At 32.6% G+C, this 72,089-nt stretch overlaps 1 protein-coding gene across 1 annotated transcript; it reads right to left on the bottom strand.

Moving 5' to 3' along the window:
• Window positions 1-27,078: 27,078 nt before the first annotated feature.
• Window positions 27,079-52,255, bottom strand: LOC134727168 (neuropeptide SIFamide receptor-like). The gene is made up of 3 exons (XM_063591549.1): window positions 51,645-52,255; window positions 29,471-29,570; window positions 27,079-28,608 (listed from the first exon to the last, which is right to left on the bottom strand). Exons 1-3 carry the CDS (start codon window positions 52,018-52,020, stop codon window positions 27,861-27,863), a joined length of 1,224 nt encoding a protein of 407 aa, XP_063447619.1. The 5' UTR covers window positions 52,021-52,255; the 3' UTR covers window positions 27,079-27,860.
• Window positions 52,256-72,089: the final 19,834 nt, after the last annotated feature.

The raw sequence follows: 72,089 nt of genomic DNA, 5'->3' as shown, positions 1-72,089 counted from the left end.
GATCGGTCTTGCAACTTAGGACTTAGTCCTTTCTTTCTAATTTTGACATTGAGCCAAACTGGGTGCCCACCGTGTATTTATTTTTAAAGATGTGAAGATCATATTGCGTTTTCTACCTCGTGCTAGCTACAGCCATTTTGTCTCTACCCTTTTGGTGAATCTTCCAAAGGCTTTGCTGTACTCTGTCTACGTAACCATGAGGCTCAACTCGTTCTGCTTCATCCGGTGATGAACCGTATAATAAGTCAATCGGGAGCTGCGCCTCTCGTTCATGCATCATTAGATTTGGAGTATGTTTAGTACTTTCATGGACAGAGGTTCTATAGGCTAACATAGTCATGGGTGAACATTCATACCAGTCTTTTTTATCTCGGGAGATAAAAGAGGGATGAAAGATACCAAAGAGACAGTCAAACTCATAAATCTAAAACAACCTGACAACGCCAAGGCTAAAAATTAAAAAGACAAACAGAAAAACAATAGTACACATGACACAACATAGAAAACTAAAGTATAAACAACACGAACCCCACCAAAAACTAGGGGTGATGTCAGGTGCTCCGGAAGGGTAAGCAGATCCTGCTCTACATGTGGCACCCGTCGTGTTGCTTATGTGATTACAAATCCGGATAATAGTCTAATTCGGTAGGTCACATTCATGAAAGGGAAGGGGATTGTAGTTACAACGTACGATAACTTTGGACAACATATCTTCGAAACTCCTATTGAACCTCTCTACCAGACCTCCACCTTTAGGATGGAAACTGGTGGTGCAAATTTTGTCTATTTTAAAGATCTTACACATTCTTTGAAATAACTCAGATTCAAATTGTCTGCCCTGGTCAGTATGTATCTGTTTAGGAAGCCCATATCTACTAATAAAACTTTCTATAAGCAAACTGCAAACAGTTTCTGCTCCTATATTTGGCATGGGGTAACTCTCGGCCCACCTCGTGAAATAATCAGTAACTACCATCATGTACTTATTCCTGCGCCATGTCAAAGGGAAAGGGCCCATAATGTCAATCGCTACCTATCTAAGGGCGCCTTAACTAGGTACTGCTTCATTCCCGCTTTTGCTTTACGACAGGGTCACTTTCTCCTTTGACAAACCGAACATGTTTCACACTACCTAGTTACATCCTGCTTAAAATTTGGCCGGAAAACTTCGATCTAATTCTAGCCAAAGTGCAGGTTATTCCTAAATGACCAGAACAGGAGTCGTTATGTAACATTGTCAAAATTTCCGGTTTTAGATTTTGAGGAAGTACTAATGTCAGTTTCATGCTTTTATAAGTTTCAATAAATTTATAATAAAGCATTTTATTTTTCAAAACCAGCCACCACTGCCGAGTTGACGCACCTTTCTCTTATTTAAAGTTAAAATTTATTAATAAACTTTATTCTCAAAACTTAGAATCTTTGGAAAACAAGAACGCTAGTAAAATTCTGCCTCCGTTTAAAACTAGAAACTGGAACAATTATATATGAACTGCATAAATAGTTATATTGCATATATAATGCAATATACAGGAACTTAAACTGCTGCTTTAGAAAAACTACCTTGAAAGTTGTGAGACAAGTTTATTTTACTGCTATCCGGAACTACGTACAAGCTGAAACTGACGTAAAATACTATCAATCCAAATATGGGTGAAATTAATGACCTAATAAGGAAACTTCCTTATAAGGTTCATATCTTTGCACTTAACATCTTAGAAACACGACGTCATACCAGCCATATTACTGTGAAAAGGTGCGCAACGTCGTTGCAAAAATAGTTTGTAAGAAGATATTACAATAATCAGAATAAAACTCTATTCTACATATTTCTTACATAAAATACTCTAACATTTATCTTGAAATTTATATTGAATACATACAAAAATATAATTACAACATGGTCAAGACAGCCTACAAATTATACAATTGCTCAGTATTTTCACTATATTTATTACAATACGTGACTTCCGGTTAAAGCCAAAGTAAAAGTAACGTACATTCTATTTCAAGCTATCGGTCATAAAACCATGCTTTCTGTTATTTAGGAACTTACAATATAATTTTTTTTTATACAATACATAATGTAATTATGACATAAAATACACACACTCCTTGCTATATATAATAATACTAAGTACAGATCAGTACAGTCGTGGTAGAGACATAGACAAACAATGTCAACCATATTAAATTAAAACATGTAATCTCCATAATTGATAAAGTTTTCACAAGGTTTGGTAAACAAGACTTCACAAACAAGTGAACAATATTAATAAAAATTTACGCACAACTGTTTTCTACAATCGTCACAAAATATATATATATGTCGTGTACAAGTTGCGATTTTGTACAGGTTATAACATGTACAAAAATATTGTACATGTTATAACTTGTATGATGCAAAAATACAAGTTATAACATGTACAAAAGTACCCCATACATGTTATAACCTGTACAAAATATTGCTTAAAAATGGTTTTAACTTGTACAAATTTAAAATCAATCTTAAAGAAGTAAAATATACATTTAAATTCACCAATGCATAAAAAACAACAATGAATAGGCCAGAACGTGTCTTTTTCTGTAAAGGACAATGATCACAAAGTTTCAGAAAAGTATGTTTCATGAATAATGTTGGCAAAATGTGTTTTCATGTAATTGTATGTTTTGTGCAGTACATCATGGTTTAAATAAGTGTGAAACTATTAACTAAAAGCTTGACATGCATTCCTCAAATGACAATTACACTAGATACCAGTTTCTAAATTCTTCCAAAAAATTTAAGAATGATTCTTAATAATTTTGGGAATACTCCTCCCGCTCGTGTTTATAGCATGCAAAGACTAAAACAATGTCGTGTATGCGTACTCTGTAAAAGCAAGAGAGAGTTGAAATAGTTTTCATTGGACCACGCTTCATTATCAATATCTTTGGATCTACTCTTCAACATTTTTGGCCTTCAGCATGACTTATGTAAATTTATAACTCACTTTTTGTTTATAAACTATAAGATCATTGCATCATTGCATGATGTTTTAAATATATATCCTCTACTTTGAAAGCATTTATTTGTAGCCTTTGGATGTTGTCTGCTCCATTGGCGGATTGTTGTCGTCAGACACGTACCCGATTTCAATTCTCAATTTTATTTGTAGAAACATCTATTCTGGGTATCCTCTTATGTCTTTTAGTGTCAACTAGAATGAAAGTATTTTACTATTGCCTTCAAAGTGGACACTCACAATTATAATTCATCAAATAAAGATATGTCCATAGATAGTCATAAGAGTATCATATGACATGTCCAAAGATATATATCTTAGAACAGGTCTTAGGAATGCTTTGTAATACCGACCCCTGGACATTAACTGTATCAAAAAAGGACAATACGCACTGACATGAAGGAATAATAAAAAAGTTATGAAAATGTCATTGAGGTCAATATCATCTGTTGCGATAATTGAAACATATCCTTAATTTTCGATTTTGTACAAGTTAAAACCATTTTTATGCAATATTTTGTACAGGTTATAACATGTATGAGGTACTTTTGTACATGTTATAACTTGTATTTTTGCATCATTCAAGTTATAACATGTACAATATTTTTGTACATGTTATAACCTGTACAAAATCGCAACTTGTACACGACATATATATAGATTCTTACATTGATACCGGTGGATTATCGGATTTATCCAATCGAGATAGTTAAATTATCAATTTTAAAGTCCAAGCCGCGAGATTGGATAAATCCTATAATTCACCGGTAACTATGTGAGAATCTGTTTCTCTAATGATTAAAAAGACATTTTCTTTTTTTGTTAACCGCAAATCCCCTTCGAGTGCCTTTCACGTTGCACGAAATTGTCAATTTCATTAACACCTGTTATCATATTTTGATTCATCCAATTAGCTTAAAAGGTAATGACCCTTAAAATCATCCAATGATCTTTTGAGATCACCAGCAACCACATGTTGATTAAATTTTTTATACAATGGGATCGGAAAGTTATAAATTTCCATAGAATTAGAGAAATATATATATATATATATATATATATATATATGGGCCAGCTGAAGGGCGCCTCCGGATGCGGGAATTGCATGCTGCATTGAAGACCTATTGGTGACCTTCTGCTGTTGTCTGTTATATAGTCGGGTTGTTGTCTCTTTGACACATTTCCCATTTCCATTCTCAATTTTATATTTAAGATTAATAGCATCGAGATCGGTTTAGATAAAGAGTGCTGCTTCAAAGAAAAACCTCGGATTTTACCGTTTATAAATCATTTGCACAATGGGAATGTTTTGTTATACATTCACGTTTCTACATTTTCTAGAGGTATAGGGGGAGGGTTGAGATCTCATAAACATGTTTAAACCAGCCGCATTTTTGCGCCTGTCCCAAATCAGGAGCCCCTGGCCTTTGTTAGTCTTGTATTATTTTTAATTTTAATTTCTTGTGTACAATTTGGAGTTTAGTATTGCATTCATTATCACTGAACTAGTATATATATTTGTTTTGGGGCCAGTTAAAGGGCGCCTCCGGGTGCTGAAATTTCTCGCTGCGTTGAACCTTCTGCTGTTGTCTGTTCTATAGTCGGGTTGTTGTCTCCTTGATACATTCCCCATTTCCATCCCAACTTTATACCTGCGAGATATTTTGTTTCTAACGTTGTCATTCTGTTTATCCTTGCTGGTACAAAGGAGTCAATCGTAACGCCAACGTCTAAACTGAAATATGCTTGTATTTTGCTTCACTCTATAGAAGTCAGTCGAGAACCAGCTCAGGCAATGTACTGTTTGTACAATTCTACGGAGAGGTGATTATACACATACATTTAAAAAGTAAGAAAATTTATCAACAAGAATTGGTTCTTAACATTTTTTCACTAATACAAACGTTGTTCCATTTTCGAAGATAGTATCGTGCAAATTCTTAACAACGTACAATGTCAGTTACACATTATCGTCATGTTACGGTTTAGAACAACATTACCTTCAAAGAATCAACATTAATAAATAAGATTGAAAATAAGCAGACACTGCATTTTTGCCTGGAATTTAATTTGACAAGTCCTTTCAATTTTTTTAAAAACTTAGTTCGTCTTGTTTTGTATTGATAAGAATATTACTCTACAAACGCCGAAAAACGACAACTAATGTAAAATCCTACAAGGTCATGGCATGGAACTACACAATTAATTGTCACCTTTCAATCCCTAAAAGAAAAGCAAAAAGCGCAAGTCAAGAAAATGAAGTCGATCGTACGCTATAGCATTAATTTTATAATGGCGTAACGAACTAATAACATGCAACATTGATAATTATCCTTTTCAAGTTGACATTAAAATAATACATTCGGGGTTGTTTAAGTGCTTGAAGGAGGGAAAAGATCAGACGAACATTTTTATTGATTAAGTAGCAACTTATGTTTTGTTAATATCAAACAACTGTCCTTGAAGGCGATCATGTCCGAAATGTTAACAAAAATCCAGAATCATTCGATAAATCTAAAAATAGAAAGTCTATATAAACTATCAAGCATAAGACTTTTTTAACATGAACAGCGAATGGAAATCAAATGTTAGATGCATTTTCCAGATTGATGCAAGGTTAACCCGTTTTACAACTAGCAAAACCTCCTACTGTATGACATGTTATGCCATACATACTTAAGACCTTTACAACACAACTAATTAAGAAAAAAAACCAAATGTACCACATGTGATTGTTATACACAAACCAATCTATCAACTACGCATAAAAAGTAGCATCCATGCAGGTCTATAACTATCTACTATATAAATAGTTAACACCGCCGTCGGAATGTTATTCCTATGTCTCGCAGTGTCGCAGGCGAGATATAAAAATTTATAATTGTATACTCCAATACAAGTAACTGTTCAATGACTCCAAGACTTATCACACTAATGATCTCAAATTTCTTTTACCTGTGTCGACACCTTTTATGAGAATATATTGATCAATTTCTGATAATAATAACACGTCTGCTCCAATTCACAACAAGAACGAAACAACACAATAGCAAGGTTGACTATCTTGCATTATTTGTGGAGTAGACACTGAAAATGTATCTAATAGATTGTGGTATTTTCCGTTGATTTTTTTTAGATTTCCGATACTAAAATGACCGCTGTATAACTAGAAATGAGGCGAAACGCTGTATCCATGGAATCTTTATATCTACATTAATAGGACCCAAATAAAGGCAACAGTAGTATACCGCTGTTCGAAATTCATAAATTTATAGAGAAAAAAATAAATCCGAGCTACAAACCAAAACCGAGTGAAACGCATCAAATACAAGAGAACCACGACACAATAGAAACACACAGAAAAACGGACTATAATATAACAATGGTCATTTCCCTAACTTGGTACAGGGTATTTTAAGACAAAAATGGTGGGTTGAACCTGGTTTTGTGGCAAGCCAAACCGCCTAAAAGTTTGGATTGATTTTTGATAGAACTTCACCAAATAAACCTGGAAGTAAAACTAAAATTATTTATCTTATTTGACCATCTTGTTGTCAAAAGTGTCGGAAGGAACACATGCTGAAATCAAAAAGAAAAGTCGGTCAGGAGAGGTAGTTGGTTCAAACAGGATTGTCGAACCTTATTTAAAAATTCTACCTCTAAAGTCACAATTAGAAACACCACTATATTGATTACTTATTCCACAGTGTACACTTATCATTTGTAGCTATTGAAGTAAAGTAAATTAATACAGGAATATTAAAATTGTGAAACATTACTCTACCAAAGTCAAGGAGTCAACAAAAGTATGTGAAACAGTATTTGATTAAAACACAATGTTATTCAAATAAGTGTGTGATATAAACACAATGGTGTAGACTTACTTGTGTGATTCAAAAACATTTTTTTACATCTAAGTTTCCTTCTTTTTATTTTAAGTTCTAGTAAGACGTGCATATCTTTTACATATTTAGTACGCTTGTTTACCGTTACGTTGACAATAAAATTCAAAGACTTGACAACCAACATTATCAGTATTACGTCAGCTTTAGAGAAATTATACCTTGTTAGATTGGACGTTAATTAATAACAGGATAGAAACGAACAAACATTGCATGTTTGCTAGGAATTAAATTAAAAAAGTCCTATCAGATTTGTTTCAAATAGTCTTTTTGACCAGTTCATTATTAACAAGAAAATAACTACGAACGACAGATGACAATACAACGTTGAAATGCTACTAAGTTATGGAACTATATAATTGATTGTCACATGTAATCCTTTCAAGAAAACGTAAAAACGCGAGACAAGAAGATTAAGTATGCAGAACGCGATAGCAATAATTTTATAATGATCTAACGATAGAGTAACATGCAACAATAATAATCATCTTTTTCCAAATGACTTTCAAGTACATTTAGGTTTAAAAAGTGCGTGGATACGGAAAAAGCTAGAACGAAAATGGCATATTCATAAAAAAACCAGTTACATAGATATAAAAAAAAAACACATATCCCATATCCCAACAAAACTTTAAGGTGCATTTTTTACAACTAGATATAAGACGATGTTGTATGAGAACTAATGATACAACTCTTCATTCAAGTAACAATTTGTAGAAAGTTAATCATTGTAGGTCAAGGTACGGCCGTCTTTATAGAGCATTAACTTTATTATTAAAATCAATATCAACGATAGTATTATTATCATTTGTCTTTGAAGTTTTCTATCCAAATAGTTAAAAGTCCGTATTTGCAGTAAATTCCACTAAATAGAAAAACCTTTTTCTATAATACTTTTCATTCAAATATCTACATACACATGTCTGTCTGTATGTAATTGACAACATATTTTTTGAATTTGGTGGAAGACTTTTTTCAACGAATTGTCTGCATTCCTATAGAACAAACTGTGCCTCTCATTGTCATTGCTTCTTTTTATACGATTTGGAGTTCATGCAGGCACTTGTTAAAAACAAAAAGACCAAATAGCCGAATAATTTAATTTCACTTTAAGGTATGTTTGATGTTATTTCCATTTTCCATTCTGATTGGGTTTCATTAATATATCCTCCAGAACTAGAAATTACAGAAACAATAGACATGGGGTTCATTTAAGTACCTGAATCTATCACAAACATGACGGTTTTAATTTTGAAATATTCAGTTTCCCAACCTTGGTAGCAACAACAACTTCAACTGAATATGGGATATACATTTCAAACCTCAGTCGGTATTCAAGAGATAATAGCTGCTAATCTTTCGTTTTTAGCTCACCTGGCCTGAAGGGCCAAGTGAGCTTTTCTCATCACTTGTCGTTCGTCGTCGTGGTAAATATGGTAAATATCCATGATGGCCGCCAGCGGTTGACTTAGTTAAACATATGATCTTATGGGAAATGCATACAAATGACTTTTTTTTTAGAGAACGAGTGCATGAAATGAAACCAGACATGGCATGAATGTTTCTTTTGGGATGTTGACCATATGTTGTTACTTTGTAGCCGATCCATCATCCAAGATAGCCGGCGTCGGGGGACTTTGTTTAACATAGGACCCTCTGGGAAATGCATACAAAAAGTAAAATCACAAAAATACTGAACTTAGAGGAAAATCCATAATCACATGGCAAAATCAAATAACAAAACTCATCAAAAACGAATGGAGAAGAACTGTCCTATTCCTGACTTGGTACAAGCATTTTCAAATGTAGAAAATGGTGGATTAAATATGGTTCTATAGCGCTAAATGACTTCTTTTAGAGAACCTCTAAATTGAATGCAACCAAACACGGCATGAATGTTCCTTTTGAGGTGCTGACCAAGTGTTGTTACTTTGTAGCCGATCCATCATCCAAAATGGACGTCAGTGGGGGACATAGTTTAACATAGGACCCAATGGGAAATACATACAAATGTCTTCTTTTAGAGAACCCCTGAATGGAATGCAACCAAACATAGTATAAATGTTCCTTATGAGGTGATGACCAAGTTTTGTTACAATGTAGCCGATCCATCATCCAATATAGCCGCCGGCGGGGGACTTTGTTTAACAAAGGACACTTTGGAAAATGCATACATGACTTCTTTTAGAGAACCACAAAATGGAATAAAAACCAACATAGTATGAATGTTCCTTATGAGTAGCTGACGAAGAGTTGTTACTTTGTGGCCGATTCAACATCAAAGATGGCCGCCAGTGGGGTGATTTTGTTTAACATAGGACCCTATGGGAAATGCATACAAAAGTTTTCTTCTAGAGAGCCACTGAATGAAATGAAATCAAACATAGTGTTTTAAATGGGTATTGATAATAATCTCAAAGAAACAACACATTTTATATTTCTAAATTTTATTGGGATCAATATCTGAAAACCTGAAAAATAACGGTCTTAGATGATTTTCATACACTAAGACTACTTTGGCAAACTCAATTTGGGGAGATCAAATTGTATATTTTAAAGTTTTTAATTAGTACCAATTTGATCAGATAACATAACATTTAACATAACGTCTATCAACTTATCAAGTTTACATAGCGGTAAAATTCAACTGTCAGTAAAACATGCACTTCGATCACGATTTTCACGGGTCTACATTAAATTCACGCTTTCAAGGGATAATGGGTTCGTAAAACATGTTTGTCTTTACCTATTCATTCAGTCTCAGTGTTATTTGACACATCTTTTGAGTAGTTTTCCCTTAAATTCCATCGTGGCGAGTGCTTGCTTATGTATATTGGAAGTTGCCATTCCAACGAATGGTCACTTCTGGGTAACGGTACTTCTTTATAAAGTTATAATAATACATACAAGTATTATTAAGATATGATTAAATTACTTTCTTGCCTTCCTTTTACTGTGTAGGATATTTAATAATAAGATATAATTACGTTAAGTACGTTTTTGTGAAGCGCCTTTAATGAACTATTTTGTGATTTCAATGACGTCATATAGTAACGTAGGTGATAAGGCTACGAGTATGGAATTTTAAGGTTTATATTTATTATGTCAATTATTTATTGGAATTAAAGGCAAACTTTCGCGATTTCATGTATTTATAACGACATTTTGGGACATGAGCCAGAGTTTTCCTTAGTATTTCAAAGTTATAGTAGATTTTCAGTTCTGTGAGTCGCGGATGTATTTCACCGTAAAGTATAAATACGGCGTCGCACTAGCACTTTGGCATATCGTATCTGGCTATCAAGCAGAGCAGTACAATAAATCAAAACAACCTTAAAGTCAAGCAAGCAATTTAGGTACAAGATGCATTTCGATATACAGCTATTTCACCTTAAGCTATGCTATAGAATTGCAAGCCTGTATCTATCTTTTTACATCTTTTGGAATATTTAACTAAAAGCTTACATGTATAAGGACGTCTAGGAACCAAATATCGCTTTTATAAATATTCCCGCTTAAGCAGGTCTTCAACAGGAAGTGGCTTCATATTTAGACAAGATGCGGAACCAGTTCAATGTTTACAATTTCTAATAGCAGTTTTTGGCAAATTATACAATAATTAAAGATGTAAAGATACGATGTACCACCACGTTGACAACTTTCTAATATCGTAATTTAATGAAATAAGTATATTTCATTCTCTCATTATTGTGTGATTGGTAGGATAAAGTCTTGTAAATCTGTATATATAAATTACATCTGGGGTTCGGAAGGCCAGCATCTTACTATTACAATTTATGGTTATACTATGTTATTGCTGTTATTTGCATGCGTTATTTATTGAGATATACATAAACATGCATACTGGACAAGAATAAAAGTCATTCTTTAACGCTGGATTCATCCTTTTATATATGATTATGCTTGAGTCAACAAACTACACTCAAAACAAGACAAAGTAACGGAACACTATCAATAACCAATAATACGGAATTAAAAGTACACTCGACCCATACTCGCCCGCCTGTAACAAACTGGGATGTCACAGTCCAAAGTGGCATCCAGGATGCGAACCTCACATTTATTTGTAAATTCAACTATCTACTGGTATATATACCAATATTATATGTCAACGTCTACGATAAAGATGGATCTTAACGTGGTGGAAATTTAATTTTATTACAATAATTATTGTACGTTATATATCTATTAGGGTAAAATCAGTCTAAGTCTCAACATGGCCAAGTCGCCAGATCGGGAAATCAGATTTAAATCGGAAGAGAGAGAAAAAAGAAGCAAGGCATGAGAGAAAAACCGAATTTGCGGACGCGAATGAAACTTGTGCACATGGGGAGGGAGACGTAAATAGAGAATATGGCATGTCTGGACAAAGGGGGATAAATACTGACGGATTCCGATACCACAACCAACACACAGTTTCTATTAGACCAGAACCATATGATGGAGGAGAGGATTGGGAGGAATATATTTCACACTTTGAGGTGTGTGCCGAACTTGGGAGATGGCGGGACGCAGACAAAGTATTAGCGCTAGCGGCAGCATTAACGGGACCAGCAAGGACATTTTACATTAGTTTAGAACAGACAGAACAATACGGTATTTTGACTCAGAGATTAGGATTACGATTTGGGAGTACAAGACAACAAAACAGATGGCTTTCTCGTCTTGAAATGAGAAAAAGGAACCCCGGAGAAGCAATAGCAGCGTTGGCGGACGATCTGCGCCAGATGGCTCAGAGAGCTTATATTGATCTTGATGCTAAGCTCAGGAAGTATTGGCACTTAACCAGCTGTACAAAAGCGTTACACCGGAAGTAAAATACCAATGCACTAACCAGGGATGTAGAACTTTTGCAGGAGCTGTAGAGGTAATAGAAAGATATGAAGCTATAATAGGAGATGGCTCAGAAAAGAAGGCAGTGTCAGAATGACAACTGATACACATTTAGAAGAAGCATCTAATTTTTCACAGGAACCTTTGGAAAACCAATTTAACGACAGCATTGATGGACTAACAAGGAGGATTTCACAGCTTGAAGGTACAAAACAGAATTATAGCAACTCGTGGCAAAATAATAATAACAGACAAGCTAAATGCTTCATTTGTGAGAGCACAAGTCACTTATGTAGATATTGTCCATTTTATCTTCGATACAAACTTCAGTTCCCCATTGGCTCGATAGACCGGGAACCAGTGGGAAATTTACGGTCACAGGAATTAAGTCACAAAATTAGGTTAGGACAAATGGGAAATACATGCGGTATATGGGATAGCGGATTTTATACAAAAGAATACCTACAAAACTTACCTTTGACAATATTAATAGGCAATGGATCAACCTCCTCTATATTAAATTATAAAATTTACAGACAGTTAGCTGATGTACTGAAAAACGCAAGCACATATAAACTTTTTGATGTGAATGGCAATCCTTTATGCTCATACGGAACACTTAAACAAAAACTCACTTTAGGGACAGCAGATTTTAACACAGAATTTCTTGTCTGTGATTTCAAACAAGATGCGATCTTGGGGCAGGATTTTCTTTTGGATCAAATAGACAAAATTGATTATAAGAGACAGATATTATCTACAAAGGATACAGATATACGTTGCTGGATAGGAGGAGAAGCAAATGCAATATGTAGTCATTGTAAAGGAGACAGTCACTTTGGCGGGAAAATGTAAAATGCTCATTCCAATAATAATGGAAAATGCAGAACACTTAGGACCACTGGGATACGTTGATAAAACTCAGAAAAGGGAAACAGAACATAACATCACTAGAGGAATTTTAGATCCACACCAGGAAGACATTAGAGTACAATTAATTAAATTTCGGGAAGAACCAATTACTGTACATGCTAAGGAACAGATAGGTGTATGTGAGTCATACTACGAAATGCCAGCGGTAGGAGTATGCAATTACATTGGAACAGATGGGACCAGTTCAGACAAGCTACCATCACATATTGAGGACCTATTTAACAAAAGCATTGTACATTTAAATGGGAAAAAGAAAAGCAATACCTGAAGGAACTTCTTCAGGCATACTCAGACGTTTTTGCAAAATCAGCGGATGATTTAGTGAGGACTAATAGAGTACAACACAGGATAAATACAGGAACTGCACATCCGATAAGACAATTGCAAGCACCTAGGAGGCTTCCATTGGGGGAAAAGGGAAATAGAAAAACAGGAAATAGTCAAAATGTTGGACCGAGGAGTCATTGAACCATCAAACAGCCCTTGGAGTTTTAGGACCGTACTTATAGCCAAGAAGGACGGAAGTACAAGAGTTTGTGTGGACTATAGAGCGTTAAATGAAGTGATCATTAACAAAGACGCCCCCTGCCTCGTGTGGACGACTGCTTAGATTCGTTAGCAGGAGCCAAATGGTTCGGATGTCTGGACTTAAATCAAGGTTTTTATCAGGTGGAACTCTATCCAGATGACAGAGAAAAGACAGCATTTTCGACCAGTCAAGGACTCTTTCAGTTTACAGTCATCCCATTTGGCTTAGCCACTAGCCCAGCAGTTTTCGAAAGATTAATGGAGGACGTACTTAGAGACTTCAGTGGGAGGAATGTCTCTGGTACATGGATGACATAAATCAGAATTGAAAACTCTTTGGGGACAATGGGACAGATTAGAATTGCATGGAAGAGTTTTATACAGAAGGTTTGAGACAAACATTGGTCAAATAGTCCGAAAACAAATGATTGTTCCTAAGAGTCGAACACAAGAGCTATTACACTATTTTCATGACGTACTATCAGCTGCTCATTTAGGCGTAGACAAGACACTGTAAAAGCTGAAGAACGGATTCTATTGGCCTAACAGGAAGGAATATGTTCAAGCATATTGCCGTTCATGCGACAGTTGTTTTGCAAGAAAACCCAAGAAAGAATCAACTAAAGCACCTTTGGGTACCTATGTCTCAGGAGAACCAATGGAAAGAGTAGCATTAGACATTTTTAGACCACTGCCGTTAACAAATTGAAACAATAAGTACATCTTAGTCATCTCAGATCTGTTTACAAAATGGACAGAGGCTATAGTCCTACCAAATCAGGAAAGTTCAACGATTTGTACGGCATTTATAGACCATTTCGTAACAAAATTTGGAGCCCCTATACAACTACACTCAGATCAAGGGAGAAACTTTCAAGCCGATATTTTCCAGAGAATGTGCAATCTACTAAGCATTGATAAAACCAGAACTACCAGTTTCAGACCACAATCCAACGGTGGTGTGGAACGTTTAAATAGAACACTTGCTTCTATGTTATCGATGTACTGTAAACAAAAACAAGATCAATGACACCAGTATCTACAACAGGTGATGATGGCATACAGATCTTCCGTACATGCATCTACTTCAAAGACACCATATTCTATGCTCTATGGAAGGGAGGTAACTTTACCGCTGCAGGCTGTGATCCCACAGCCGGATACTGAAATTCAAGAAAACCGGTCGCCAGATGATTATGAGGCACACCTACAAAATGAATTAAAAGAAAATCATGCATTTGCAAGGAAAGCACTCAAAAAGGTCTCTATATATCAGAAAAAGAGATATGATCTTAACGCCAAGAAAAGAATCTTTAAAAGGGGGGAAGCTGTTTGGATTTACGACCCAATAAGGAAAAAGGAGTATGCTCTAAACTCACACCTAAATGGAAAGGACCAGTTATAATTGAAAAGAGAATAGATGATGTTACTTACCGAGTAAAGAGAAGCCTGAGGCAGCCGTCGAATGTATATCATGTGGATCGTTTAGCACTGTATCAAGGGAGGAATGTACCATCGTGGGTAAGCAGATTTCGAAGAATGATGGATTTAGAGGAAGCAAATAACGACCAGCAATTGGATAAGCCAGTTGGCTAAATGTTGGAGGAATATTAAAGGTCCTCAGCATTCTGTACCTGTTCATACTTTTAATTTTGGATATACTGCAGTATATATTTGAAGTCATGGGAAGAAGGATGGAAGAAGGCACTGGGTCATTCCGTTTCCAGTGAGCAGCCCACCAGCTCTAGGAAACGGAAATACAGTCCATCGAGGCCTCTAGTGGACCTCCCTGAACTAGCAGTAGCCAGGATTGACCTATCATCTAAGGGGAACATAGGCTTTCTTAGAATGAAGGAGTCGTCAGCAGAAATATGGTTCAAGATAGAAATGGTACATTGCGTCATGGAGGACTCCAGGGCAAAGGACAATTTGGTTAGGAGAATGGGAATTGCATAGACAGACCATGAGCCACCACAAAGTTTTGGAACAGAACTGAAGTTGTCTGAATCAAAACACACCTTGAACCAGGTAACCAAGGCGTTGAGAGACATATCAGGAAGCTCTTTAGGGGAAAGGTGACATTTGAAACTAAGTCCCGGAAGAAGGCAGAGGAAACAACCAGGGAAGAAAATAGTAAATCCGATATTGGAGAAGAGCCAGAGTATGAGATAATGGACTCAATTGGAGAGGTAGACGACCTAGAAACTATCACAGAAGAAAAAGAACAACCAGAAAAAGCTAAGACCATCACAACCAACCAGGAACAACCAGAAAAAGCTAAGACCATCTCAACAACCCCGGAACCATCAGAAAAAAGTTGCAGATGTCCTACCTACAGCAGAAAAGAAAAAACCAAGCAAGCCAGTACCAATTCAAGACAGCCCTCTTAAGTAGCTAGACAACGAGGAGAATGATTAATATTTACCAATGCTGAGCGAGGACAAGGAGGAAGACGAGGCAACATCAGAGAAGGTCAGATAAGCGAATCATAATGGTGAGCCAAAAGGAAGTGTTTGATGTAGACACTGATGAGGAGGAAACAACCAAGATATCACTTAGAGAGAGAGAGCAGATACCCTATTAAAGGCAGGAGGGATGCCCCTATTTCCACCAGGGAGGAGACAATGGGCCGGAGAAAGGATGCAGGTGTCGAGTAAACCCACACCAATGTTCTGGCCGCCCAAGGAATGGAGGAAACTGACAGCGGATCAGAAGCTGACAGCTTGGAGGTTCGCTGCCATGACCTTGGCAAGGGAGCATGGAGTCGACACCGTCAAGGAAGAGAGGGACGTGCTTGATAAGTATGCCATGCTTGCCTTGCCAGGTACTGCGTTACCTAATCAACCTGGAGAAGACTTTATTATAAAGGCTCGGTTGGCCAACTACAACTTGTTGAAGGATATTTGTCTTGGTAAACTGGAAGGAATTGAAGCTTTGGAATACATAAATATGCTGGAAGCCGCAACCCGATCAAAACAACCAAATGACTTAGCAAAATTATTATGTAATGTACCTCTGAGATTGTCAGAAGATGGTAAGAAGGATAAATCGCATTAACTGTATACACTTTTTTTATACTATATAAGATGACAACGACCATCACCAAGAAGAATAAAGATCAAGAGAGACGTAGAACTGTCAAATTTTATTGTTATTGTTCTTTTGTGTTTTAATGCTTTTAGTTCATTGCATATATATTATCATGTGTACAATACAAAAGAGAATTCGGGAGAATTCCTTTTTTATTGGGTGGGGAAAGTGTTATAAATGGGTATTGATAATAATCTCAAAGAAACAACACATTTTATATTTCTAAATTTTATTGGGATCAATATCTGAAAACCTGAAAAATAACGGTCTTAGATGATTTTCATACACTAAGACAACTTTGGCAAACTCAATTTGGGGAGATCAAATTGCATATTTTTATAATTAGTACCTATTTGATCAGATAACATAACATTTAACATAACGTTTATCAACTTATCAAGTTGACATAGCGGTAAAATTCAACTGTCAGTAAACAGGCACTTCGATCACGATTTTCACCGGTCTACATTAAATTCACACTTTCAAGGGATAATGGGTTCGTAAAACATGTTTGTCGTTACCTATTCATTCAGTCTCAGTGTTATTTGACACATCTTTTGGGTAGTTTTTCATTAAATTCCATCGTGGCGAGTGCTTGTTAACGTATATTGGAAGTTGCCATTCCAACGAATGGTCACTTCCGGGTAACGGTACTTCTTTATAAAGTTATAATAATACATAAAAGTATTATTAAGATATGATTAAATTACTTGCTGGCCTTCCTTTTACTGTGTAGGATATTTAATAATAAGATAAAATTACATTAAGTACGTTTTTGTGAAGCGCCGTTAAGGAACTATTTTGTGATTTCAATGACGTCATATAGTAACGTAGGTGATAAGGCTACGAGTATGGAATTTTAAGGTTTATATTTATTATGTCACTTATTTATTGGAATTAAAGGCAAACTTTCGCGATTTTATGTATTTATAACGACATTTTGGGACATGAGCCAGAGTTTTCCTTAGTATTTCAAAGTTATAGTAGATTTTCAGTTCTGTGAGTCGGGGATGTATTTCACCGTCAAGTATAAATACGGCGTCGCACTAGCACTTTGGCATATCGTATCTGGCTATCAAGAGCAGTACAATAAATCAAAACAACCTTAAAGTCAAGCATGCTATTTCAGTACAAGATGCATTTCGATTTACAGCTATTTCACCTGAAGCTATGCTATAGAATTACAAGCCTATATTTATCTTTTTACACCTTTTGGAATATTTAACTAAAAGCTTACATGTATAAGGACGTCTAGGAACCAAATATCGCTTTTATAAATATTCCCGCTTAAGCAGGTCTTCAACAGGAAGTGGCTTCATATTTAGACAAGATGCGGAACCAGTTCAATGTTTACAATTTTTAATAGCAGTTTTTGGCAATTTATACAATTATTAAAGCTGTAAAGATGCGATGTCCCACCACGTTGACAACTTTCTATTATCGTAATTTAATGAAATAAGTATATTTCTTCTCTCATTATTGTATGATTGGTAGGATAAAGTCTTGTAAATCTGTATATATAAATTACATCTGGGGTTCGGAAGGCCAGCATCTTACTATTACAATTTATGGTTATACTATGTTATTGCTGATATTTGCATGCGTTATTTATTGAGATATACATATACATGCATACTGCACAAGAATAAAAGTTATTCTTTTACGCTGGATTCATCATTTTATATATGATTATGCTGGAGTCAACAAACTACACTCAAAACAAGACAAAGTAACGGAACACTATCAATAATCAATAATACGGAATTAAAAGTACACTCGACCCCTACTCGCCCGCCTGTAACAATAGCATAAATGTTCCGTTCCCTAATGAGGTAGTGGCCAAGGTGAGCGAAACAGGCTCTTGAGAGCCTCTAGTTTGCTAGTGTCCTTCTTTAGTGACATATTTGTTAGTTTTTATAGTGACTGAGATTTTAACTCATACTGCTGTATTTTTAACATGTTTACCTATTACGTCTGTACATCGCTGGGTATATAATGGAATTAAATGCGACTGTCTTACAAGTTTAGCTTAGCTTTAAATCCAAGTTTAATCAACCATTTCTACTTCAGAAAATGCCTGTACCTAAAATGTCAAGAATATGGCATGTGTTATTCATTCGCTTGATGTGTTTCAGCTTTGGATTTTGTCATTTGATTAGTAATTTACATTTAAAAAATTTATTGGAGTTCGATATTTTTTGTTATTTTACCTTTTCATAGTAAAAATATATACCAGTGTTGAAATTAAAATAGTTCTTTTCAGTGTAAAATATGCAAACAAACAAAAATGGCGAGAAGAACAATCAATAAAGGTAAACGGCTAAATTGTTCCAATGAATTTAGATATGTCAATGATTGATACCACTGCTTACCAAACATCATTTGCCTATGTGTGGTCCCCCTTCAAAGAACGACAAATCTAAACCATGTAAACTATGCTAAAGTTTCATTGGGAACATACCATGACTTAGGGGCGAATCCAATTTATCTCCATGAAAATTAGATGTCCCTTTTTGACCGAAGTGACCTACCGAATTAAGACTGATTACCAGGTTTATACTAACAATGCAACACAACTAATGTCTCATTTGGTGAAGGGTCTGCTTACCTTTCTTGCGCACCTAAGAATATTCTTGTTTTTTGTTGAGATTCGTATCGCTCAGTCTAGTTTTCCATGTTGTAAAAATTGTTGTCTGTTAGTCTTTTTTTCTTCTCACCATGGCATTTATTATCGAAATATGAGTTTGAGAACCCTTTGGTATGATGTATATGCCTCCTCTTTTTATCTATAACACCATTTAAATCTGCAAAACATCTTCTGACACCTCCCATTAATTTACGACAGAACGCTACGACACCACAAACAAAATATAAACTGTGCGTCACATGAAAGGACCAACGTCGTGTTGTTTATTCTTTAGTTTTCTATGTTGTGTCATTTGTACTGTTGTTTTTCTGTTTGTCTTTTTCAATTTTAGATATGGCGTTGTCAGTTTGTTTTAGATTTATGAGTTTGATTGTCCCTGTGGTATCTTTCGTCCCTCTTTCACAAAAGGGCCGTAGAATTGTGATGTTTATGTGATCACATGTAAATTTCAAAAATTAAACAAATTTCTTTTATTTAAAGACAAATTTCAAAATATTTAATTGGAATTGAGTTTGTAATAGTTTTGTTTCGTAAATTTTTTTATACCAAAATGGAATTGTGTTTGAAATGTTGTTATCATTTGTATTTTCTAACTATGTCGGATGTTCTTCTGAATCAAAACAAAAAGTGCAGTGCATAAAAACTGTTTCTGCACTTGTCCTGCTGTCATACATATATTTATAACCTGATATGTTTAGCTACACTAAGCCTACATTGGCTATCGACTGCTTGTCATCATAACTTGACTTGACGTCATGTGTTTATATGTGGTCCCCCTTTTAACTAACGATAAATCTAAAACATGTGAACTATACTAAAGTTTCATTGGCAGCAGACCATGACTAAGAGTGCAGATCCAATACCTTAAAATGTTGTTTTTCGTTCATTATTCTTGAGTTTTGTTTTGTTCTGTTTGTTAAGAAAACATAGTCCATAATTAATGTTTCTGATGAAACTAAATCACATAACTGACGGCCATCCCTTAAAAGTTACGGTCATACTTTACAAATTACGTTCATCTGTTAACAAATTATGGTCACCCTTGTTATGAATCTGTGATTCGATTAGGGTCATCTTAGCGATTTATTTAAATCCAATTTTCTGTTTCATACACATTTCTAGGTAGTAATTTGTGATTTCCGTGTGAATCTTTTATAAATTTACATCATGCCGATATATAATGTGTAAACAAAATGATATAGAAACACTTTAACCTAATTTTTCATCCGCCATCTTGGGATGAATCGAGTTACGGTGATGAGCTTTACCCCAGTGAAGTAGGATGCTGGGAGTGGATTTGTTTCTTACTAAGAATACGATTTTAGAACTGTTGATATATATATAAAAAGAAGATGTGATATGATTGCCAATGAAAGAAATGTTTTGAGAAGTAGAAAATAGCACTTTTATGAAATAATATTATTTTTAATCATACATACCTTTTAATAGGAATCTCATTTTTTTAAAACGAGTTGATTTGAAGAGAACTTTATACTTATACGCTGTGAAATTTTAAAAAAGTGACGTCAACGCGTAGTTTATTCACAAAATAAGCAAACAAATTGATAATATGACCGATTGTAGACTATAGCTACGATAGGATAAATATAAAAATATATAGTTTTGGTAGTGGACCTTATAATTTAAACTACACTAGACCTACATTGGCTATCGATTGTTTGTCATCACATCTTGACATAACGTCATGTGGTAGTTGACAATAACAATCAAAACCAAGGAGTAAACTAAGACTAACAAAACAAAAGGACATAGGTGCAAGAAAGTTGGTACCGTTATTTTTATTACATCAACAGTTATAATTAATAATTAAGAAACAACACGAACTCCATTAAAACCCGGGAGTGAAATCAGGTGCTTCGGAAGGGTAAGCATTTCCTGCACCGTATACTTCACCCGTCGTGTTATTTCTTTGTTCAATTCGGTAATAATGAAAGGTTATGACTGAGGAAGAATATCTGATATGATTTGTGACTTTTGTCGTAATGGTCAATCAGCTCATGATGGCGACCGTAAACTTTCTTGAATAATGACCTTAATTTGATTGATTCATAGTCAGTGGTCTCATTGGCAATCTTTCTCAAGAGCGACAATGAACAAAAGATATTTCACAGCGGTCAAAAACCGCGAGAATAGCTAAATAACGATATTCATAGTGAGTTCTAAATCGCCAATAGTTCTGGAAAGTATTTCTATTTTGAAATATTCTGGCCGACTTAAATGTATGACAATAACCATGCATGGGATATTGAAACAAGGTCAGCATCAGTGTCTTCAAACTGACAATAAAAAGTAAAATGTCAGAAATCAAAAGCTTAAACATCAAACAACGATAACAACTTTATACATGCATTTCCGTATGTAGAAAATGGTGGATTAAACCTGGTCTTATAGCTTAACCTCTCACTTGTATGACAGTCGCCAACAAATGCTATACTTTTGACACCGATATGTGAACAAACTAAAATTCCTGCAACGATATGTGTCCTGACAGAATAGAGACTGACAAACACACATTAATGATAGAACGTTTTGTTCCTTTAATTTAAATTAATAAAACCCCTTACAGTCTTCATTTAAAAGCAATAACAACATTTGGTTTATTTTAAATTACATCTTTTATTTCATCAGTCACTGATTAAGGATGTACACCTCTGAGGAGCCAAAAATTTCAAGAATTAAACTTTTTTTCTTATCCTGATTTTCAGGTTTATAAGACTGTTACAAAATAATTGGTAAAGAAAAAATCATATGGTGGTGCACTTCTTTTTTTGCTACAGACCTTTGCAAAAGCCCAATTTTTATGATTTTCCATCGATTTTTACCTATTTTTGGGCTATCTTAGTGAAAAAAATCACAGTTCTACAATTAAACGTTTTTTCATACTTTCTATAAAGATGAAGTGGACCAATCTGAAAAAATTTTGCTTACAAAAACTATAGGTAGGTGTTAATATAAGACAGTTTTATCATATTTTGACGCTTTTTTGTGTAAAATTTACCATACTGTCAATTTTGTATTTTTGTGATTTTTCTCAATTTTAAGAACAAAATGCATTTTATTTCAATTTTTTTGTTATAAATGATTGAAAAAATACATATCTAAGAAATTTGAAAAGACCAAAATCCTATGGGATGTATATGATTCTTGTAAAATCATTTTTTGTATCCCAGACCTATTTTGTCAAAATTTTAGCTTAAAATACTGACTTAATTGGACGTAAAATTTGAAAACTGGATAAAAACCATTCGTTATAAATACACAATTTCTTCACAGATTTATGTTTGTTCATAATATTTTAAAATTTCATTGATATTTTCCACTTCTATTACATGTTTTGGAAATAATTCAAGAACGAGATTTCGACGAGACTGTACAGTGTTGATCATTCGATAAAGGTGTGGCTGTCTTTTTTTACTATTTATTTTTACATACTGTTGTAGTTTGCGTTTATATATCTGCTAGCTTATTACTTTTTTTATTTCATGTTGTTTTTCTGTTATACCTATTTTATACTTTCGTAGTCGTATGCGATTTTTATAATCATACTTCCCTGACTTTTGGATCTTTGTTTGAGACGGACTAATAAACAATGATGTGGGTTTGATATGTTTAACGATGCTAAATTATGTGTCACAGAAAAACACACTGTAAATAGCTGGAAAGGACCCCGACTCATTATATCGGTAGTAAGCATAGGCACAACTAACAACAAGACACCAACCATGTACATATAGTATGGAACCAAGATAAGTCTCTGTTAAATGTGTGGTATCTTTGATGGTTTATTTTAGTATTAAAAGCTCAATGTGAACAGATATTGAGATACTTGTTCTAAATTTATAAAACAATATTAGTTTAGCAATCGCTATTTCTCATATATCTTGTGATAAATCAGAATGATTTTACCAATCCTCATGATTATTCTATAATTTGTATTGATAAAAAAAAAGGAATAAAATATACATATATATATATATGTTCAGTTGACGTGTTTTCATGCGATCCTGTTTACTTTCTTTTTTGCAATTATTTCGTTTAAAAAACGTAGCAGTCATTCCATCAATCATATACAGATCGTTGATCCAGAAAAGCAGTTTCAACGAACAAATCAATATAATTTTCGATGGTTCAGATGTTTGACAAAAAATTCCGACAAATTTAATCAAAATTATAGCGCCAATACGATATGGATAATACATGAATGTGTGATTATCTATTTCAATCTTCTTTGGAGACGTTAAAATGAAATAAAACTATTCTCCTTAACTTGATTTGCGGCATATAACCAGCTTCTGCTTTGTACTAGCACAAAGTCGATTTAATAATGTGAAAATTAGTATTCACCATTGTTTCATAATTGTACCACTGAGAATATTTGTGTAAACATGTAGCTCTCGATTTTAATTTCTTTGCTTTTAGAAAGCGTTGGAAAATGTTGATATTTACAGTTCATAAATTTTGTAAATTAATTTATGCTGTTGCATCTTATGAAGACTTATCTGGTCTATGATGGAATTGTGAGTGTTCTGCTTAGACATTAATGCTTTAAAACACTACAATTTTGGCCAATAAGTTTGTAATTGTATTTTTGAAACATGTGTTCAGTATTATTAGGGGATAAAGATACAACATTAAGACTCTGAAATGCCTTCACTATGTTATATTGTAATCAGTCATCAAAATATAGTGGTTTTTAATGTGTTGTGTCTAATTTTGTTTGCCCTAGTATTTACATTTACTTAATGTTTACTTTTTAAAGAAAAGTTATACTTCTAACGGGAAGTTCATTCAAAGAAAATTAGTTATTTGTAAATAGTCTTTGTCAAAACGCTTTACTATTAGCTGCACCTCTTTTGTTGGCGTCGCTGTTAGATTGATTTGTATATTTGTTTTAATATTTGAGGTAGTTTTATCATATGCCTGTGGTGTATTATATGCTAACACAGTTTTGGCTGCTGGATCTCAATTATTGTCACATCAACTACTTAGTATATTATGTCTGTTTGGGTTGCTCATTCAATTTGATCAAAATAGCGGAATGTAAAAACTGCTATACATGCAGTACAAGTGGTAGGTCAAAATAATCTTTTCTACTTTACTTTTACTTTTCATTAACTTTTCTACATTGGCTAGAGGTATATGGGGAGGGTTGAGATCTCACAAACATGTTTAACCCCGCCGCATTTTTGCGCCTGTCCCAAGTCAGGAGCCTCTGGCCTTTTTAGATTTGATTTTTTTTAATTTCAGTTTCTTGTGTACAATTTGAAAATTAATATGGCGTTCATTATCACTGAACTAGTATATATGTGTTTAGGGGCCAGCTGATGGACGCCTCCGGGTGCGGGAATTTCTCGCTACATTGAAGACCTGTTGGTGACCTTCTGCTGTTGTTTTTTTTCTTAGGTCGGGTTGTTGTCTCTTTGACACATTCCCCATTTCCATTCTCAATTTTAATCATTAAACTAGGTTTAAAAAGAAGGACTGATTCATTCCTTGATCTTTACCTCAATATTGACACAGATGGACGACTTCTTATTAAACTAGGTTTAAGAAGGACTGATTCATACCTCATTATTGACACAGATGGACGACTTCTTACTCTTTATTGCTCTTCAACTTCGTACTTTATTTGGCCATTTTAACTTTTTTGGATTCGAGCGTCACTGATGAGTCTTTTTCAGACGAAACGCGCGTCTGGCGTATATACTAAATTTTGTCTTGGTATCTATGATGAGTTTATTTAAACCAAAAGTGCCAATGATGAACTTGAAATCATCCCTTCAAAATTTTACGAACGCTATCATGAGTTGGTTGACCGTCATTGAATAATCGTTTCACAGATAATATCGGATATGTTACTTATGTGGAAAATACAACCCCCTTCTCTATTCAGGAAAGTGATCTACCGAATTGGACTATTGACCGGATTTGTAATAACATAAGCAACTGAACAGGTACCAAATGCGTTGTAGTATCTACTTACCCTTCCGGAGCAACTGAGATCACCCCCAGTGATTTGGTGGGGTTCGTGTTGCTTTGTTTGGGTTTTTTTTATGTTGTGTCTTGTGTACTATTGATTTTTCGTCTTTTTTTATTAGCCATGACGTAATCAGTTTATTTTCGATCTATGAGTTTGACTGTCCCTTTGATATCTTTTGCCCCTCCTTCACACTAAAACATATGTAAAAAAACTCATCAAAGATACCAGGATTTAAATAAAACGGGATATTAGGGGTCATCCATAATTTTCAACCATTTTCCAAAGTGTACAAAACACACCTCCCCCCCCCCCCCTCCCCCCGTATTGTAAAAATGTGTTTGTAACTCCCTCTTTTGTTCACAATTATGAATGACCCCAAAGAGTTATGAGTAGATGAGATTTAAATGACACCATCATGAATCGTTTATCTTTATGCTGTGACGCTTAACTAACTAATGACAATTTTACCGCGTCTTAGATTGCGATTCTGCATCTATGCCGTTTGTCAGTTAACTACCTTAAGTGACATATTACCGAATATGACTGGTTTGAGACATGTCGTAAAGCAATGCAAACTAACACTACATCATGTCTCGATATTTTCTACATCAAACATTCATGTATTTTTTTTTATCCTTCTGTTATAATTTGGTATCGGTTTGATAACGTGTTATGTCTTATCATGTTTTGTCCAAATAATTACAAAATTGCCTTTCAATACCATCATTTTCATGAAAATTGTTTGGATTGGTAATATGAAAATAAGTTCGAGATTGCATTTTCGTTACGTAAGTGCTTCACTGTTTTATAGAAGATGCTCACTGTTGTTCTGCGGTTTGCATATTGCATCGATTATGATATCATTTGTTTGTGCTGCATTTCTGACGCATTGTTATAATTCTGGCGATATTTTTAAACATTGTTATATGTGCGGGAGGTTTGGCTTGCCATAAAACCAAAATATTTTTTTGAAAATGTCCTGTTCAAAGTCACGAATATGACAGTAGTTAGTTTTTATGTATGTTGGCGTTTGTTCTTGCATTTTATTGTTAATGTTGTCTCATCTTATAGTTGATATGTTTCGCTCGGTTTTAGTTTGTAATCCGGATTAATTTCTTTCAATCGATGTATTGCTTTTGAACACCGATATACTACTGTTGTCCTCTATTCTTCGAGAAAATGTCTGCACCGAGTCGTCAATAATATGGCAGCCGGTTTTCACATGTACCGTTTGATTTTGTAATTGTTTATGAACTTCCATTTTTGAATTACGTTGGGTTCAGTATTTACCGACTATTTTGACGACTAAAAGGATCTTCGATGGCTTTTTTTATTTATTTTTGAAATACAAAAATATGTTCAAAACATTAATTTCAGCCCGAAATAATTCCCAGTTGTTAATCAACTACAAAAAATAATTTCCTGTTTGTCCATGGATTTCAGTATTCGATATGTCAGTTTTAATTGGGCCGAAACATCTTTCTTAGATTCGCAATTGAACTGGCAGATTTCACAATAACAACTAAATTAAGCGTTCTGCAAAAAACGTAGATAAATCATATTTATAGTCACAACAATATCCGAGATTTCCCCAATGTCAACGTTAATTGATTTCAAGCATAAAGCTCAATTAAAGTTCACATACATGAGTGCAATCAGTATTCACATGAGTTCGAGAGTTAAGTTATAAGTGTAACTGTATTTTCAAAATTGTATACTTATTTTTCTATTGAAATATAAATTCCTCGCACATGATAATAAAACATGTCATTATATTTTCTACACTACCAGTCCGTTAGTCCCTTCGTTCAACTGGTATCGTTTTTGTATGAAAGTTTAAGATCAAGTTAAGGTCAAATAAAACTAGAATTTGGTCAACATTTTGATTTAAAATGATTTTTTAATAAAATTGAGAATGGAAATGGGGAATGTGTCAAAGAGACAACAACCCGACCAAAATAAAAAAAACACAACAGCAGAAGGTCACCAACAGGTCTTCAATGTAGCGAGAAATCCCGCACCCGGAATATAGAATAAATATATGAGGGTTTTTTTTCAAAATTTAGCAAATAGGATAGTATGGGCGAGTAATGGTGTCATATTTTCTTTTCATTTCTTTTTGTATTTTTTATAGAATCTAAATTTACAGTTCTTTTCATGTGCAATTGACCGAAGACGGCGCACGCTTATAATTCTGAAATTTTGCTTTTAATCGTTCTTTGATGATTATTTCTTCAGAAATTATCCGATGTTAGTGAAATCGATATTTATAGAGCGTTTTGCATACATTTCAAATAGAAGACTTCAAATAAGAATGCAGTATAAGATACATTCACAAGAGAAGACGATTACCTTATCCGATTTTTTATTGTATTGTCTATGTCTATTTTTGTTGTATGTTTTCTGTTGTTTCTTTTCCGTCATTAACCCTTCGGTGAACGTCGAAAATTTAGTAGATAAGATGCTTAAAACCTATCGACAAAACATCAAGCATGTAAAGCCGTAATTCATAATTTAACTTCATTACTGGTTTCCCAATTATAACTGTTCTATATCGTTTTTTGGGTAATGCTAGCCATTAATCTATAAACAATATTGCCGGATTTGTTATAGTATACTCGGATACTGGTCGACTTGAATATAAACACATACAGTATTGTCTTATTGTTTAATTTCGATACTTGGGTACTGGTTTTAAAAATGATCTTGCTTTGAATGTCAACATTTAGAGCATAGTCCAAGCATTTGTTCTAAATGCTATGGAATGTTTTATTCACACTTTAATGGTTGTTTTTACACTGTAAATGTGTCCCGTTTTCTTTTGTTTCCACATTTCTCGTTCAAATCTATACCGAACTAGACTAAATATTAGTAAACCTCGGCATGCATTAACGTAATTGTTAATCATAAAAGTTACTGTTGAAACTACGCATACTCGATTTTCTTCTTTTTTCTATCCCGTATGGCCTTAATGTTACATGGCCATTACTGTAGTCAACTGAAAAGTATCGTGTACTGGAATACTTTGGGTGTGAAGATGTTCTGTCCAAAAAGTGTTTACTGTGACATTTAAGCATGGCTTTTATTCGAAGTCTTATCTTTTTACTAAACAAGCAATAAATAACTGGATTTATTCCGCTATTTGAAACCACCATCCACTGAGCAACCGGTGAAATGTATTTGATAACAAACATAAGCGAGTCGTAATCTCTAAACTGATCCATTTCAAAGTATACCCAGAATTGTATTATATAGTTTGGCAACCATGATATGAAAAATATTATTACAACTACAGCTAACATTTTTACAACTTTGACTTTTGATTTGTGAATAACACCATTTGCTTTAAATATTCCGGGTGCATTTCTGTTCCACACACGAAATCCTATGAATGAATAACAGAATATAATCAGAATAAGCGGAATAGCATAAAAGAACACAAATATTCCAATGAAGTATACTTTTCTGACTGTTTCACTTGGATACGTTTCAATACAAACTTTCAGTAAGCCACCCTGTAATATTAGTTCCCGGTATAAAACCATAGGTATGCTAACACCAAGTGAGAAAACCCAAACAAAACACATTATACACTTAGATGTCGTCCAAGTCATCTTGTAGTTAAATGTGTAACATATAGCCAGGTATCTGAAAAATAACAAAGAAGAAAAAAAATACAATAGTTTAATCAAAATAATTTTAGGTGACCTTCATATCTTACATACAGATCACGAAAATATGTAAATGACCTTCATTTGTTTGTAGGAAAAGTTTAAGTATAGTGCTGCGATAATTGTGAAATTAAAGCTTTATATCCATTGATGAACAGTCAAAAAATTAATAGTGAGTCACGGAGATATTTTACATATTTCTGTAGTATTAAGAAACTAAACTAAAACAACAAATACTCCAAAGAGATAAGGTGATCCTGCTACTTCTTAATAAATCCTTAATGTCTGTTCAACAACATAATATATACTGTGATAAACTCAATTGAAGATGTTGAATCACTTAATTAAGGATATTTTAACGTTTTGAAAGCTTAATGTTATTAAATCATTTCTTAAACCTATTCTCTAATATTTTGGAAGATCAATTCTGAACATTTTCTATATGTTGCTTTAACCAATATATTAATATGAAACATGCAGCTGCTCTTTGTTGTGTTGTTTCAAACTCGCGAAAAGATGTACTGCTCTTATTAAAAATAATTTAACGTTGCCTTTGAATTCTAAACTTACGCGTTTCTCGATATAACAAACTGGAGATTTTTGTAATCGATTTCGAATAATCCAGTGAATATCAGTTTTAATTATTCAGTTTGTTTGAACATTTGTCTACAGTTAATACGGTACTTATTTAGTATTAAGTCCATTTCAAATGTGTATTATGATAAAATATGTTATTAAAGTTTGTTGTTTTTTTTTTTTAAATTACGAGAGGGGATCTTGACTGGTTCACTTGTTTTTTTTAATTTTTGTTGAATGTTGATTTAATACTAAATACCTACCGATCTACAGCAATGGCAGCAAGTGTATTAACAGATGCACACACAGATACAGTTTGTAAGTACGGTGTTATTTTGCACATCACAGCTCCATACCGCCATTCTAAAAATAAAAAGAAGAAAAACATATTCTTAGTGTATATCATAATCATAAATGTAAAAGAAAAGTATTAGCTTTCATTAGATGCTAGCGTATTGATATCAGTTGTTATATGTCCATTCGAACCAAAGGTTGAACACGATATCCCATAAATAGTGAAATTGCGTTCTTTTTTCTTCTGTTTTTATTATAATTTACATGTAGGGTAATCTAGAAATATTGCATTGAGAATTTAAAATGAATTTATTATCAAACGTTGCCAGTAGATAAGTGTTTATACAGTAAGTAGAATTTCACTTAATTAGCATGAATGGCAGGTCAAGTCTTACTGTCGGAATTGATAAGATCACATCACTATTTATCTATACCCAGGTGTGGTCTTAATATAAATAAAGATGAGACAAAGTTTGTTTGAATTGAAAAGAAGAAAACAACTAGCTAAGATATTATGTGTATTAAGTAGGGTTCAAGTAAACTAACACTTCTGAGGGTAAATATCTCTGAGGATCTAACCGAAATAGAAACTACAAATCTAAAGAATTGAAAATTGAAAACCTAAGATAATAGTTATCAAAGGTACAAGCGATTAAATATATACTGGTAATAAAAACTTTAGCAAACCAAATTATATCACCAACTAAAAACGATCATGAGGATTATCACATTGATAATACTAAATTTAAATCAGGATTACCTTGTACAAAGCTTAAGTATTTTGCATTATGTAACACTTTACTAGAGAAAAAAAATCCGGTATTCGGGATGATAAGCCATGATTGAATAGACATATTTATCTCCACCAGTACTAGAGCTCTACAAACAGAGAAACGGATTTTTAGATGACAACTGCCATTTACCTGAACATTTTAAGAGAATGGTTGGTTGAACCTTGTTTTGTGGCGAGCCAAACCTCACACTTGTATGGCAATGTTAAATATAACACTAAATGACACCATTACGCGACAGGAATACAGTACAAAATAAATGCAAGAACATTCCGGACAGAGAACTACACATAGAAACAATACAAAAGTACATTCGTCATGATAACCACAGAATAAAAAGGAACACATAAACGAACAAAGGACAGAACAACGAACTGTCTCACACGACTGGGTCAACGCCACACGAGTTACATCAACGGGAAAATCAATTATGCGTTAACTTTGTAAAAGGCAACATTCATCAATGTATTTTAGACATTTACATAAATCATGCGATTATAATAACAATAGAACGCCCCCATGATATCGCGGGTCTGTGACTGAATTAAAGTATATAACTTTGCGTGAGCCTTATTTTAGTATTGGTATTGTCATTTGATAAAGTAATACCGATTATAAGAGACGCAGTTTACTCTGCTTTCAAACTCTTTTCTGTTTGAACCCGTCAACCTGGAACTAATTAATTATTGGTAATATTAATTATCTGGAAAACAAAAGGTATTAGAACGGAATCTTTTTTAATCAACAGCATTAATATTGTCCTATATTAGTTATAAATGAAGTTGAATTATTTGATTCGCTGTTTTACGCCATGCTCTATAACACATTGAAAACTGTACCTATACGCCTTTTTTAAGTCAAGATTTTTAGAATTCGTATTGTTATCTTAGAAAGTCTTACTGATTAAAATACTACAATAACAATTTGAGAACGATTGAATTTAAAAGTGTCTACTCTGTGATTATGACCCGTGTGTATAGCAAAATCCTAAATACATCGTTTGGTTTTGCGCCTGGCAGATTTGTAAAGTACAGATAGGATAATAGGTGAATATACTATTGGTATCGGTATTGGATTCGACCCGGAACTTTAATATTAATTATTGGCAATATTAATTATGTGGGAAACAAAAGGGTCTGAAATGGGGTATCTACACCATTGTCCTATATTAGCTATATATGAAGTTGAATTCTTTGATTTGTCGTTTTTACCCCATGACGGCTGACAAATTGGACCTCGTTATTTTCGTATTATAGATAAATAACATAGAAGTTTAAAATATATTGATGATAATACTAGTGCAAACTTTCTCTCCCTTTATATCTGTATACCTTCATAATATATAAATAAAAAAAATTAAACCAAAAATGATGACTGGCTGGTTTCAGATAAAGATTTTATATCTGAAATCGTTAATTTGAAAAGTGTGCGCACTCGAATGTATATCATACGATTACTTAAGTATTACCGAGCCGTTTCGGTTAATCGTAAACCACGTAGATTACATTAACCCAGTAGCCAGTATGTCTATGCAAGGGTAGATTCAAAAATTAAATCTGTTATTTCACATAAAGGTAAGGGTGATATTAACTACCACGAATTGACTTTCAACTATTTTGATTGGTTTGTTTAAGTCTCTTCGGTTTAATGCCACTGAAATGTATATACTCGTTATAAAAATAAGGGGATATTGTATTATTTTCTAGGTTGAACATATTTGTATATGTATTCCTCATACTGAACAGATACAAAATGTACGTTTATTGAATTATCGTTTCACAAATAATATTGGATATGTTCCTTACGTCCACATTCCTCTCATGAGTGTGACCTACCGAATTAAACTATTTACCGGATTTGTTATCACATAAGCAACACGACGGGTATCACATGTGGATCTGCTTACCCTTCCGGAGTACCTGAGGTCACCCCAAGTTTTTGGTTGGGCTCGTGTTGCTTATTATTTAGTTTTCCATGTTGTGTCATGTGTACTATTGTTTGTCTGTTTGTCTTTTTTTCATTTTTAGTCATGGTGTTGTCAGTTTATTTTCGATTTATGAGTTTGACCGTCCCTCTGGTATCTTTTGTCCCTCTTTTATATTTTATATAATTTGGAAGACTTGTGCTTGATCAGGTGGCAGTGCCTCTGCTCTAGAATGATTACATGATATGTTTTAAATGCTTTATTAATATAATTAATGAAAACATTAAGAAAGGTATTTTCTGTATAGAAATAAAATACATATAAAAGTATTGTTGAATAACACAAATCAGGACGATTATGTGATTAAAACCGAACTTAGAGCAATTAACGACCGTATTATTTGTGTCAATACATTTGTTATTATTTTAATCAGTGTTGGAAATGACGTAAACAGAAATAAACCTAATTTGCTCAAAGCAGTAGCATACTATTTTAGAAAACCTTGTTGAAATAATTATTGACAATAATTCCTCAAACATTAAGATTGCCAGAAACCAATTCAGACATTTATATAAATCACTGAATGGTAACGAACATTTCCTGTGCCGATAGAATTACACTTAATTGTAGTTTATGATGTTGATTTGTATCTCTGGTTAGAAATTATAGCAAGATATTACCGACATTTCCGGGAATAAATTGCCTCGATATTATTATCAAACATATCCCGGTAATTATGTAGACAAAATAAAGCCGGTCGATCATCAAATAAATCCAACAGGTGAAAGCAGATATTTGATTTGTAATTCGAATAATTAAAGACCAAGATTCTCTTCTTATCCCATCGAATCAATTAAAACAAGCGTATGAAAATTTTATTACGCATAAAAAGTATTTCTGGTTTAATATACATATTTCAGGAATATGTTCTTCATAAAAAAAAATTAAACCATTGGAATACATAACAAGTCATGTGTGTGATTGACGTAATTTCGATATTTAATACATTTTTTCACATATCTTGTATTGAAACTAACTGGATTTTGTTTTTCTCAGATCAAGTGAACACCTTGTGGAATGAGAGTAAGTTTTTTGCAGGTTTAAACAAAACCTTTTTTTTTACCAGGATAAAATTTGGTAATTACGTCAGACGCGTGTTTCGTCTACAAAAGACTCATCAGTGATACTCTAATCCAAAAGAGTTAAAACATAAATAAAGTACGAAGTTGAAGAGCATTGATGACCAAAATTCCTGAAAAAATTTTGCCAAATACAGCTAAGGTAATCTATTCATGAGGGAGAACAGCCTTAGCAAATAAAAAATTCAAAAACCCTTGAATAGGAAAGTAGCGAAACAATTTTAGTAAAACGAATTCTTTTTCAAATCCTTGAGTGTTTATTGTGCATATATTCTAGTATCTTTCACGAATATGACAATTTTATCGGGAATGTGAGAAGGTCAATCGTTTGATGATTAACACACCATATATATATTCCAATGTTACAAAAACCCACATTTGCATTAAAATTATCAATTTTCTAGAGATAATTGGGGCAAGTAGTCATTCTTTGCATGATTAAACTTATGTAAGAAGATCATTCCACACTATTACTTGTCTCCATCCAAGAATGTATTAATGAAGTCTAGTCTGGTCAACTAATCAAAAAGTTTAACCATTTCCACTGTATCTAAGAAAATAGTAAGAAATCCATTCGAGATATTCAAAACCAATTTTATTCAATATTAGATAACGTGTTAAACAGTTGTATATTTAGTGATGATTAAATTGTGTTCAATCAGAATAATGCATAATCTGAGATTATGTTGAGATGTTTCATAAGTAATGATGGTAAAATGTCAATGTAACCTCTAAAAAACATGCATCTTTTTCTATGGGTTATTAAATCAGTATTCTAAAAAGATTTGAGCATACGCAGAGGATGTGACAAAAACAAATTAAGAATACTAAAATTAGATAGGGTAGCGATCACTGTTATCCCATTTGCAAATATAAAACAAAAGTATCAGTTAATTCGATGATTAAATATTTTTCAAAATATATATTGGGTTCTAGTACTTTTCCCTAGTTTCAAAAGTAGGTTTGAAGACAACGAAGCTAATGACCTGTATTATTCAGCTATGACGATAAAAAGTTGTCAAATAGTGACACAACATGAATGTTTATATAAATATATTGTATGGTATACTGTTAAACTTATGCAACTATTTGTATATGACTACGTTGTGAATTACGTGATTGAACTCTAGAAAACCAACTGTCACAATGAAAATCGTCTAGATATTTTTATATAATCATGAATGTAATTGAAATGTCAAAACCGTCTGGTGGTGAAATTGATACCGATTTAGGAAAAAATATAGTATACCAATGACGGCCAAGTGTTTGAGATAAAGGATATGTCATGAACTACCGTTGTTTGTATAGTGGGAAAAGATCATTTATAGTTTTGACATGGTCAATGTTCACAAATAACCAAGAAATCTACACTCCGATCTATAATTAAAAATGAATTGGAATACGCTTGAGGGTGTAGTAAAGTATTTCTGAAGACATGTGAAAATCGCTTTATTTATCAAAAGAATTACTTGCACAATACACCAAAATAAATAGAATTGTGCATGGTTTAATCTGCACCCATCATGTATACTATTTAATCATGTCATACCTGGACGGTTATATTCTTTTTAAAATTCATCGTCCCATTTGAATCAGGACCAAACAAGTTTGGAAGAATGCCATACTACTTCTAAGTGACAGAAAAAATCTTTGAGATGCTTGGGTCGATTGTAAATTTAACTAAATGAGTCTTCTCCTCCCAGCTGCATTCAATGGTTCTCTATCATCCTTTTTAAAAGTGCTTTTGTTTTGAATCTGATAGATAAATTGTGTTATTTGTGTTGACTATATATGTTCTTTTGCAATTGAACGTTATGAAAACGCCAATTAATCAATCGCATAGCAAATGGAGTAATCATGAAGTGAATAACAACCATATGACAAATTATATACATTTCAGCAGTTTTGAAATGGTATAGACATTTTCATTTATGTTTGTTTGCTTATCGCCGAGTGCAAAATTTTTAAGGCATATTCAGACCGAGAACAATTTAACAGTTAATATAGCAGATATGATCTGTCAGTGGATGGACTGAAATAATAACTGAGGATATAGACTATAATGAAAAGTTGCAATATATATTTGCAGCAGAATTTTGTTTATCACGATTTCTTCTGGAATTGGAAATTCCAATTTTTAAGATGGGTCTCAATGCCATATATTTATATATACTGCAAAAAGAAGTTAGAAGAACCTTCGAAAATGATATGCATTTTATTGTAAATAATTTGCAAAACTAACAATACGAAAACAAGAACATTTTCCACATATACGCAACTGTTCACAAAATTAACACAACATTCAAATGAACCTCAAGGACATCTTTTTATTACAGCAATTTCTCACATAAAAGAGGGACGAAAGATACCAAAGGGACAGTCAAACTCGTAAATCTAAAACAAACTGACAACGCCATGGCATAAAGTTTTACATAAAGTGTGGTGTCTACATTTGTACCTGTTCCTCGCATCCATTTTGAAAGATTAGTGTCCAGAGGTATGGGCAGTCTTTGGCTTCTCCTCTTCTATAAAGTTGAGAGAGGAAATGGAGAATGTGCTAAAACGACAACAACCCGACCATAGAGTAGACAACAGCCGAGGGCCACTAATGGGTCTTTCCGAGCTCTTTAGTGTGTTCGGTTGATAAAAATGTAAAAACAGGTGACCTTTGTTAAATTTTAGAACACAGTTTTGATTGGAATTAGATCGCCCATTTTGCTATCAATTATGGCTTCCTGCTCAAGATACTGGGAGAAGACTTTGATGAGGTAATGGGTTAGCCATAAATTCTATCTGCGCGAAATCGTCGCTTATTGCAACATCATAAAGTTAAATTATTTGTTGTTTTGACGTTCACCTGTTATATTCTTAAATACCGCTTTACATGGTTTGGGTTTGTACAAACGTGTCATCTAGACACCTGTGTGGCTTATGTTAAAAAGGAGGGAATCTAATAATGTGACAATCCAGATTATAAAAACCAAATGGATGTAGAGGTTTTGCGGCTACGTTTTAGTAACAAATACTTAAAAAACAAAACAAGATAATTTTTATTCAAAAGTCATTATGCGAATTTTGGAGAAAAAAATCCACTTGATACTATCATAACCAGAACAAAAAATATCAGCAACTATCAATTCAAAGTTACAAAACAGTCTATAACTGTAAACATAGAGCACTCGAGGTATTCATTAGATAGGTATGGTTGATCTTTTTCATTCAAAATCTTAGGGAAAGTGATCCTCTAATATTTTGCTGAATTTGCAATAAACATGTACAACAAGTGATCGTCCACGTCCTCATTCAATAATGAAAATTCCACCTGGCAGTATATATATAGTGCAAATTTGTCATAAAACATATAGGAAATAAGGCGATTATCTATAACATATTATGTCTAATTGTAACTTTAGTGGTATAGTTAAACAACCTGGCATTGTTTTACTTCATGACAGGGCAATGAATTTGCATTTCATTAAAAAAGGTTAGCACTAAAGTTTGCGATATTGTGACGATATAAACAACCATGCATTTGTCGCACTGTCACGGAATATTGTTTAACCTTGATAAAAAAAAAATATCTCTCCTTATCGTTTTAATCAAAATTTACATCCAACAAGTCCAGAAAACTGCGCTTTGGATTACTTTAAAAAAAAATCGACACCAATTATTCGATTGTTGTATGTAAATAAACTATTTAATTTAAGTTTAACTACGCAAGTCGATTATTTGTTGTGGTTTTTTTAACTCCTACATATTCTTTATTTAAATCAATTAGAACTTTATAAAAACACCTGTTTTGTCTCGGTTCATTTACTGCAATGCAACCTATAGGTGGGCGTCATTAAAAATATCAAGATTTAACTGCAAGATTCCAATTAATTAAGAAAGGTTTATCTGTACCGTTCAAAGTATGTAAACGCAATGTTTTGCTATACGCAGCTGTATTTTTCTCCATTATCAACTGTATATTATAGTATCGTCTAATCACAAAATAGAAGTGTTTTAAAACCAACGCTATTTTTATAAATGTAAGGCTGATTCCAATAGTACATCATCGTGTCTATTATAATTAGAAGTTAATTAAAGTTTATATATCTATTAACGTAGAACCCTACTTGTGCTACTATATCTATAATAGCAATGGTCCCATTTATCACGAAAGTTGAACTGGTTAATTTCCGATATCTTGCGTGAAAAACGAAACTTGCTAACATTAGGGAGAAAAGTTTAATAATTTAAAAGAAGTACTCAGAACTGCAAATGGAAGATTTACCACAACCATTAGTAAAAAAAAAGAAATATCTAGTGAATGAAATGGTCAACAAACGACTACACCAAAAAATTAAAATAATAAGACACATGAAACCGCAGAAGAGTTTGTGTGGATATGTACATTTGTTATGGTCTTCATTAATAACTTACTGATACTAAAATGCAATGAAAGTCCATTCGTTTTGAGATATTTGACATTAGTGAAAGTGCTAGGGAACCGTAATGATATTGCAACTGTATTCAAATTTTAATTTAAATTACTTTCGATCTTATATATCAATAATCCGTGTCCATGCATTAAAAACAATACCATTCCGCGCTCACGCTATCAAAATGTCAAGTTTAGTGAATCGCAAACTATTGGGTTACACCCGAATTTGGCAAGATCTCATCATAATGAACACATATACTAAGTTTGTGAGACCACAACCTATATGGTAAATTGTCTAAAAGCAAAGTGTGATTTACCAAAATAATATTTTTTGTAAGATTAGTCATACATATTATTATAATAGTTTTACTGCAGATTTAAATAAAAATACATACATTCAGATTAGAGTGCTTGTTGCAGTCTGATTTAACAATCGGTATTTTTATAAGTTTTTTTAATTGAGGCAGTGACTTTATCTGTTAAAACTGACGTTTTGTAATTTAAAATGTTGTAAACATGATTCGAAGGTTGCTTTTGTCATAATGTGTCAAATTGGGTTACAGTAGACTGGAGAAGACGGTCAATGACAGTCTTCTTAAAAACAAACGTTAAAAAAAAAGAAAAAAATGAGAAGCTGATTCCAATAGTACATCATCGTGTCTATTATAATTAGAAGTTAATTAAAGTTTATATATCTATTAACGTAGAACCCTACTTGTGCTACTATATCTATAATAGCAATGGTCCCATTTATCACGAAAGTTGAACTGGTTAATTTCCGATATCTTGCGTGAAAAACGAAACTTGCTAACATTAGGGAGAAAAGTTTAATAATTTAAAAGAAGTACTCAGAACTGCAAATGGAAGATTTACCACAACCATTAGTAAAAAAAAAGAAATATCTAGTGAATGAAATGGTCAACAAACGACTACACCAAAAAATTAAAATAATAAGACACATGAAACCGCAGAAGAGTTTGTGTGGATATGTACATTTGTTATGGTCTTCATTATTAACTTACTGATACTAAAATGCAATGAAAGTCCATTCGTTTTGAGATATTTGACATTAGTGAAAGTGCTAGGGAACCGTAATGATATTGCAACTGTATTCAAATTTTAATTTAAATTACTTTCGATCTTATATATCAATAATCCGTGTCCATGCATTAAAAACAATACCATTCCGCGCTCACGCTATCAAAATGTCAAGTTTAGTGAATCGCAAACTATTGGGTTACACCCGAATTTGGCAAGATCTCATCATAATGAACACATATACTAAGTTTGTGAGACCACAACCTATATGGTAAATTGTCTAAAAGCAAAGTGTGATTTACCAAAATAATATTTTTTGTAAGATTAGTCATACATATTATTATAATAGTTTTACTGCAGATTTAAATAAAAATACATACATTCAGATTAGAGTGCTTGTTGCAGTCTGATTTAACAATCGGTATTTTTATAAGTTTTTTTAATTGAGGCAGTGACTTTATCTGTTAAAACTGACGTTTTGTAATTTAAAATGTTGTAAACATGATTCGAAGGTTGCTTTTGTCATAATGTGTCAAATTGGGTTACAGTAGACTGGAGAAGACGGTCAATGACAGTCTTCTTAAAAACAAACGTTAAAAAAAAAGAAAAAAATGAGAAGCGTAATATCTTCGTATCCTTCAGTTTAATTGTTTATCGTCCGTTATTTATTAGTTCATATAAATATATATTATTTTTATTGAACGTAAACAAAAATGATAAGTGGTATGATTGTCAATGAGAAAAATGTCTAAAAAGCCAATGGATAAAGGTGGGAAGATCACTTCCCATCCCAATCTAAAGTTTCTTTTATTGATTATAACAATTATATTGTTATTTACTGCTCCTGATATAATAGCTGGAAACTTATTGCCATTTTATTTCTGTAGTAATTTTTATAACTTAAAAAAAACGCTCCGTCTAAAGTTTTATCATTACTACGCTATTTTCTTAAGGGCATCGGTAGTGTCTATATCATTCATAAAAGCAAGACTAAAACATCTTAATTGGTCACAAATTGAATATGATATGCATTATCTGTCATTTTGTCATATTAAAACTACAGAAACATTAAACACTTGCATATAGTTTGTGTTGCTTGTTAAATGCGTGGATTGAGACGTTCAATTATCATCGAACATACAAAAAAAAAACGTTTTGCGCTTATTATTTTATAGCACTTAAGACATTGGCATCATTTATACTCATGGTTTCAGCCACTTTTACAATTGATATAACTTTTCCGTGGGCATAAGCCTCTATCTATCTCAAAAAACTTTATGTGAAATTTCAGAATTTTGAAACAGTTTTTAGAGTAAACATAGATTCAAAGTTTATAAGATCATTTCCCGGTCCGAGAGTAAAATGAACTTTGTTTGTGTAAGAAATATTTATCTTATTCACTTTGCATTACAAACCAAAAACTCTAAACTTTGCCTTATTCCTTCGTTTAAATCGGTAATTGGACTGGTATACTGAACCATTCATCCTTTATTACCATAATTTGATAAAGTGAATTGCTGCCTACTTTAGAGACAAGTACTTTCCTATTATGAAGACCTGTAGTAGGCGATATTTGTCTTTAATTTCCTCTTTATTCTTTTATTCTGAAAAGTATAGGTTGTCATTAACTTAAAAATTGAACAAAGGTTTTGGATATTTTTCAATGCTACACTAATTGTGCCGTGTTATGATTGATATACGAAATGTTTCCGAAAATGTTAAAGACAGTGCATTAGAATTCACAAATATAATGTTGTTATATATCAAAATGGAACAATTCATTCCTCCTTAAAGTCCTTTTACGTTTTATTTTCGGTATTAATTAAGCCAGACAGCTGTAAGATAAATTCAAATCTCCATACGTATTTATATACTCATAAAGCTGACTACTTGTTTTATTAACTCAAAAGAAAAGCTAGAATTTGTTTACTTGATTGATGGCGGGTGTCAGTTGTACGTGTATGTATTCCTTGGTATCAGAAATGCACTCCTATCAAAACAAGATTCTTAATTGGCCATTAAATTAACATCACTAATTGGATTATATAATAATGATGAATGCATCTGGCTTTAGACGTTGAATTCCTAATGGAACTACACTTTTAAGAATCAACACAAGAAAAGCAAGGTGTGCGAATACAAACAGTATCGAAACCAAACCATAAATAAAAGACGTTCCTAACAATTATAGTATTTTCACAGCAATGGCGCTCCGATTCCAGAATTGAAAAAAAAAAATATCCGATGTTTTTTTAATTAAAACCAGTAATAATGTACTTTTGGTTGTTTCATTCGTGTTCTGTGTTTCGTTTTCCCAAGTGCAGTGTCATATTGCTATTTTTTTCTTTTCGTCGGTTTCTCTATTTTACCATGATATTGTCTTTTTGTCTTCGATTACTGGGTTTTAATATCTTAGAACAATTAAGTTAGATTGATGATATTTATCCTGAACAAATACGTAAAAGATGATAAATAAATTGGACTTAATTGGTATTGGATGCAATGATAAGTACATGTAACTTTAGTTTGAGAATATACCCAGTACATGATATATAAGATGAAAAGATGGAATTTTCACGACCTTAATCCAATACGGCCTCTATTACAGGGTCTATCTATTGTATATATTACTAATTTGCTCTAGGCTTGAATAAATAAAACGTACGGTGACCTATAGTTGTAATGTTTGTGTCATTTTGGTCTTTTGTGGATAGTTGTCTCATTGGCAATCATACCACATCTTTTTTATATTGTCACTGGACGTTAAGCAATCATAACTTTTTGTAACTGTTATTTACCTGGTTGCTTGCCTATGGATTTGTGATTACTAATGAACTTGATAAACCACTTTATTATATGTTTGACGTAGCTTCTTTCATTTATTTTGTACTAATCCCTTAGCTGATAATCGTTTCACCAGAAAAAAAGGGAAACAAAATAATAAAGGAGTAGGCTATTGGCTTACATGACTACTGATATGAAATTAAACACGGACATACCTTGTTGTCCGTATTTGCATTATATGATGTGAAAAAACTACTTTGGAAACACAAATAAAATATTATGTATTTATTTAAGTCAAGAGCATTCAAATTATTGAAAAACTATTTAATTGTTCATGCATGAAATCTGTAGCAGATCACTTGTAAGAACTCGCAATTCAATAATTGTGAAAATCAGTTGTAAGCCTCATATAAAAATCAAATTTCCTCTTCCAATCCTAAATTTTAAATATTCATCAAACGTATAATTGCCAGTAAATTCGATCATTACGCATTTTACTGTCGATGACATCTGGCAAAATTTGTAGAACATTGTGTAGGCATATACTTTTATTTCTTCACGGACAAAGAGATATTGTTGATCAGAACAAGTTGGCATGTGTCAGATCTGTTATAATTAGTCGGTCAATAAGAATTGTAACAATAAAATAATTACCTTTCAAAATATATTTACCAAAGGTATTATGCATTTGTTCTGTTATGTTTTGATATCAATAAAGCTATAGCACTAATTCTCACAAAATATTTTTTCTGTCAGTTCGCATATACTCTTAAAGGGGCAATATCTGTCAAATGTTCACCGATTTGACTAAAATTCTGATATTAGATTTATACCAATGTACAACATTTATCCAAATTATAAAAGATCCAAAATAAACATGGGCTTGATAATATGTACATGTAACTTTGTTTCGTGTTTAGTCTAGACATAACTATCGAGATGACCCGAAAACAACCGATGGTCACATAACACGATATAAACATAAATAAATATATGGACCTCGTACACATGGCTTTTCTATGTCCATTTTCAAGATAAAACCGAAAATTAATTTAATTTTTAACCTTAAAATTGAAATCAAAAACAGAAATCTCAAACGTTGGTGAGACGAACGATATAATTACTGTCCGCATATCGGTCTCTAAAAACACCGCAAAGGACCTCCTTTGTGCACAAAGGAGCACTAAGGACCCCAAAGAAGTTTGATAAGAGCACAAAGGACCTGAAATTCCCTTTAAAGCATAAAAATATAATAATTTCTGAAGAAACATGTAAAAAAATTAATTAATTTCAATAAAATATTGCGATTTTTATAATGTACGGTTTGGTGTTGTAACCGGTATCGGTTTGGAACAGACTTCATATCCGGGCTATGGGATATATAGCTCATGTATGTGACTTTTTGTCTGTGACTGTTTGTCCTACTTTCGTCTGAGGATAGTTATAAGAGGACCATAAGACAGGTCTTAGGATAGCTTCGTGAAACCGTTCCAAGTTTTCAAAATATAGATCTCACAAGCGTCGATCAAAGACATCGTCTATTGAAGTGAAAAAAAAAATTAGGAAAACTATTTTACTGCTAATTTTAAAAGAAATAAAAGAATAAACAATCAGAGAGTTCTGCATTGAACAATTTAAAGCTTTACAACTTTAACATGATTCACTCTAAATTCAACCAAATTTCCTACCTTTAGAATACATCCCATACTGTTCCCTTAGTGTTTTAGAAACGTTTTCTTTAAAGTAATTTGAGAGTCACCAAGTAAGAACATTTCGGTAGAATAAAATTTTATAAAACAAAGTGTGTATTGAAATAAATTTCATGAAATACGAATTGACAAATCCAAACTAATTTACCTACCTTTCATCTTCGCTTGCGCTTCGCTTGCGAAGATGCCTATACCTTTAGAATAATGGTCATACCGTTCCCTTTGTGCCTTTAGAAACGTTTTCGTCATAGCAATACATATTACCATACACAAGAAAAAACAAGCTGATGATGAAATACGAGACCAGAAAAAAAACATCAAAACATCGGTATCCTTACATAATTATCGTAGTTTTGGTAAAGTCTCTTATCTTAAAAAAAATATTACAACAACAAAATATTAAGAATAATAATTGATGTTTTAATCATTTATATCATATTATAACTATTTAACAATTCACGTACATGAACTATATCGCACAGCCCGAAAATAAGTCGGTTCCAAACCGATACCGGTGACAACACCAAATCGTACATTATAAAAATCACAATTTTTATTGAAATTAATTAATTGTTTTTACATTTTTCTTCAGGAATTATAATATTTTTATGCTTTAAAGGTAATTTCAGGTCTTTTGTGCTCTTATCAACCTTCTTTGGGGTCCTTAGTGCTCCTTAGAGCTCCTTTGTGCACAAAGGAGGTCCTTTGCGGTGTTTTTAGAGACCCTCCGCATATGGGAAAACTTTCATCGGGTATGTTTAACTACGGGATATGAATTAGACAAAAAAGGCCTAACTAGAATACAACTGGCAGATGTTAACACTTTCCATTGTATGATTAATTATGTATACTTGAGGTGAATGATGCTTTAATATAAATGATACTGTACATGATCTAACCGGACAAACAACGTTTTCTAAAGTATGATACAAATAAAAATAAAAAATCAGCTAAATTCAAACGGGTATATCTATTGTAAGTTAAAAATTACTGCGTGTTCTCTTGCGTCATTTTTGCACATGTAATCAAAATATATGAACATTTAAAGTAATCCCACCTATAATTTGGAGTTATATCGCAGTTCATACGACTGAACGACTCTTTCCACACACACTCCAATACCACCAACAACAACAACCATAGCAAAATCGACGGGCATTTTTTTCTGTCCATATTCTGTAAGGGATTAAGAAATAAATTAGAACAACCAACTAAAGACCGAACAACATGAACCCCATCACATAATCAGAATAACTCCATTGGCCTACTTACTTGATAAAAAAAACAAAATCACTTTTGAAAATACATTAACTTGTAAATGTTCTTCATGCTGAAAAGGTATTCCATAGTGACCTTTCTTTGTAGATCTTTGTCGTTGTTTATTTAACTTAACAACGACAGAGACGAAGGTTACCAAAAGACATTCGAACTCATGAGTCGAAAATGAACCGACAACGCCACGAAAAGACACACAGTCTGAGACATTAACAGTACAAAAAACACAACAAAGAACCATAAACTGAGCACCAAAAACCTCAACTTAAAACTCTAGAATGTAATACAACTTTTTAATCGAATGACAAAGACTCCACCTTTTTTTTAAGCAAACACTTAAACACAATATATCCGGCATAACAATTAATAAACAGGTTTCCGTATGAAAATAATTCAATTCAAAATTTGAACACCGTATATATTACAGCGTTACTATTAAACCACATGCGTTTACCCTAGTCTGACATCTGACACATGAAGTTAAGCAGAAACTAAAAGTACATATAAATAAACCAAAGATATATATAGGTAGAATAGTTTACAAACTACATTTTTACTTCATAAGGTAGCTGTATACATGTAGCTTTGATTAAGTCGAACCCTCGCCCCCTTCTGAATTATAGGATAGATTGTTTCAATGAAAAGATCCTCATGATACCGACGATTTAGCTTCATTGTAAAAGTCGCCTTGAATTATCATATTGTGCAATTTTATAATTGACGCGTGTGGATATACATAATAAACAAATACGCTGTCTCATCCAATTGGAATGGGAGCATCAAATATCATGCTCCGTGTGAGGACCTTAATTTATAAGCTTGGTAAATGTAAAAAAATGTATGTATAACTGTTTAATGATCCAAAGGTGAACTGATGCAGGTTAAAGCTTCCGGTCCTTTGTCATGGTTAACTTACTGAGCAATGTAAGTGAAGTAAAGACTTTCTACAAATGAAACGTCAAAAATCTATACTAAACATGAACACTTTTCTTTTGTTCAAATATGTCACTAATAGATTGTTTTGCTGTCGATTATAACTGTTTTTGATTTTAATTCAATAAAGTCCTTTAAACCCAGGTTGGAATGAAGTTATTTAACGTGCAATTCCAGTAGGGTTGAATAATAATTAAGAACGCGTGTAAACACTTCATTGATTAACTTAATTATTTAATGTGTAATTATTCAATAAATAAGTTTGCGTAGCATAAAGCTAAAACCGATTTGTATTAAGAACGAGAATAAACACTGCTACTATTGACATCAATGGTACTCAGACTAATAATTTAAAGAGGAAAGTGCATGTAAATATCAACTGTTGAAAGGAAATCATTAGACAATTCGGATCAACCTAGCTAATACATGTATTGGCCAATTTAATGAGTATCAAAGATTAGTCAATATGTTTTCGCTAAATCGTGAAAGCTAGACTAGACATGGATTAAATTGGAATACTATATTTAAAAAGTCTTAAGTGAAATTGCATGCCTTTGTAGATCAGCGGAATATAACGACTGAATTATTCGGGTTACTTTATCTAATACTTCTGTCATGTTTATATGTAGCGTCGTCGGACTTTTTATATAAAAAAACAACCTCATACGAAAGTTTCAGCTATTTATTGGATGAGTAATTTGTTTCGGCTTCGGACATATATTATCTGTTAATACACGTTGACAGATTTTAAAATTATTTAGGCATCAGATAGTCAGTTATAAAGTAATCCATGTCTAGTCTAGCTTTCACGATTTAGCGAAAACATATTGACTAATCTTTCCTAGTTTTCTACTTTATCTATAACTCGAATAATTCAAGCCCTTTCCGTGTCCGATTTTCTCCCACACAGAGAGCAGGCGACGCGGCCAATGATCATAAGGAGTTCAAGCCCTCGTGTGGGAGAAAATCGGACACGGAAAGGGCTTGAATTATTCGAGTTATAGATAAAGTAGAAAACTAGGAAGGATTATGGGTAATCAGAATCATTAGCTGATAATTGATTAACATTGGTTGTTTACATCTTTGTACGTTGGTCTTTTTGTGGATCATAGTTGTCTTGTTTGTATTTATACTGTATCCCCTCAATTGATAGCATGTACGTACGGTGACCTATAATTGCTTAAATCGACGTCATTTGGTCTCTGTTGGATAGTTGTCTCACCTTATTTTATAGTTGTAGAAATTATTCAATTGTTTTTAGACCCTAGACAATTTAGAGCTTGAAATACTGTATCTATTTAAGACATTTGTCTATTGGGGAAGATTGTATGTTGACCGGCAAATGTCTTTTGACCTATTATTTTAGTTGTAAAATGGAATAAACCTCATACCTCCTTTTATCATATAAACCAAACATTTTAAGTGAATTTATAAACATCTAAAAAAAAGACGTTAAAAAAAGGTATAATAAACACAACACCGTTTTACCCTCACAGATTTCCAAGATGAAATCAGTTACCTTTTGAAAGGTAATGTTTAAATATGTATAACAAATATTATTCCGTACGCATACTGATGATGTCTCTTATTATAAAATTAGTATAAATTATATGGGGCTATCATCCATGACACATCAACAGCATGTGCACAGCAAAAAAAACATGAAAAGCCAATTTTATTGCTGTTTTTAATCATATATGTAAATATACAGCATTTTCCAGTGTGATAAAGCTACAAAACGTTATGTCTTACAACTCCCTGGTTTGATCATATCCATAAAGGTGAAAAGTTACTCGAGGGGCTGTTAATACATTGAAGATGCACAGACAACACTTCGGAAAGATGAACCAACAGCCAAAAACAAGAACTACATGTAACAAACTAAAGATTGAGTAACAACCAATGCAAATAAAAGTGATCGAGTTCAAAATAAAAACAAATAATTTCTTGTTTTTTATAAGACATCATTAACATCGTATTGTTAATTGTTTATTGTCTAATCGTCAGACATTTAAAAACAAATATATGAGAAAAGGTAAATTTTCTAGTCCACTAACAGTTCAAATTGTGTCGTCCTTATGGGACCTTGTGCTAATTCGTACGTCATACCGTACAATAAACAATTATATTCAAATGCATGACGTTATATTACCATTGCCATTTATGGTGATATTCAAGGTAGGAAAAGTCTGCAATTAAAATCCAAATTGGCTCACCGAACGTCATACGATAATTTTATAAGAATACTATCATAGAAAACTTTCAACATAAAATTCCTATTTTAAGATATAATAATGTTTTGTTAATTGAGAACAATATACTGAATTAGTTATATTAGCCAAACAAAAGACAGATTAAGATGCAGCTTCTTAAATATTGCCGTGGAATATTTTCGATCTTCGTGATTGAAATTAAGTCACTACAGGTTTAATGGGTGTTAAACAATTCATCGGCGTAGTTTAAGATTCGCCTGCAACAATCCTTGATAGCGTTATCGTGTTGCCTTTTTTCATCGGGGTGAGATTGTTGTAAACACCTATACAGTTTAGTTATACGGGTTATGTTCTCATATGATGGTGTACTAAATCCCTCACGGGAGGGATTGTGCTTGATATTTATATAATGAAGACATACTATTTCAATCAGTTTAATTGGGGTATGAAACTGGCATGTCAGTAAATGCTAGTGACTCTTTGTTAATTAATGTATCATTGTCATTTTGTATTAGTTTCTTTTGTTACCTATTCTGACATCGGACTCTGACTTCTTTTAATCTTGAGTTTAACTGTGCGTATTGTTGTATGTGTGTGTGTGTTTTTATAGTGACTAGAGGTATAGGGTGAAGGCTCTTTAAACGTGTTGTTGTCTGTTTGCCTCATATAAAAAAGAAGATGTGGTATTATTGTCAATGAGACAACTATCCACAAAAGACCAAAATGACACAAACATTAACAACTATAGGTAACCGTACGGCCTTCAACAGTGAGCAAAGCCCATACCGCATAGTCAGTTATAAAAGGCCCCGATACGACAATGTAAAACAATTCAAACTAGAAAACTAACGGCCTTATTCATGTAAAACAAATGAACGAAAAACAAATACGTAACACATAAACAAACGACAACCACTGAAGTACATGCTCCTGACTTGGGACAGGCACATACATAAATAATGTGGCGAGGTTAACATGTTAGCGGGATCCCAACCCTCCCCTTCACCTGGGACATTGGTATAACAGTACAACATAAGAACGAACTATAAAAATCAGTTGATCATACCCTTTTCCATTCTAAATTTTAATTTTCTAATTAAAAAAATTATGTATCTAATGCAGTATCGGGAGCAGCCATGTATTTCAACGTCGTACACAAACAAAAACCCTGGAATAATCTATTATATTGCCATTGAGTTCTTTTCCCAACTAGCATGCGAGACAGTTTTCCTAGGGAACCGTTTCGAATAATTTTCATATAGCAGAAAGCAAAGCCACTATTTTTTTCTTTTCTTTATCTTTTTTTTTAAGCTTAAATTTGCTCAATAAACGATGGTCAACAATTTACGTAAACAAAAGATTGATATACTGCCAGGGTTCCTTTCTTAAGCTTTCATTCGATAGCATTTTGTCTCATCTTTACTTGTTTAATTGCTATACTTTATCAAATTCTGAAGTTGACATTGAAGACAACACACTTTCATTAGATATCGAATACTACTGTGTACAGTAGAAATGAAGACAAGGAGAATCCATTCACTTCAAAGAGCGGAAATTGTCCCACATAATTACTGAATCAATGTCTAAAGGCTCATATGAAAATTTAATAAAAGTTGAACATTTCTCTTTAAGTACTACATTTGTCCTTTTTTATCGGTGATCTTAGATTAATATGAAATATTTGCCACTGAACATTAATATCAATTGAAAAGCAGAAATGTAACTTGAATTTGCACCGTTTCTACCAAGCATTTGCCGTCTAAGATTAAAGCAAATACTAATCGGCTCAATGAAAGAATACATTTTATCGAATGACACATCGAATATTTTTGTGAGTAAGCACACTAGAAGTATCTAGCTCGGCGTCTCAGATAATTATAAAGGGGGTGTCATATTAGTATATATACATGTTATTATATTTAATATTAAAAGCCTCTAAACTTTTTGCAGCGACTAATATATTTGTATTAGACATACTGCGTATTATTATGGAGGAAAGACTTGCTAATGTAAATGAACTTACCATAGATACATGTACTAGGATTGAAATTTTATATTTATGACGCACGTTTCGTCTACAAAAGACTCATCGGTGACGCTCGAATAAAAAAATGTTAAAAAGGCCAAATAAAGTATGAAATTGGAGAGCATAACAGTTTGAAGGCTTAACGCACATTGTACATTTTTTTTTATAAAACTGACGATTTCATAAAATTTGTACTTACTGTTTTTAACCAAATTGTAGGGGCAAGAAAAAAAATGGTCGCGTTTATATTTTTATGAAATGACATCACAATTCATACATATTTATGTATTAGAATAAGTAAAATTTATCTTTATACTATACACACAATTGAATATCTTAAAACATTAAATTTTAACACACTTGGAAGGAATAGAATCTTATACTGTTTTTCTTAAAATTTAGACGAACTTAGTGACGGTAGATGACTTGACCAATTATACATGATAGTTAAAGAGACTTTCACAAAAGTTACTTTGATAGTGACAACCGGGTTTAAGTTGTTAATGTTTGTGTCATTTTGGTCATTTGTGGATGGTTGTGCCATTGGCAATCATACCACATCTTCTTTTTATATTTAAGTGAAGGTTGCATATGTAGCTATGGACACCAAATGTTATCCAAACCCAAATCTATGTAGAAAGCGTTTCAAATTTTATGTCGGCAATTTTTTAAATGTGTTGTCTTGGGGGGGATTGAGTCCAGAGTTAAAATATTAACCAATGCACATTTTGAATCAGTAAACGTGAACTAGAAATAAGAAATAAAGCCCAGAAAAGTAAGAATTTAGTCCTTTTTTTATATTCACATGTTATGTATCATATGTATATGCTCAATTTCTTTTTTTTTTCCAGTGGCAGCCTACACAATATATCTATAATTTGATCCTTTCTTCAAATGGTAAGATTTTTTTCTATTGAATGTAAATAAAAAAACAATCAATATATTATGTCATCAATACTTTCAGAAAAACATGATTATTATGAGTATTTTCATATTAGTACCTCAAGATTTTATTACAGATACAAACATCGTTTTTGATTGATGCAAATGTTCAAAAAATGTTCGTCTCGAGCATTCCAAGTTCTTGATGATGGTACTCCTAATAACAAATTTGTCATTTAAAGATTTTGCTCTTTAGTTTACTTTTATGATTTATATGTTTTCAAGCATTTTGTTTGTTTGCCTTTCCAAACTGTCTTCCCGAGTGTAATGACAATTTTCCTTGAAACATTTGTCGCACATATGGGTACCATCCTTTTTCCGGATATATACAATAAGCAATATTTGTAAATTACTGAACCCTCGAACTCAGTAATAAAAGGCCAATAATTTATATAGCTATGTTCAATATAAAAGCAAATATGTTATGTAAATGCTTTGAAAATGACCGATTTCGCTATTTTATTCTAGTTTCTATTTATTAATATAAATGGGTAATGACCGGTCAACTTTATGTCATCTAATAATACATGTAAAAAGACAATCCAGCCATATATGATTTAAATTGATGAACTTTGTCCAGAATTTATGTATGTATGTTTTGTTTTGTTTGTTTGGTCTTTTTTTTGGTATTTACGTCTTAAAATACGCCATGATTTAAAAAAGGCTACTAAAACTATCTTGTTACAAGGAAGACTTTTTTTTTTTAAATCTTATAGATAGGAATTTTGATTTTAAAGTAACGCTAGAATCTAGAATATTTATAAGGAATATTGTAACCCCCGAAATGATACTTCTTATTAACTGCAGTTCGATATTCTTTTATACATCATTAAATATCATTTTTATTTCATCGCTGCCCTTTGCCTATTAATGACATAAACTTGAGTCGAACTTTCCCTAACTTATATATAAACAATGATAAAAAATAGTATGATATACTTACCAACAAATATATGTGTTAGAAGTGATACTGGTATACAAAACAGAGATACTAAAATGTCAGCTATTGCCAGATTTACTATGAAAAAATTAGTCACTGTATGCATCCACCTATATCGTAAAACTACTGCTATCACAATGACATTGCCAAAAAGTGCAAATAAAAACGCAATACCATATGCTATAATGTAAATCGCAGTTATTTCCGGAGGGTGGCGGTACTCGTGAGGCATTTCAAAGTTTATAGTTCCATTTGAAGAATTTGTTATTTCACTTCCATTAATATAAATATTGGTATAGTTTTGTTCAGATACACTAGTAGTGTTGAAGAAGTTCATCGCAGGTACCGAATACTCTGTAATAGCACGATTGGTTTTCATTTCAAAGAGAAATAAATTTCCCTGTCAATCAAATTTGCCGTTTTCTTGAATGAACAGTTGGTTATGTTTATCATATATTTTACATTTTCTGTGTCCACGCTTGTTGTATTTATTGATCAACTATTTGATTGGTGTGATCGGAACAGCTCTTTATTCACAGTATTGATAAAAATAAAACTAGGAGCATGTTTCGCATTTAATTGTCTTTTCTTTACAACTAAGATAACACCTGTAATTATTCCTCTACACAGTGATTATCAAATACGCTTCAAAAATATATATGTAGGATCTAAAGAGCAATGACGCCAGCAATTATACAAAGGCATGCAATTTCACTTAAGACTTTTTAAATATAGTATTCCAATTTAATTATGTCATATTTAATCTAGTATAGCGCTGTGGTTTTACAATACTCTTGTTAAGAAAATTACTAGTCTAGCATTTATACTATTTAGTAGCGTTGTGATAATATAGAACTTTCGATTAATGATGAGTCAAGATTTTTCAAAGAACTAAATTTACTGCTGGTATAAAAGCGATAAGGTACGGAGTGCTAATAAAATAAAGCTTTAAAGAAGACACCTTTGCTTGCTAGGCTATATAGGTTATCTATTTAACACTTCTCTACGTGATAGTTAACATCCAGTCTTTATGGTTTGTATGGTTTTGTAATACAGAAAAATCTATGATTGATAAATTCTTAGGTCGTTAATTGCTTTTTACATGAACATATCAAATACAATGCAATTCTTGAATAGGAATTTGATTGATTTTCGTTTGCTCAAACATCCAGTGGCACATTTTTTTCTGTACCCATTCTGAAAGATAAAAACGCATCATATTGACAAGCAATTGGACCAGGAAATTGCACATTATGTAGTTATTATAAGACGTGGCACGGTAAATTGCTATCCAAAATTATGTATTTTGTTTTAATGTATTTGTTATCCTCATCGGATTTTGTCAAATGTCTTATCGTTTTCTATTACAACCTTATCTTGAATTCTATCCTATTTGGGGGGAAATTTTTAGAAATTCAAATGTGACGTCACTTTGTGCTTCGATCTCTTCTGCTTACCCTGCTGTGACTTTTCATTTGCTGGGTAAGGTTGTTATATGTATTCGTTTTTATTCTGTAGTTAGTCACCACTTCGGTTTTAACATGTATAGTCCTTTTTAAAAATTTACTGTTTGCAACAGTATGAAATATTCCAAATACTAAAGATGTTCTTATTCCAGGCAGAAAACCATTACGTAGCCGTATAAGGAACAAAGTTTTTGGAACGTTTAGTCCACAAGGCTTTTAAATTTTGTACTTGTATTGGCTTTCGAACTTTTTTTATTTAAGCGTCACTAAAAGGCGTGAGTAGTCGAAACGCGCGTTTGACGTATTAAATTATAAACCTGGTACTTTTGAAAGCTATTAGTTGTGTGTTTTATGTCCTATATGTTCTCCTATTTAATTTTAGTCTTATCATGTAATGTTGTCATAAAAGCGAGAGCTTTGGCTAGCCACGAAACACATTCAACCCACCACTTTTTTCTTAAAATGTCCTGTACAAAGTCAGGAATATGACCATTTTTATATTATAGTTCGTTTCTGTGTGTGTTTTATTTTAGTGTATAGTTTCTGTTGTGACATAGTTCTCCTCTTAAATTTGATTTGTTTCCCTCAGTTTTAGTTTGTTATCCGGATTTATTATTTTCTCAATCGATTTATGAACTTCTTCGATCAGCGGTATACTAGTGTTGCCTTCATGTATAAATGCTAAATTAACATTAATTGATTTTTCTTTAAAAAAATATTCAAAAATGTTCTTTAATCATAACTAACATTCACAGCAGGATATAATGCATTCGACATTTTTAAAATGTCTGATTATTATGATGGATTTTATGGCTGAAAAGTTTGATTTTTAAAGATTTATTCGTTTAGAGAATGATTTTTAAATGTAAAAATACAATATAAATGTTAGATGGACACATGTACAGCTGAAGAATCACGTGTATTGGATATACAACTAAAAGCCCGAGTTGTTCGAAAAAAGTCAATAAAATAACTCAAAAGTAAATTAAAAAGTGGAAAATCATTAAAATTGACAAAATCAAAAGCTATCGACCAACCAATCAATCGAGAGAGTGAAAATAACAACTGTCAGTGATATTCCTGATTTGGTACTTGCCTTTCCCGGACGGAAAATATAGTACGTGTAGGTTAAGCCTGTTTGATTGGCTACCAGAACGTCCCTCTTGTAGGAAAGATATTTAACTTTGTTTGTATTATAGTTTTGATGAAGCAGCCACAACTGTGAAAACAAATATCACAGATAAAAACACGACAGTTTTTTGTACTTGATAGTAAATTGACAAGGACGCCAATATTAAAGTTTTTGTAGTTAATAGTACATACATTATTCTATTCATTTTGTACTTTCCTGATGAAGTGAAAATTAAGAAGAAAACTATATAAAAGAAAAGGATACTTAAAATGGATACAACATTGTACAAATAAAGGCAACAGTAGTATACCGCTGTTCAAAAGTCATTATCAAAGATTAAGAAAAAAACAAATCCTGGTAACAAACTTAAACTGAGGGAACCGCATCAACTATCAGAAGAAAAGAACGAAACAACACAACACTAATATGCTACAAAAACAAACGACCAATTCAACACTGTAACTAATAATATTGTTTTTATTTGTATTTACATTGATTTTGTTATCCGTACATTTAAAGCAAACTAAACATTTTTGTTATAAACATATACACATTCATGTATCTACAACATGTCGATACCTTGCACAAGGTCATGTATTTTTCTTACTGTTTATGACGTATTTACACTCAATCCATTGGGTGTTTGATGTGTAATGTTTGATAACTTAGTCCTAGTTGCCTGATTTTTTTTATTAGTTATTAGTAGTTTTGAACTAGCTGTCAGTAACTGCGAGTACTCTCAGATTCGTACTGAGTGTCTTTTTTTGTTGTTGGAATATACAGTTATCAGGCCACGTCCACTTTGTGTAGTACTTATATCCATCTGAGGAGTTAAGCCTTTTTTAACTGATTCATATAGTTCGTTCTTATGTTGTACGGTTACACCACTGTCCCAGGTTAGGGGAGGGTTGGGATCCAGCTTACATGTTAAACCCCGCTACATTCTGTATGTATGTGCCTGTCTCAAATAAAGTGCCTGTAATTCAGTGGTTGTCGTTTGTTGATGAGTTACATATTTGTTTTTCATTTATTTTTGTATATTAATTGAGCCGTTAGTTTCTCATTTGATTTTTTTACATTTGTCATATCGGGGCCTCTTATAACTGACTAGGCTTTTATGAGGTTTGCTCATTGTTGAAGGCCTTACGGAGACATATATGTTAATTTATGTGTCAGGTTGGTCTCTTATGGAGTGTTGTCTCATTGGTTATCATTCAACATTTTTTATAAATATACATAATTCTAAATCATTTCCCTTATTTTACGATAAAGACGGTTGTAATGAATATAGAACGTATTCAACAATCTACATCTTTTAATTGTAAATGAAGTTGAATTGTATCTTCTCCTGAATGTTGTTTTCAAAAGGTTACCACTAAACTATAAAAAGATATCCGGCTATCGTTTATATATGAGTGTACCTGATTGATTTTTCCACCCTGTCGTCGCTATATTTCTCCAAGTGATATCAATCTTAAATAATACTAATTTTAAAACAAAGTATTGAAAATGCCCTATTTACGTACAGTTTATTATAAATATATCAATTATGTATTAAAATTGCCTTGTCCCCATAATTATTATCATGACAAAATCTCACTTTCATAAATAAAATGTTATTACAATTTGCAAGGTACAATAAATGTTACTGTTATGGGAATAATAAAACAAAAAGTTACTGCATTTGTTCAAAACAACAATAGTAAAATTAACAGTTTCAATTTTCAAGCGTATCTGATGTATTACTTTTGTCAATATGCATTAGTTTTATTACTTGAAGTAAACTGTAATAGAAGATTCTAGTCTAACATAAAATAACAAACAATGAATACGTTTGATTTTGCTAGAAAAAATAAGCTTTAACGTATATTGATACAGCATGTAGCAAAATCTAAATAAAATTCAATACATCGTACAAAAATTAATCCAGAATTGAAATAAAACTAAGAAGTAAAATAAAAATTCATTCACCTTTTCACTATTTATTTGTGTATTTCTTCCGAACAATCGAAGTGGTATATTATTCTTTATTCTGAGTGTAACGGGAATGAGTCACCGGATTTCATGGGTTCATCTGAGCGTCACTGGTTAGTCTTGTGTGCACGAAACGCACGTCTGGCGTATAAAATTTAATACCTGGTACCTTTTGTTAGCTATTATTCGTGTGTTTCTCTGTCCTATATGTTTTCCCATTTATTTGAAGTGAAGTCCTGTCATGTAATGCTGTCGCTTTAAGGTTATATTTAACATTGCCATAAAAGCGGGAGGTTTGACATGCCACACATCCAGGTTTAACCCAACATTTTTTTCTTAAAATGTCCTGTCAGAAAATGGCAATTGTTATATTATAGTTCGTTTCTGTGTGTGTTACATTTAAATGTTGTGTTTCTGTTGTGCCGTAGTTCTCCTCTTATATTTGATACGTTTCCCTCAGTTTTAGTTTGTTACCCGGATTTGTTTTTGCTCAATCGATTTATGAATTTCGAACATAGAATTACCAATGATATAGATTTAATATCAGCCAAATAATTTAAGTGCAATTAGCAATGATTAGTAATACTCTAAATATTTAAGAATGGCTAAATGGTGGTTTTTAACAGGAGTATTGATAAAAATATCAAGCTGAAGAAGGTGATGTTCAATTTCTGTCTATTTAAGTAAGTGCAGATCAAAAGCCATTTCGTTGTCTGACGTAATAATACAACCGCGACAAGGGCCGGTTATACCAGAGGAAGACTGGCAGGGTCAGTAACCTCATAGCTAACTACGGCCAGTTTGGCAGTTTAGAAGCCATTTATAATACAAAGTTGGTTAAAAATGAACGAATCTCGAGTAAAACAAATCACTATCACTACACTCCCCCTCCTCTTAGACCAACATATGTCGTCCATTAGTCTAAAGAGAAAATTCAACAAAACAAAATACATAAAACAATATAATGTATGCAGGTAAACTTACCATATATAGATATAGGAAGATGTGGTGTGAGTGCCAATGAGACAACTCTCCATCCAAATAACAATTTAAAAATTAAACCATTATAGGTTAAAGTACGGCCTTCATGTCATTATGTCTAGATTTATCTCTAAATATTTAATTATTAGTCTTGTATTCTAAATTTCTTGAAACAGTTTCGAATTAAAATAAAATTAAGAAAGTAAATGGTGAATGTGTCAAGGCGACTACCACTCGACCATAGAGCAGACAACAGCCGAAGGCCACGAACAGCATAAAAAGACATTTTATGTTCCGTATTTCAACTTCAAATTTAAACAAAATAACAGACCAACTAACATTTAAAACCAATATGTCTAATTCATATATTAAAACTGAGCACACAAAAACTATTGTCACAAATTTCAAATTCAGTTCCATATAATAAGTTATACATTTTTATACATATTTGTGAAGAGTAGGTCCTTCAATTTTGAGTCCGCATGTTCGGTTTGTAGTAGGCGGTTTTCAACTTCAAGCGTCTTCTAACGTTAATGTTCTAGTTGCAATAGTTATTAAAAGTACCAGGATTATAATTTAGTACGCCAGACGCGCGTTTCGTCTACACAAGACTCATCAGTGACGCTCATATGAAATATTTATAAAGCCAAACAAGTACAAAGTTCAAGAGCATTTAGGATCCAAAATTAAAAAAAGTTGTGCCAAATACGGCTAAGGTAATCTATGCCTGGAATAAAAAAAAATCCTTAGTTTTTCGAAACAAATCAATTTTTTTTAAAAAGACCACATGATTGATATTCATGTCAACACCGAAATGTTGACTACTGTAACCTTCTTTTCTTAGGGTTTCTTATCTTTCCTTCGCGACCTGCCTTGTCCTTAACAGAGATTCCATATTATTGGATAAAATTATTAAATATACCGATAATTCAGTTTCACTCTCTGGAATGAATAGGAGAGTTATCGAGGCAAGAAATCGGTAAATGCAGTAGCAGAATACCCAAAGATTTATAATTCTTCTCTGTAGAAGAAGTAGTTCAATTTTGTGTTAGGATGTGGTCTATCATGGTATTCTGACAGAGTGTTGCATTATTAATGCTCTTGTCTATCAGGATCGAAAGCTTAAAGACGTAAAGTATAGATCTACACATGACCTGTCCCGCCTATTATCCCGAGACTCCTATATGAGTCCAAAACATTATCTGTTGTTTGTTGTCATACATATATTATGTCATTTTTGTGAGTAATATGAAGCAATAAGTTCCTTATAAGAGCCCAAAAGTTGTTGCATGTTTATTTAATTTGTCAATGAAACATTAGGTTATCGACATAAATCCCCAAAAAAGAAGGATTTAAATTAACTTCAACAAGAGGCTGTCACAACGACAGCAAACCGGATTTATTAACATTTATTTGTGTCCTGCCAATATCACAAGAACCATAACTGATGAACAGTGAAAGTGAAAATTGTCAATATCAAATTTGACCTCAATTTTGTCATCAGTATCAACATATTAAAATTTGAAATGCTTAGGTTGAATGGTTCATGAGTAAATGCAACAACATGAATGGAAAAGCCATTTTTCAATCTTCAAAGAACCATAACTCCTGAACGGTAAAAGTCATTATTTAACTTGACCTTCATTTTGTTGTCAGTAACAACATATTAAAATTTTAAAAGATTTGGTTGAACGGTTCATGAGTAAATGCACGGACACGACATTTTTTAAACTTTCAAGAACCTTAACTCCTGAACGGTAAAAGTCAAAATCGTCATTATTTAACTTGACCTTCATTTTGCTGTCAGTAACAACATATTAAAATTTTAAAAGGTTTTGTTGAACAGTTCATGAGTAAATGCACGGACTCGACATTTTTTAAACTTTCAAGAACCGTAACTCCTGAACGGTAAAAGTCAAAATCGTCATTATTGCACTTTACCTTCATTTTGTTGTCAGTAACAACATATTAAATTTTTGCAAGGTTTGGTTGAACGGTTTATGAGAAAATGCACGGACAACATTTGTTTGACGCCCGACCGCCGTACATCCCCAAATCAATAACCGATATTTTTGTCACAAAAATCCGGTTAAAAATTAAGTTATCAATATTTCCTAACGAGTGATTTCTGTTATTACAAATAAAAAGTAGTGTTATTCTTTTTAATTTCTCATAGGTCAAGGAATATGCTTGACTCAGTGTTGTTTTGGTTGAAGAATTAGTAGTTATAAATGAAATTTCGTTGATTTATTACCAGCAATTACATCTCGACAAACCCAAACAATGTTCCTGATTGAGTGCTATCTTTTAAAACGTATAAAATGCAATTAAGTGAGAGAAGATTTCACTTGCTAAAAGTCGTTAAAACAACTTCGAGGGATAATTTATCACTTCGATGAAAGGCTGCAATGATACAAACAATATTAAAAAAACTTCTAGACTTGTACGTATCAGTGCGTTTCTATATATTATTTTCTTCAGAGCTGTTAATTATTTTAACATGAAACATTATTAGACCGATGTGGAACAACAAAACACTGAGAATTAAACACTGTTGGAAAGAAAATGACATAATGTATTTTGAGCATAAAGAATAATGTTTTGATAAAAATTCTAGAATCTTTTGAAAAGGCACTGTTTTACTTATATTGTTAAATGGGCGAGTACATCTTTAAACCTGACTGAGTATGCATTTAAAGAATCATACATAATTAAATGATTGTGTAGCGTAGCAACAGATATCATATGGTTTTGAAAATTGAAAGTATCCATTTATGTTTGCATAATAGCTTTTAACATATTGAGATCACATGAAACACAATTTATGTTTTATAATTCGCAGATATTGTTTTAGCAACACATTTTGTTTTAATTTAAAATTCGATATTTGTTTATGTAATGAATCCTCTTAAAAATTTGATTTTAGGTATGCAATAGTGCAAAAGTCCCTATATACGCATTATATTTTTAAAACAGGCAATATATACGCAAATAAAAGTTAAGCAGCATCAAAGAAAGGTTGTTGTTACACAATTACCACAGAACACTGCATATCCGGATTTAAAGCTCACTGGTATATATAATCATGCGCAACAGGATGGGTATTACATATGGATCAGGATCTGCCTACATAAGCTCATATCCTATTGTTGTGCGGTTCGTGTTGCTCAATATTCTACGCTTTCTTTTGTATACTATTGTTTGACTTTGCTTTCTTTTGCCTCCTTTTAGAAAGCATGCCTTTTGATACTCTACTATTTGATGTCATGCAGTAAAATATGAAAAGTTATTTTACCATTAACAATAAGCAAGTATTAACCGTTTAATGCATATAAAACATTTGTCCCTGTACAAGATAATTTAACTGATCAAATTATTTCCATTTAACAGTTGCTTAAATGAACTTTTAATATTTATAAATATTAATATTTAAAATGAATAAAGTGAAAGGCAGAAGGGCAAAATAGATAAAATAGAATTTCTTGTTCAGCTATTCATTTTTATGAGTGGGAAAATGGTGAGCGAAAGTTAAATGCCTTCACCATGCATCTGTAAGGACTCGTCGAGACTTAGATATTGCTTTTGGTAATGTTGTTGAGGAGGTATAATGATTTGATGTCTCTGTTTCATAGAGTAATGGGAGATTTGATTGTTAACCTTACTTCCAGATGAGGTCGGTTTCTGCTGCCGAACAGTGTTCGTGCATTAACTGGAAAACATTTCAACGAAACATTTTATTTTGCAGGTTTTCAAGATCTTCGAGTAGCAAAAAGTGATAATAATAACATTGTCCATGCGATAACTTCAAAAAGCTTCGACGAAATCTCAAATTTGAATTTGTTGTTTCCTGTGACTAAATGATGATTTATTGTGATTTTTCCCTTTCCATTTCTGAACCCAACAAAAATCCATATTTGTTTACTTGATTCTGTTTGGGGTCCAGATTTCCAATACATTTTCATACATTAGTTGCTCTAGAAAACTCTTCACAAGATTTCTATTATTTGTGGTGAACTGTGGTTCCATATATAGCTATACTTTAATTTGCAATCACAATTGGAAGCCAGCTACCACAATGGACTATCTATTTTTTATTCAAGGTAATAAAATTGAATATGGAAATGGGGAATGTATCAAAGAGACAACAACCCGACCATAGAAAAAAACAACATCAGAAGGTCATCAACAGGTCTTCAATGTAACAAGAAATTCAAGCACCCGGAGGCGTCCTTCAGCTGGCCCCTTAACAAATAAATACTAGTTCAGTGAAAATGAACGCCATACTAATTTCCAAATTGTACACAAGAAACTAAAATAAAAATAATACAAAACTAACAAAGACCAGCATACTTTTTGAAGGTTAGTCATAGTTATTATTTTAAAAGTTGTATGTTTCTATATTTATTCTTTTTTTTATCCACCATTACTCATGATAGACAGTACAATAAGGTCCCAACAGTAACCTGGTACAATATTGTCAAAATTGCTAAAAATCTAGATTTACAATAGTGCTAAACTAAACCTCACATATCTTAATAATTTTATTACTGGGTCGATGACTCTGCTGGTGGGCTATTAGTCCCCGAGGGTATCTCCAGCCCAGTAGCCAGTACTTTGGTACTTGCATGAAAATACGGATTTATTGTGTTATTAAAATTTGCTGTTACAAAATATTAGAAATTATTATAAATTAAGAAATGTATCTCCCTCATGCAAAGCTCTGATTCCTTTCACGGATTTGGCTATACTTTTTGAACCTTTTGGATTATAGCTCTTCATCTTTATTTAGGCTTTGGATTGGAAATAGTTTGGCCACGAGCATCACTGAAGAGACATGTATTGTCGAAATGCGCATCTGGTGCAAGAAAATTGGTACCGTTAATTTTATTAACCTATTCTTAGTTGGGACTCGTATTCCAATCATTGTTTTAAGAAAACTTTGAGCAGACTATTACAACACAAAAGGTTTTTATTCAATTATATTACAAGCATTGGTTTACACATCATAACAGCTTTAGGATAATAATGTTAACTTGGCAAATCGTGGTCATAATGCCAAAATTTAGAAAATTCACCAATTTATCTCTGTTTCAAAAGGGAAATGTACCTAGACATTAACTTGACAAAACCTCTAACAACACAACAATCAATCATGTTTCTAATTGGTTAAGCAGCGTATCCACTCATGCAATGGTTAGTAAAACCTTTCAGGAACAATCGAGCTTTAATTGTAGAAAACAAGTATTTTAATTCATATGTTTTCAAAAGCAAGAATGGTAGAAAATAGTGCATTTTGAAAATTGAAAAGCAGATTTAATTGTCCCATAACATTTTGTTACATGTGTATTTCTCTCACTTAGACAGTGAAAATAATATTGTTATTTATGAGTATTAACCCTTTCGCCGACGAGTCCCGGTTTACCGGGATTGCCGCTTCAGCCAGCTGAGGATGAGTCCCGTTATTCCGGGACGCGAATAGAGGGTTTAAATTTCCCGCCGGTTTTCGTTTGCGGTAAGACAGAGTAACCGTTCGTTGCTCATTTCCGCTTCCTGTTATATTGGTCGTATCCCAACTCAGGTTTATACCCCATCAAAAGTAAATACCAGTGCAAAAAAATATATCTTAAATGAACAGAAAGCCCTGAATAAATAGCTGATACTACTCTCAGACCAACTGATGTCAATGTTCAGTACAAAAAGGGGAACCTTATATTAGAATTCACTGCAGCTGCATTCCTGCACTTAAGTAAAACTTTAGCTCAACATTTTTATTCACACCCTGATGTCACAGTAGAATTGCATGACATGCAGGATGGTAGAGGAAAAATTGTTGAACAGTCCTTTTCAATAAAAAAAAAAAAAAATCAAAGACAAATCTACAGAATAAACCTCCATAATACAACATGTAGAGCAGAAATAAATGGTCGAAACCATCAACAGTTCTTTAGTGAACTTCAAACCATAGCGACAAAAATGAACGTAATAAAAAATACTCCTGCATGAATGAAACCATCAGAAATGAATGCTTGAAACATGCAAAAGCATCATCCCTTCATGAACCAAACAGTGTGCAGATTAGTTACAAATGCATTTAAACCAAAACTAGACCAAACTCCGTCCGTCCCGCTTTAGATTAAAGTTTTTGTCGAAGTAGTTTTTGATGAAGTTGAAGTCCAACCAACTCGAAACTTAGTAAATATGTTCCCTAGGATATGATCTTTCTAATTTTAATTCCAAATTAGAGATTTTACCCCATTTCACGATCAACTAAACAGAGTAAATGATATTGCCGATATGGCACCCGTATACTATCATGGACACATTCTTTTTTTCAACATGTTTTACTTATTTCAATATATATATGCAACTGGTATGACCCTTTCGATAGTAAATATTTCAGAAAAAAAGTAGACAAAATACAGCGAGTCTGTATATTATAGTAGTATAATCGTAGTTTTACAGGTGGAAACAATAACTGCTCTAAGGAGGTATAATAGTTGTGGTTCTTGCGATCTAAAAACCATGATACGAAGCACGCTCTGATTGGCTTATTTATCTTTTATTTTTGCAATCTATCATACGATTGGTTGTTCTTGTGCATTTTTAAAACCGGAAGTCTTATCTATGACTAAAAGTCAGTATGAAAACGGAAACAATATCCAGACACCTATTTTGTCGTTTTTCGCCCAAAAACTATGCATGTTACCTAAAGAACATAGGGCATGATGATTAATTTATTGTGGAAGGAAGAGAAGCGACACACAAAAAAATAGAATAGTTATTAAAGACAAACCAAACAAATGGGGCATTAAAGCGTTTTTACTTGTTGATTCTATGTCTGCATATTGTTATCGTTTTGAAATTTACATTGCACGTAACAGTGAGTTTGAAGGTGAAAATCTTGGGCTAACAGCTGCTGTTGTGCTGAACTTGACAAAAGGTATGGAATATAAAGGTCAAATTGTATATACTGACAATTTTTACACAAGCGTTGTGCTGGCTTTCAACTTGAGGGCTCGTGGTATAGGTATAGGTATGGTGGGCACGATGAGGTGTAACCGTAATGGGTATCCCAAAACTTTGTCTACAGATAAGCGTTTTGTTCTCTTTCTTTCTACAGTTCACAAACCATTAACTTAACTGTTCAAATTGGACGTCGCAATAAAAAAGCTGTAGTTGAAAATGTAAATTGTCCCTCTATTGTATAGGAATATAACAATCAAATGGGTGGTGTGAACAGAAATGACCAAATGTGTCATTTACCCAAAAGTGACAAACAGTACAAATGGTACATGCGTTTAGCCTTGAAATCCGTATTATGGGCAGCATACAATGCTTACATCTTAGAAGGTCATGTCGTCAATCATTAACCGCCGCGTAAAAGACCCCGTGACTTCCAACATTTCATTGACGAATTAATTCGTGCTTTGGTTGGTGAGCATATGGCTGAAAGGATACTCAAGAGAAAGAGCAAATGTGGAAAACGAAATACCTGAACGTCTGATAAATGTTGGGGTACATTTTCCGAGTTCAGACGAAGATGATAGTACAAACCATACATGTGTTGTGTGTACAAAAAGACACCATGCATACTCAAATGCAAATGGACATATTTCTAGAAAGGATAATCCTTATAGACTGACCAAAACCGTGTTCAAATGTTCTGAATGTAATGTTTACCTTTGTGTCAAAAGGGGTTCATCATGTTTCAAAGATTATCACACAAAAATGCAATATTGGAGATAACTTGTTTTTGTTTTCGTTTTTTGTTAATTTTATTGACATATTCTAATCATATTTACATGTTCCAATTAAATTTTTTACCTGTTCTAGTCATTGATCTACAAACAACACTAAATGCTCAAGAAGGTTGTATATATTTATTCATTTTACATAAATGTATTCATTTACAAAAGCATTATCAAAGCCTCTATTTTGCTGTCTCGTTTACATTTACCTGTGCTTACCTGCAATGAGAAATATATCATGTTATACCTTAAAAATTACCTCAGATTATGAAATGATATTAACAAATGAGTTTAATACTTGATTGTGAATTTTAATCATATATTGTATGTTTTTAATGGTTAGTTTCTTTAATAAATTTATTTTACCTGTTAATTATATTTTACCTTACCTATGTCATGTGATGTCACCAGATTTTAAAGGTAAAAATGAAGACAAATTGTGGTCTTGATTAATCTCTCTCTAACGGAAAAAAATTATGATGATATCTCAAAAAATGAAGGTGTGGTGATGTTTAGAAATTAGGTGATCATATTTTATGATATTTCTTCAGGGAAGCCACAATCACTGGTATTGCATTGTCTGTGAAGTAATTGGTGACAGGGTTAAGCTATAAAAGTTGGTAATGCTAGTTATGTTTTTATATCACTTAAGAGGGCTCGCGGGTTTAAATCAATTTTTTTTATTTAATATATATTATTTCTCTATATTTTTCCATAAACGAACTTTATCTTATACTTAAAAGAAAAATGAAATAAAAAAAATGGGGTCACCGTTCATTTACGCTCACAATCTGCCTTTCAAAGAAGCATACATTTTTTGTTAATGTCCTTTTTTTTCTGTTGAACTAATAGGAGAAATATTGGCTATATCGAAATAAAAAAAAACTAAATTACAGAAATCGCTTAAATTTTACAATTATTTAGTTTTTGTACAGCTTAACCGAAAACAACACAAAATATAGGTCACCGATGAGTTAAAAAAGATATTTCAATTTAAATGCCAGAAAATGGCATTTTTGTACCAAAGGGAGAAAATTTGGAGCTTTTTAAAATGATATCAACATTTTAAAAGTCACCTGGGGTCAACACGAATTGATTTCTTGAATGACTTTTGGATCATATGATAAGGTAACAACTACTCAAGGTAATAAATAAAATTTGTAATGAACGGTCTAATATAAAAAACGAGAAACACTTATGATTCACATCAACAAACAACAACCACTGAACAGGACAGGTGCAAACAATTGCAGAGGGTTTAAACGTTTTAATGGTTCCAAACTTTTACCCTTATCTGAACCAATAATGTAACATCAGTACATAGAAAGACACATGTTAGTTATTGTGTTAGTTATTGTCATTTGAAGAGTGATCTTATTGGAGATCATAACACATCTGATTTTTTATATAACAAATTGTATGTGTAAGAACAAGATTTAAAACAATTACGCACTTGTGCGGTTTTCTAGTTGTAGAAGCTCTAAATCTTCCCCAACTAAAAACCTCCGTATTAGACAGAAAGTAGATATAATACTTACATTTTTTGCAGATGATACAATGGGAAATATAACAAGGAAGAAACTAAATAGGCGTTAGCACTATATATACAAAAGACGACCTATGACAATCACTAGACCACAAGATCCCGTAATGTCTTATATGATTTTTCAAACTTCCACTTACATTGATTAAAAGCGCACGATAAGAGCAAACTTTAACATAAGTTTTAACGGGCTTGTGCTAATCACACTAAAAGGTGACAAAAATAAAACAAAGAACATCTAACTGTTCATTTCTGTTTTTAATGTGTTTTTTTTTAATTGAAATCAACTAAAATCTACCATAAAGCTTTTTTTTTGGCAAAGGGGGGGGAGGGGGTATTTATCTAATAAACAATCTGTTGTCCAGTTCCAGTCAAAAACATTTGGGAATCTAAACTTAATACCAAAATGTTAATGCTTACAAGTGATTATAACATCAATTGGCCAAAATTAGAGCCAATTTTGTCTTTTAATTAGAAATATCTATGCAATAGGGAGAAACATGACTCAGTAACATTACTTTTCTATAACTTTTTATAAATTGCTTATTTCTTGACCCAGTTCAATTGGATTTTATGCCTGAATTTCGGGGCTTCTTTCATGTGCTGAATCTAAACATGTATTAAGTTTAGGGATTTCGGGTCCCTTTTTTAAATGGGTCCATTGAGGGTCCAAAATTTAACTTTGTTTGATGTTATCAAAAATTGAAATATTGGGGTTCTTTGATATGTCAAATCTAACTGTCTATTTAGATTTTTAATTGTGGTCCCGTTTTTAAATTGATCTACACTAATAATGTACCAAGGTTCTAAAATTAAACTTAGTTTGATTTTATCAAAAATTTAATTCTTGAGATTAATTGATAAGCCCAATTTAACTGTATATTTCAATTTTTAATTTGGGGTCCCGTTTTCAAATAGGTCTACATTAAGGTCCAAAGGGTCCAAAATTAAACTTTGTTTGATTTTTACAAAAAAAACTAATTTAAGGGTTTTTTTAAATGCTGAATTCAACCATGTATTGTGATTTTTGGGCCCTGTTATCAAATTTGTCTATATTGAGGTTTAAAGGTTCCAAAACTGTTTAATTTCATCAAACCATTGAATTCCTGGGGTTCTTTGATATGCTCAATCAAACTGTGTATTTAGATTTTTGATTTTGGATCCCATTTTCAAATTGGTCTACATTAAGTTCCAAAGGGTCCAACATTAAACTTAGTTTGATTTTAACAAATATTAAATTCTTGGGGTTCTTATATATGCTGAATCTTAACATGTGTTTAGATTTTTGATTATGGGCCCAGTTTTCAAGTTGGTCCACATCAAGTTCCAAAATTTAACTTTGTTTGATTTCAACAAAAATTGACTTTACCAAATTTCATGAAACATAATATAGTTGTTACTTATAATGGTCAAAATGATCTGTATACGTTTTGGTAAAAATAAGATTAAACCTTTTTGAGTTACAGGACTTTGTAACTAAAACAGGGGGGTGGTTTTTTTTTCACATGTCGCGCCGTATCTCAAAAATGATTTATGATGATTGCTTAAAACTGTACACACTTCTTAGTTATGTTAATCTAAAGATCTGTTAACTTGTTGGTGATGATTCAAAATGTTTATATTTAAGAGTTCTTGAGTTTGCTGGTATAAAATGTATGTTTTGCACCTGTCGCGCTGTATCACAGAAAATGTTGATTATTGCATAAAACTTACACTTAAGACAAAGGGCGTATCATACACTCATGGCGCAGCAGTTTATTGAGTTCATGTCTGACATGTTGATGACCGATAGACAAACGGACAACAGTATGCCATAATAGTCCTGTAAATGATGTATAAAAAGTGCATAAATAATGCACTCAAAAGTTAACCATGAAAAAAACAAAACTATCTTTTGAATTTTGTGTAAGCATCAATCATTAGGAAAATTTATAAAATTTATTTAAACTAGTAAAAATTGCTTATATCGAATATTTGATTAAGTTTGTAAAATAAATTACTTTCTTTTATTTAGAAATTATCCAGCAGTTTCCAGATTATGAATTTCACCATGTTAATGAGTTTTACAAGCAGTTAGGATGAGGTGTTTTTCAGAAGAAGAAATGAGTTCCAAGAATATGTATTCTAAAAGTTCCAAATCTGTTTATTGTAATAGATTACTTGAAATAATGAAAAAAATTATTACAACTGTTTTTCCACAAAATATGGAAGATGTCCTTCATTCACTGACAATGTAATTGAGTTCTAATAACCAGGAACAGAAACCTCAAGTATTACCAAAAGGTACATTTGGTTCTTTTGTTGATTCATTGGAAAAGGCTGAATCTTAGCGCCACAAAAAAAATACTGTCATTCTAGACACAGACCATGTTGTATAATCAAGTTTATCAGATGCTTCCAGACATATCTGAGAATAAATGTTATGTGACATCTAGCTGCAAAATAAAACTGATTTCAAGTTTTCTGTTAATCTCTTTTGTTAATGCCAATTATTTTGTCATAGTCGCATCTCAAGTTGCATGTTTTACCTGTAACCTCTAGAAATGTATCCAACTGTTATACAAGTGAGTGGTTTAACTAGCTAGAAAAACCAGGTGTAATCCAGCATTTTCTACATTAAAAAAAGGTCTGTACCAACTCAGGAATATAAGAGCTGTTATTCATTCTTTTGACATGTTTTAGCTTTTGATTTTGCCATTTGATAAGGGATTTTCCATTGTGAATTTTACCTTACTTTCATTTTGACCAAATCACTACTTTCACTCTAAACAATTTGTTTTTTTCAAATGTTTTACTTTTTTCAATATATATATGCAACTGATAGGACCAATTAAATAGTAAACATTTCAAAGAAAAGAGTAGCCAGAATACTTAGGAAGAAATACCCCATATAATAATTGGGAAATATATTCAAAGGCCATGAAATAAGGGAATAAATTGTGGTCTGAAGCCAACTGCAATGTTCTTTGTAATGTGTTTCCATAGCAACTGTTATTGATATTTATTTTGAATATTAGTTGTGTATCAAAACAATTCCTAATCAGTATGGTTTTACAAAGTTAAATAAGAAAAACTTTGAAATTGACGAATATAACCAATTACTTTCTTTTAATCTGCACAATGCAATTTCAAGTTTTGAAAAATTTCAGAAAATTTTGAACAATTTTTTCTTAAACAACAAAAAAACACAGAGCCAATTTTTTTCTTGGTGAAAGAGTGATATATGAAGATCATTTTGGAGACATAACAAATATATCTGACGTTGGGATAAAAAATAAAATCATTTTGAAATTTTCTAAAAAATGCCTTTTTCAGCAGTTTGAAAAAATGCAAAATCAGCATTTTACAGATACAAGTTTAAATGTTTTGAATGAGTTCAAGACAATGTCTGTTTACTTTAATGTGTTATTTCAGACCTTTACTTGTTCAGTATACCTATGATTTAGGCTAAAAATGTATATTTATTAAAAATAATGAAAGTTGAAAAATGATGCATTTTGAGATTTTGCTACTCTGTTACTGGGCTTATATATATGGGACCTGTAACCATGGCAACAGAAACCCCAAAAACAAAAATGAAAGTTATTTTTGTTATCAGGGCATCATATGGGCTTAATATTGAAAAGATATTGAAAATCTGTGACATTGGTGTGAACAGTCCCTTGAATTTCTTTGGTTTTTACAGAGAATGACTCTTAATATTGCCGATTGTTGACTTTTGCGGATGTATTATTTATACAGCTTACCTACTAAATGGAAGCGCATTCTGCGTATACCTTCCATCTGCTCTTGTCTTAGTTGACATTTATGGATAACATGTGTCTTTCTAACACTAGGACTTTGAAAAAAATAAAATGTGTTATTTATGGTTATTTCAATTGGTGTTGTCATTGTAATTATAACACTAAATCATCAAATTCTGAAATGAAATTCAAAGAAAATCCTCATAATTTTTATTAAACATGCAGGAATTGACATGCTTTAATTTTTTGCTGTTGACAACCAATTACATAAATGTTATTAAGTACATTTGTAGCTCCTGATGTTTGTAGTAACAACAAATATGCTATCTTTCTGTCATCTAATATTGGTATAATGTTCACAATAAATCAGATATTGTATTAATTCTTTAGATAACTTGTTTGGATTTAGACACAAAATAACATTGAAATTTATTTGTAAATTTGTAGTTCAGCCATGATAAAACAATGCACGTGTTGATGATGTTTTTATCTAAACATTTCAATTACCTCACAGTCAGTACCTAACACCTATTGAAAAGGAAAACCTCAGTAGCATCGGGTGAAGATGCTGTGTCTTAATGGTCTTCCTGTCATGAGACACAACAATCGGATTGGTGGAGAGTAGCTGAAAATTGCAAAGAAAAACGGCACGGGCGCGGGTATGTAACAAAGGAACTTTGTGGCAGACACAACAAATCTTATGCTCAAATCACCTTTAGCGAAAAAGTTCATTCGAAATGATTAAAATTGGAGTGTAAACAGAGGGTGGAGTTTTAACTGATTACATTTGTTAGGCAGCTATCAATGAGGGGGTGTGTGTATAGGAAAGCATATCGACTGCTTGCTAGCAATGAGCGAAAAATTACTATGACATTTACAAATGTACATGTTGGCCACTTTCTGCCTTTGTGTGCATATGTAGCTTCTCTTACATAATCCCAGTTTGAAGTTATACTGAGTACCATCGACAGGCGATTGCAGCTTGACGAAATGATCAAACGAGGAATGTAAAACAAGGATTCTGCATATATTAGCATAGATATGAACCTATTCTTAACTATTTGATATTGTCATTTATTTTTTGGACTTTATTAGTTATTAAAAAATCCGTAAATGTAAAATACAATTTTGCGGATCAGAAAATTGATTTCAACGGCTGAAGAGCAAGATTCTGTATCTTTTTATGTATTTTTTTGAAAATAAACATGGCGGTAGAAATATTAATTTTCAACTATATTGAGGTCAGAAAAGTTTGATGAAAAAGCTGGCACTCTTGCCAAGGCTCATATAATAAAACAAAAAACAAACAAAAAACAGATCGAGCCAAATCTTAAAAGTTAAACAGAGTCATACTCCCTCATGCAAAGCTCTGATTCCTTTCACGGATTTGGCTATACTTTTTGAACCTTTTGGATTATAGCTCTTTATCTTTTATATAAGCTTTGGATTTCAAATACTTTGGCCACGAGTATCACTGAAGAGACATGTATTGTCGAAATGCGCATCTGGTGCAAGAAAATTGGTACCGTTAATTTTATTACTGAATAGATAGTATAAATAAACTTGCTAAAATTATGAAAGGTTTAGGTCTTCATACGTGTAAGTACTATATATACCATGGTTTTTACGAGTTAACATATTTAAACAAACGAATCCGGAGGATGAGTTTGTTTAAATATGTAAATGAGTAAGACACATGGTATATAAAATTTGTAATATAAATAAATTGATTGACAGCTTCAAGACCTTCAACTAATTTTGGAAATTGATCTCGTTGCAGTTTTATCCAATGAAATAAAAGCTCGCGCAAGTCACATTTGCACTTCGTGTATGATCGTCTGTGTATTTCATGTAATAGAAC

Source organism: Mytilus trossulus, chromosome 7 (genome assembly GCF_036588685.1).
Source record: "Mytilus trossulus isolate FHL-02 chromosome 7, PNRI_Mtr1.1.1.hap1, whole genome shotgun sequence".
In the NCBI taxonomy this organism is placed as follows: domain Eukaryota; kingdom Metazoa; phylum Mollusca; class Bivalvia; order Mytilida; family Mytilidae; genus Mytilus; species Mytilus trossulus.
This window is presented reverse-complemented; position numbering and strand designations above follow the sequence as displayed.

What these genes read in the sequence shown, in the direction of transcription:
- LOC134727168 (XM_063591549.1), bottom strand. Translation starts at nt 52,020, where the DNA reads ATGAAAACCAATCGTGCTATTACAGAGTATTCGGTACCTGCGATGAAC. An exon ending in TCTAACACATATATTTGTTG is followed by an intron (nt 29,571 to 51,644) that starts GTAAGTATATCA and finishes TTTTATTTTTAG; the next exon opens with AATGGCGGTATGGAGCTGTG. An exon ending in GCTGCCATTGCTGTAGATCG is followed by an intron (nt 28,609 to 29,470) that starts GTAGGTATTTAG and finishes GTTATTTTTCAG; the next exon opens with ATACCTGGCTATATGTTACA.